A 72089-nucleotide genomic window follows, 5' to 3' on the forward strand; every position below is an offset into this window, starting at 1 on the left:
TGGGCTGGCTTCTTGAGGTGTTTTTCGGCAAATTTAACTCTGGCCTGTCTATTTTTGGAATTGATGAATGGTTTGCATCTAGATGTGAACCCTTTGTATTTACTTTCATGGAGTCTTCTCTTTACTGTTGACTTAGAGACAGATACACCTACTTCCCTGAGAGTGTTCTGGACTTCAGTTGATGTTGTGAACGGGTTCTTCTTCACCAAAGAAAGTATGCGGCGATCATCCACCACCGTTGTCTTCCGTGGACGCCCAGGCCTTTTTGAGTTCCCAAGCTCACCAGTGAATTCCTTTTTTCTCAGAATGTACCCGACTGTTGATTTTGCTACTCCAAGCATGTCTGCTATCTCTCTGATGGATTTTTTCTTTTTTTCAGCCTCAGGATGTTCTGCTTCACCTCAATTGAGAGTTCCTTTGACCGCATGTTGTCTGGTCACAGCAACAGCTTCCAAATCCAAAACCACACACCTGGAATCAACCCCAGACCTTTTAACTACTTAATTGATTACAGGTTAACGAGGGAGACGCCTTCTGAGTTAATTGCAGCCCTTAGAGTCCATTGTCCAATTACTTTTGGTCCCTTGAAAAAGAGGAGGCTATGCATTACAGAGCTATGATTCCCAAACCCTTTCTCCGATTTGGATGTGGAAACTCTCATATTGCAGCTGGGGGTGTGCACTTTCAGCCCATATTATATATATAATTGTATTTCTGAACATGTTTTTGTAAACAGCTAAAATAACAAAACTTGTGTCACTGTCCAAATATTTCTGGCCCTAACTGTATATTGATTAATAATATGTTGAGTATTAGTAGCATGTATGCTATGATCCATGTCATCGTGCTTGAGAAAGATGGCATGTCTCTCCGAAACATTGCATGATGGGTCTGTCAATGCACTTGGCTTCAGTACAGGGTGTTCTCCGTATAACCTTGTAAACGTCTCCATATAGCAATAAACAGGGCAGTGCCCTACTTCAACTACTAAAAGGTAAGTAGTAAGGTTCTATATTAATGGAATAACCCATACAAATGCCTTGCTTCAAAGACTGTGCACCATCTTATCTCAACCATGTTTAGTTCCTTTAAAGGGGTTGTCTCGCGCCGAAACGCTTTTTTTTTTTTTTCCATAGGCCCCCCGTTCGGCGCAGGACAACCCCAAGGGATGTGTTTAAAAAAAAAATTGGATTACTTACCCGAATCCCCGCTCTGCGATGTCTTCCTTCTTCTTCCTTCACCAAGATGGCCGCCGGGATCTTCACCCACGATGCACCGCGGGTCTTCTCCCATGGTGCACCGTGGGTTCTGTGCGGTCCATTGCCGATTCCAGCCTCCTGATTGGCTGGAATCGGCACACGTGACGGGGCGGAGCTACGATGACCAGCTCTCCGGCATGAGCGGCCCCATTCACCAGGAAGAAGACCGAACAGCGCAAGCGCGTCTAAAAAAGCAAGAAGACATCAGAATTGGACGGATCCATGGCGACGGGGACGCTAGCAACGGAGCAGGTAAGTAAATAACTTCTGTATGGCTCATATTTAATGCACGATGTATATTACAAAGTGCATTAATATGGCCATACAGAAGTGTATAACCCCACTTGCTGCCGCGTGACAACCCCTTTAAGGCTATCTATTATTTTGTTAAATAATTAGAATTAAACTATAATTTTTAGACTTGCAAAGACGGTCAAAATTCTAATCACTTTCACTGAAAGTTGTGCATTCTATTGAATAGTACCTATTTAGAAACAATAAATGATCGCAATACAGTAAATACCTTAAGGGGGTTCTCTAAGAGTTTCTTTTTTAAACAACTATTATATGTATATCATCAAATAAAAGCATGTAGCTGTATAAGGTCTTGTTTTTGTAAGCTTACCTTTTGGGATACACATAAGCAGAGATGAGAGACAAAAAGATAAAATATATTCAATCAATTAACCATACAGAAGATTTCTTCAAGAATCATAGAAGTGCCAGGGTACCTCTTCCAATGTAATGGAAGTGCTGGGATACAATAGCATTTTGTGTATTTCCTTCCATGTAAGAGAAATGACACATATATTCAATGTAGACTGCAGTGGGCTTTCCACTGCAGTCTATCAGTGGGTGTTGGTATCTGAACAACTTTGTCAGGTAGTGACAAAGTCATAAGTGGAAGCCCTGATTTAAGGTTGAAAAGTTTGATTTTGGTGGTGATTTTCATTGTGTGTATATCATGTATTTGCAAATAGTAAAAAATTATATATTTCTTTTTAGTTGTTTCCAAAATGTGTGCAATGAGTCTAAGAAGGGGACACGGAGTGGTATGTTTTAAGCAATATTAAAATGATCTGATCTTTAGATTTGATTCCACAAATGACTGATATAGTCCATGGGGTGCTGATGTTGTATATTGTCTTTATATAAAGACAGAATTTATTATTCCTAATACAAGTTAGTTCATCTCTTGAGCTTTGCCCACACATAGAGGAACGTCCATACCAGAAAATCTACTACTGATTTTGATGGGGGAGGGGGCCACTGAAAAATCCTCATACATGTGTTAGATGCAGATTTTCGCAATGATTTTGGTGCAGGCTCACCATGGATTTCATCCACTCATTTTAAAAAGGTGAAATCCAATATGAAAATCCACAGCATAAATTGACATGCTGCAAATTTAAAATCCTCATTGCTGGTTAATTTATTAGGCATATTTTTTTCAATTCAGTATGTGGATGAGATTTCTTTAAAAGTGAAGTTCTGAGTATCAATGAAAATTTTTAGTCAGCATTGGAATTTGATTATATATATATATATATATATATATATATATATGAACTACTATTAACAGTAGTGTGTTATTCTTTTTCTGTGTAACCTTTGGTATGTGATCCGCAGCACATGTAATGGGATGACTTGATATTTTAAACAGTAATGGAACTATGGTTTTTCCTGTATCATTAGATGTTCTGATATGTAGTGCAGCCAGATTTCAACATAAGTATTAACATGCAAATTCAATCATGGAAGTCAAATCAAAGTCTGGATAAGGTTATGATAAAATATGTGACTTGTATTTGAACATTTCAAATTGTAGCACAAAGGTTCACTGCTATGAGCCACATAACATTCTTAATTTGTGAAATGTTCCTCCCCGTCTTGCTACATGCCACTCATTTTTCTTTTTATCTAAAAAAAACTATCTGCATATACTGAATGATATGACCCTACATAATATGAATGAATGATATGACCGTACAGCTACAGTCATGATAAGTAAAACCAAAACAATAGCTCAACAATAGGAATCCTATCCATTTAAAATAAGCATTCTTTAAATTACTATGTAAAAGAGCAAACACCATTTTTCTGATATTTTTCATTTAAACAAGTGCACTTGACTTGAGGAATAGAATTGAATTCATCTATGTGCCCTTTCAAAGCCTTTATACAATTATGTTTAAAACAGTTTTTTTCCATTGCCTCATTACTTAATCCTCTATTATTCTATGACCCATTTTCCCATCTATGTACAAATGAATGTTTTCAGATACCAGAAATGCGTGGACATGAAGGGGTGGCAGAATGGTCACAGGTTTAGGGTATGACTACACATAGTGGAAATTTTCTGCAAGAACATCCATATCAAAATCTAAATATTACTTAGTTAAGGATTTTGTTGCAGATTTTCATTGAGGATTCCACTCACTGCTTTGCAATGACTGAAATATGCAATGAAAATCTGTTGCTTTTCCATGGCAGCTAGAATATGCTGTGGATTTGAAATTGACTAGAATCCACTGTGGTTTGTTAAAACCCCACTCACTTACATTGTACTGTACTTTGTGAATTCTGCAGCTGAAATTCCGTAACAATTCTGCTATGTGTGAACTCACCCTTACAGTATCTTCTATTGATAGAGCATACTATATTTATTTCCTAAGGACATGGCTTATTTTGGGCCTTAAGGATGAAGCAATATTTTTTTTGTTTTTCATCACTTCATTCTAAGAGCTATAAGCTTTTTAATTTTTTCCATCAACATTTCAACTAGTTTTTTAAAGGGATTATTAGTATTTTTAATGACACCATAGTGTAGACCCCTCAAAAATTTAAACTAGATTTTTAAACATATTATTAGTACTTTTAATGACACCATAGTGTAGACCCCCCCCCCCCCCAAATTTAGAGCGGCCTCCAGTGTCTGAGGCAGTATAGGCATGGATTGTAACAGAGGTGTAGCTAGGAAAAGAGCTGGACTTATCTGGTTAGCACCATATTTGTGTGAGTGGTAACGAAAATAAAGGCTATGATTTTTCAAATAAGGACTGTGGTGAAGTATTTAATGGTACCACCATACAATGACCATATAGTGGTAGATACTAGTTCTAAACTAGAAACTCTGCAGATGGTACATAATATTATTTCAGTACAATTAAATCCATCGCCTCTAATTGCAGAAATTCCCTCTCCTTTTCCTATCCATCCAGTCCAGACCGTTATGACAACTTCTGATTACAGAGCAGATTGATGAAAGATCTTTAGTCCTTTTCCTCTGCAATCTTTTCCAGCCTCTGTAGCAACACAAATAAATTTAGAACACTGATGCTTTAAGTAATTTACACCCTTAACCAGACACCAAAATTAATTCAGACACCAGAGGAAAATGCACCCCACCCCCAAAAAAATTTACTCCCAGATCAGACCCCTATGTACTTGCTGCTCCTTATTGCTTTTGCCTTTTCAATTCCAGGTGCCTCAAGAATATCTAATACAGTGGCAGCCATAGTCTGATCCTCATTTCATATAGCACCAGGAATAGTATGCCCTTTATCTCATATAATACCCGCCATAGTATGATGCTATTCTCATGCAATGCCAGTCCTAGCGTGTCCCTCATTTCATATCATGCCACCTATGGTTTGCTATTTATCAAATACAATGCTAGCTATCATGTGCTCCCCTTAGATTAACAGCTATATAGTGTCCCTCATAAACTGTCAGTGACTATATGTCTTATACAGTTTCGTCCACAGTGTGCCCCCCAAACAGTGCCAGCCATAGTGTACTACATAGAAAAATATATAAAGAGACGCTCACCTGTTAGGGAAACTGCACTTCACCGCCGCCGCAGCAACACCTCTCAAGTCCAATCAGCCCGCCCAGTCCTGGCGGTCAACAGTAAAGCAGTCCAAGGAAAAATAAATTCTTTTGATAGACTCAAGGGATATTGTGTGCTGCTTTATTTCAAAAACATAGTGCCATAAAATCAGTACATGAGCTTGGAGAACGCGTCTCGGACTACATACTAGTCCTTGTTAACCATAGTGTGCCCCATAACTTATACTATGCCAGTCACAATATGAGCCTCATACAGTTCCAACCACCACACTGGCCAATTCCAAGAAAGTGCTCCCCTAAACTGAAAGCTACAGCCACAATAAACATGTACCTTCTGCTTCTTCTTAGAGCAAGACCAGGCCAAAGTGTCCACATATCAGTGCGAGACCAATACCTCCTTCCTTTACACACCCTTAGTAGTATCTTTAGAAAACAATCACTTCTAGAAACAGCCACAATGATACTTTTTTCACTCTCCTGTGTGATACCAGTAGTGCCAGGGAGCAGCAGGATAGTAGGTCTAAGATTACAATGTTACACTGTAAAATCACAAGTAATAGTGAATGTGGTTGCACTAAACTCCAACTGGTTTGGATTTCTGCCAACTATTGTGAGTCACAACACCACCATATTAATTGCCATTAGTTGCAGCACAATATTGTGATCTAGCAAAATAAGTTGAATTACAGAAGTAAACAGTAGTTGAAACATCATGTAAGGGTGCATTCACAGACATGTCAACTCACCCAGTTTGCCAGGGAGTCACCACATTTAAAGCTGCCCTCACCGAGTCACCCTGTGATATATAGTTTTCACCCTGTTGCTTAAGATTAAAAATAGGGTGCAAGGACAGAAAAATAACAAGATGGCACATTATCTATGGGATTAATCCAATAAAGAGCAGACCATATAGTTACAGACTCCTGGCTCCTGTTCAGCTGGAGGCATCAGGTGCCCAGAGCGAGCAGGGTAAGTATATAGTCTGGTCTGGGGACAAAATATTGTTTTTGCCTGATCTGTGGTCTGAATAAATGTAGCGGTCTGAATTTAGTTTAGGCCATCTGACTATATTTAGCGGGTCTGGTCTGGGTTCTGGATATATTTAGGTGTTTTGGGGTCTGATATAACTGTAGGGGATCTGGAGTCTAAAGATATTTAGGGGGTCTGATGTTAATATAGGTGGTCAAAATATGTTTAGGAGGTCTGAAATGTTGGGATCTCATTTTGGGTTTTATATTAGATTAGAGAACCTGAATGTATTTAGCTCTGTCCTTTTATAGAAGCTAAACAGGCGATCCCCGTTCTGCAGTGACCTGCTGCTTAAGAATCACCATGTGTGTGGTCAAGGTATTGTTAAAATCGCATCAGAAAAATGCATGTGTGTTTGCACAAATAGGGTCTTTATAGGTGAAAATGCGAGACCTGGAGCTGCATTGAAAATCACAGCAATAGTACATGAAGTTTTCCCAATGTGGTTTTAATGCGGTTTTAACCACAAACTTGTCAATGCACCCTTACCTATAAGCATTGGTTGGCTGATTAACTCAAAGGGTCTAAAGAAGGTCCGCGCACTAACTATTCTAATTTTGTTAGTACTCAGGCCACTTACAGCAGACTTTTTTTACATATTTTTTCTCTGTATTTGTTACACTCCTGGTATTGGCTTTAAGTGAAAGAAGCCTGATACTTTGTAAGCTTGTTTACAATGTTTGAAGATGTAAAGGGACAGTATAGAAAATAGACACATAGGAATAAAAATACCTGCACTTATGGAGGAAAGGTGGAAGACATATGACAAAGAAAAGGGAATGACAGTATTTAGATAAGTATGCCTTCAGGGAAAGCCATATATTTCCTGTTTTCATTAATATTTTGTATAATAGGGATTTAATAGGCATGCCAAGGCCTGTGATTTCCTAAGGTCACCTTCACATGGTTTGTATCTTTTGTGGGCTTTTAGCAGTGGAAAACCTGCAACACATATGCAGGAAAACTGCAATGACAAAGTTCACACCTAAATGGTGCGGGTTTGTCTATGGTCTTGAAAGGGATCTGCTGCGGGATTTAACTCTTGTGTTTCAGGCCTTAGTCAGACGGGTGTTTTTTCGTGCGATTTGCGCATGCGCATGCGTCCGGCGATTTTTTTAAAACCATTGCTTTGCAATGGTATCGGACACATGAGCGCTTTTTATGCGCTCGTCCGATAAACTATAGAACAGAAATCGCAGATCGCACCTATCTGCGATCTGCGATTTCTGTACTCAGCTGTGGCAGAGAAGAACGATGTTTGCCCATTGAATTCAATGGAGCCGGCAATACAGCTGGCTCCATTGAAAGCAATGGGCTGCCGGCGAGCGCAGGATGAATTGTCGGGAAGGGCTTAAATATATAAGCCCTTCCCTGCAATTCATCCAGAAATGTGTAAAAATTAAAAAAATATATATACTCACCTTGTCCCGGCAGACGGAGTTCAGCGCAGCCGGCCTGCAGTGGGTGTGAAGGGGGTGTGAGTCAGACCTGCCCCTGATTGGCTCAGCGCTGAGCCAATCAGAGGCAGGTCTCACTCACACCCATTCATGTGAAGGGGGTGTGAGTCAGACCTGCCCCTGATTGGCTCAGCGCTGAGCCAATCACAGGCAGGTCTCACTCACACCCATTCATGAAGTTGCTCAGCAAATTGTGGAGTGCTTTTTCATGATCCAATGCTAACAACATCCTCCAAATACGTGAGATCAAAACACTCACTACACCTCCTGTGTAATTCCTTAAAAGAGTTTTATCATTAATATAAAAACATTTCCAGCGGATGGGTTACAAAATAGAAAAATAGATAATACTCACCTCTCCTTCGACCCCCTGAAGTGGAGCTGAGTGGCTCCGACTGCCACGGAGCTTGCTTCTGAGTAGATGGCCAGTTGGAAGCACGTGATCGCTGTGGCCAATCAGCAAGCTGTAGCATTACTGTCAGTGTTCCTAGCATCAAGGCTCATATAATTTTTTTTTTCTGAAGCTAGTGCTTATTTAAGGGCTTTGACAGTAGGATTTCCTACTGTCAAAGTTGCAGTGCTTCGCAGTGAAAAACGTTGTATCTTTTGCAGGTACAAATTTTTAGTGCTTGTAAAAAACGGATATGTGACCGCTTTAATTGCAAAGCATTGGTTCTAATAGAGACGTTTTTTAAACGCACCTATTCATGTGTGAAAAAATGTCTGACTGTGCCCTTATACAGTACTTGTAAGCTTTATGACATAAAAAAAAATTAAAATAAAAAGACACAAAATGATGCCAACATAAAATAGACATGCAAAATGGTATTTATTAACTATTTTGTGTGGAATGAGTGCCTATTTAACACACAGAGAAATTCAAAGTTTGAAAATTGTAAACTGTTCAACATTTCTATAACATTAGGATTTTTTTTATAATACACACAAAACATATTGACCACAATTGACCAACTAACATAAAGTACAATGTGTCATGAATCACCTGGATAAGTAAGGATGTTCCAAAGACTTTACCATATAGTGACACGTGTCAGAAATTAAGAATTGGGCTGTGTTCACAATACCAAAACTGGCTGCTACTCCAAGGTGTTAGAGACTTTTACATTTTACTGTATGTATACTTTTTTAATATTTTTATTTTTTCCCATGAGAAAGCAGTTTGAAATGGTTAAAAGTTTTTTTTTTGGAATGATTTTTTGAGCATTTTGTATACTTTTTTCGCACTTTTATTTTAGTACTCCTATGGTACTTGACCATGCTTTGGTTTGATTATTTACACAGTATACTGCAGTACTTTTGCATTGTAGTATATTGTGTTTGCATATATAAAACTGACAGACAGCATATTAGATCCTAACATGGCAGACCTATTGGCCTTCTCTAGGCCCCCAGCAGACACAGTAACTTATCACCACTTCTGTTTAACCACATCTGAGGAGTTAAATAGCCTGCATTGGCTAAAAGAGAACTTTTCTTAGGCCTTACTTAGACAGGCGTTTTTTTCACGCGATTTGCGCATGCGATTCGCACATATATAGAACCAATGGTTCGCTATGGTATCGGTCACATGTCCGCTTTTTATGCAGATATTCGATAAATTATAGGACACGACGATTCGCAGATCGCGCCTATCTGCGTTCGGCGTTTTATGTGCGCACCAAAATCATTTACTGCAGCTAGCTGCGTTTTTTCGCTGGCGAGCACACCGCACTGTACTACAGTCATCTGGCGAGTGCATAGTCTTCTAGGATGTGAGAGCTTGAATGAAATGGCAAAGGCTGACAAGGTGGTCGTAATATGGAGGCTAAGTTCCATGCGCATTTTGATGCGCACAGCGATTTTACTCCGGTCAGACGGGCGTTTTGCTGCGACGATAAACGCGGCTAGGTGCAGATTTTTCCCGCGATTTTTCGCCCCCGGTCACGCGATTTGCGCATGCGCATCCATCATGCGATCCGCAAATCGCGCGAAAAAAACGCCCGTCTGACTAAGGCCTTACTCTGATTCCAGGTTCACTACCTCAAGTCAAAAAGCGCTTATTGATATACCAGACATCTGCTAGTCGCCACACAGTTGGTAATTGCAAGACATTGAATATCTCTGATGGTGCCCTCTTTCTGAATGGGTTGCTGAGATCCACCTTATTTTATGTAGGCAGGAGTTGTTTGCTGAGAAACATGAACACTCCAATGGGTCCTTTGCTATATTATTTTCGTGGCCAACATTTATAAAATCTATAGAGTTTTTTTCCTCTCTTCAACCTTCTTAGACTGCAATGAAAAATTACTCGAACCCGCTTAGGACAACTGCCCGTTCTTTTCCACTTTCCCTATGCCCTCCAAAGATTTAGGTAATTCCCCCGTTTTGTGTGCTTCTAGTTCTGATTTTGTTGTGTATGCATTTACACTTGTATCTCCTGAATATCAATGTAACAGAATATTGTATAGCGTTATTGTTTATAAATAATAAAGAAAACATTACACATAAATAGCCTAGATCATAGTAGTATGGAGCTGACTTCCACTTGGAATGGTGCAAGTATAGCTTCTGTTCCCACACCATTGTTATTCGATACATTTATGGTGCGTTGATCTAATTACATAGTGCCAGTGCATTTTGCGTCAGGGGGAGGGGGGGGGGGTGTTAAAACACATTACATTCTATAATTCTATACAGTATAGAATAATTTGTGTATATTATATGTTTATGTGAGTAAATACTACATAGTTTTAACATGGTATTTTATTTTAAAAGGAGGCTAGGGAGAACCTTTCTTATTTGCATTGTAGAGGCTAGGTAAACCATTAAGTAATATTGTCCTTCCGCAAAGAAAAAGAACTGAATTTCTGAGTTTCCCCCCAACTAATGTACATTTTCAGAATGTGTACATATAGATACCACTCTCCTAAATAACGTTGCAATATGTGCAGAATACTGTAGATTATATTTTATATTGGTTTTTTTTTCTCAGTTCTGCATAATTCTTTTATAAAAAGAAGAAAAAAATTCAATATACATTTCTTTATTTCTGGAAACTCTACACTTCAAGACACAATCCACTTGGGAGCACTTTGCTATTCAATTACACTTCACTGTGTCATTTTCTAATTTACATATTTTTTCATAATTATTCAACTAGCCTCAAACCTGCCTACATTACAGCAATCCTACTCTTAGTTCCTTACTTGAATTTTAATTGCAGCTGAATAAGATGTAGAGAATGTTGCCTGTTAGCTGAATTGAAAGTAGCCCTTTCACATGTACGTGCTAGTAGAGTGTGCATTGTAAAACACAGGCTGCACTACTATCTTTATAATAATGATGGCAATAGCAATAAAATGTTAGTTCTAGAATTAATAATCGATGCGCTATCAATCCACAAGAATATTTAGGACATCGATTACATCAAACGGCACATACTAATAGATGAGATGCCTTTAAGAACATCTTACCCTGGCTGAGCAATGTTGTGATAGACTGACATGTACAGTTACAATCGAAATTATTCAACCCCCATTTCAAATTAGGTTTATTGTCGAAATTTACAAACTTTCAGTAGTTTTTTTTTCCAATCAACTAAGTACTCTACTTAGTGCTGAAGACGCTTGTCATGAAGGGGTTGAATAATTCTGAGACTGGAGTAGTCATTAAAAGTGGCATTTTGTGTTGAATTTGGAGAAACCACTTGTTATATTAGTTGAGTTGAGCAGTTTAAATTATTCTTATTTGATAGCAAAAAAAAGTCAGCTGAAAGTTTGTAAATTTTGCAAATAAAGCTAATTTGCAATGGGATTGAATTATTTTGGTTGAGGACAGTGGTTTCAGTAGGAAGGTACTAATTCTTTAACAGAGACAAACCTGATATACAGTCTTAGGTCTCGGTCAGATTATGAGTGTAAACAAGCTGCCACTAGCTCCGCACAGCAGCCCATTCACACATCCATGGTGCAGGCAGCCTGTTTTCATGGCTACCATTGGAGCCTATGGTAAGCACCCTGGACAGCGCGCACCACAGAGATGACAGGCGAGCTGGCATTCTCTGTACATTCTGCGCTTCTAAAAAGGGGCCATGTGAGCGCTTCCATAGCAACTTATTGGTTGCTATAGAAGTGTGGTTTACATACTGCTGTAGCAGCATGTAAAACACGCCCATCTGACCGAGCCCTTAAGGATAATGCTCCATGGAAAAAGTATACAAAATAGCTCTGCTCCAAAGGGGAGAAAAATGTCGAAAGAAAACTGCCTTTCTGGTGCTACTTTTAGGCCTTAGTCAGACGGGCGTTTTTTGCGCGATTTGCGCATGCGCATGCGTCCGGCGATTTTTTAAAACCATTGCTTTGCAATGGTATCGGACACATGAGCGCTTTTTATGCGCTCGTCCGATAAATTATAGAACAGAAATCGCAGATCGCACCTATCTGCAATCTGCGATTCCTGTTCTTTTCTCTATATGCGCTCAATGGGGCCGGCGGCAGCAGCGCCGACCCCATTGAGAACATATAGAAGACAAATCATTCTTCTCTGCCACAGCTGTAACAGCTGTGGCAGAGAAGAACGATGTTTACCCATTGAATTTAATGGAGCCGGCAATACAGCCGGCTCCATTGAAAGCAATGGGCTGCCGGACAGCGCTGGATGAATTGTCGGGAAGGGCTTAAATATATAAGCCCTTCCCGGCAATTCATCCAGAAAAGTGTTAAAATAAAAAACACATTTCTGGATGAATTGCAGGGAAGGGCTTATATATTTAAGCCCTTCCCGACAATTCATCCCACACTCGCCCGGAGCGCATTGCTTTCAATGGAGCCGGCTGTATTGCCGGCTCCATTGAATGCAATGCGCTGGACAGCTCCGGCCCGTTTCTAATTAAACGCGGCTAGGAGCAGATTTTCGGGCGATTTTCGGGCACCGGTCACGCGATTTGCGGATGCGCATCAGTCATGCGATCCGCAAATCGCGCGAAAAAAACGCCCGTCTGACTAAGGCCTTAGGGTAAATGTCAAACCCTTCCAAATCCTTGAAACATAACTAGGTTTATCAACCAAATCAGAAACACTCATTAATAGACAGGAGGGACATTGTCAGGGCCTTAAAAGATTGGGGGCACAAGCCCTAAAGCATCTAACACCCTTCAAAAAAAAATACATGCACATATAATTATCTTTTAACATTGTTGCTGCTATACAAGGAACAAATATTGCCAGCAAACAGTAATTTAAATCTGTGATTTAACATCGTTATGGTACTGTCCATAAGCAAATCACACTATGCAGCTCTAATATTACCACCACCATAGTGTTACTGAATAAACACTGCTGTACAAAGAGCAAAATTACTAATATTACCAGTACACAAGACCCAAATAATATTGTCAGATCAAGACCACTACCATTACCACTACATAGTGACTGAATAGCATCGAACAATGCTCAATTTAAAAGCTTTACTCCATGGAAAGTGATTGTCAGAAACATCAAACAAAACAATGCAAAATACGCATTGTTGCCCGCTTTCTTGCCAGTACCAATACATTAAAACCACATAACTGCAGCAAAATAGCTGTGTTTTAGAAACCACAATAAAACTTCAAGTTGAGAACACAATCTTATAAAATGCTGTTTTCCTACAGCTTCGAACTTAACGTTATAGTTAGTGATCACAGGTGATCCACTTCTGTTCTCTTCTTTATCCAGGTCCAGACAGCCATGAAGACTTTTTTCTAGCCACAATTCATCTCTGCACAAAAATTCACTATCCTGCTGCTACAGAAAAACTCCTGTCAGTGCCTTGGCCCAGTGAGGGCTTAGTCACACGGGCGCATCAGTGCCTGTGTTACTGCAGGTAGCAGACAGCCGCACTTCAGGACGGACGTCTCTCTGCAGCGCCGGAGGAAAGAACATGTGACCGGCTTCACTACCGGTCATGTGTTCTTTCTTCAGCGCTGCGGGGAGTTGTCCGTCTTCAAGTACGGCCGTCTTCTTCCTGCAGTAAGGGCTCAATCACACAGGCGCATCGGCGCCCGTGTACGGGTGCCGATGTACCCGTCTGACTAAGCCCTCATAGTGCCCCATTTTATGTCCCTAAGTAATAAGCATACAGTGCCCAGATAATAATGCCTCCTTCGTGCCCCAAAAATAATGTTTCATTTATACTGTATAACTGAAAGGCAATATAAAATATAACCTACATTATAAAGATTAAAACCTAACAATCTTATGGATGGAGATACGTTTAATGTTTATAATAAAAGTTATATTTTATATTGCCTTTCGCTGATATGCTATTGGTAGACAAGCAAAATATTTATTTGATTGCTCCTGTGATACGCTTCATTTATGCGCTACAATAATATCCCTTTTATGCCCTAAAGCAATAAACCCTCTTTATGCCCAAACAATATTGCCTACTTTATGCTTCTAAAGTAATAAGCCCCCACGATAATGCCTCCTTTAAGCCTAACAACAATATTCACTTCATATCTCCACAATAATGCTCATTTCTGCCATTAAAGTAATTTTTTATTCTCTCACTATAATTCTCCCTTAATCCCCCTAAAGTAGTGAGCCCCCTTTATGCCCGCTTATTGCCTTCTTTGCTTCTCCACAAATTATTTTGTACCCAGTGACTGTACTCTTGACAGTTGTTTAATGTTCTCCTTCATGAATCCTTACACTTAGTGGTGCACATCAGTGTGTGTATCTTCAATCCTCCTCTCCTGTATCCTGCTCTCTGGTGCCTCAGAATAGAAGGAACCAAAGGATAGGGGACAGGGGAGGTAGATTGAAGATACGCATGCTGCAGTGTAAGGCCTTAGTCAGACGGGCGTTTTTTCGCGCGATTTGCGCATTGCATGTCGCATGCGCATGCGCAAATCGCGTGACCGGAGGCGAAAAATCGCGGGAAAAATCTGCACCTAGCCACGTTAATCGTCGCAGCAAAACGCCCGTCTGACCGGAGAAAAATCGCCGTGCGCATCAAAATGCGCATGAAACTTAGACTGACCGGCGAAAAAAATGATTTTGGTGCGCACATAAAATGCCGAACGCAGATAGGCGCGATCTGCGAATCGTCGTGTCCTATAATTTATCGCATATCCGCATAAAAAGCGGACATGTGACCGATACCATAGCGAACCATTGGTTCTATATATGCGCGAATCGCATGCGCATGCGCAAATCGCGCGAAAAAATGCCCGTCTGACTAAGGCCTAAGAAATCTGGTGTGAAAACTGTTAGCAGTGCAGTCAGATAGACTCCCTTACTGCAGTGTGTAATGGCCGCTGCGGAGCTCATTTTTTGTGCATTCCTGCACTCATCTGAAAGTCTTCTACTTATGGTGAGCTTTGCAACCACTGTTATCCACTATGTAGTTGGGTCATCATAAACCCTCAGTTTACAGAAATGGGGCAATAGGCTTAGAATCTGGGACACAGGCCCTGGTTCTAAAGGCCTTGTAACCCCCCTGATAGCATTCTTTCAAAGTTGTTGCTCCTTATCAGTACAAAGTAGGGTTCAAGTTGGGAACTACATTGCATGGCTGGTAATGAAAATTTTAATACAGACAGAGCTAAATTGAATTTACATTTTAAATACTCATACAGTGTGTTGTCACTTATCACAAGTAGCCATTTGTAAATAGCCGAAGCCAGCTAACATGATGCACTACTCTGGTGGTTACAATGCAGAACTAAAATTGTCACATTTCCTTTATTGAGTAACTGTACCCAGCAGTGTATAACTTAGCATCGTTTAGGTGCTGACCCCCAGACATACACGCAAACACTTAAGCTGCTTTACTGCAGGAAAGGAAGAACAGATGTGTATAATGTAGGTGTGGGCCAGGACTCTAGTGAAAGCAAAGCTACATTTGATAAAGTAGTATATTTCTTCCCCTTACTGTTCTCCTGTAATGGCCGTATATTTATAAATGGAACTTTATTTTTTTCCAAGGAGAATGAACAAGCACAGAGGCACAAAAATACTTTGGGTTTTGCTTTGTCTTCATCTCTAATTAGCTACCATGTACAGTGTAAGGTCACATTTGGTATACCAAAAGTGAATTTGCTCGTATAACATGGAGCAAAAAACAAAACAGGATCAGAATAGCTTTCTACTATTATAATCACTCTTTTCAAGGGGATAATCCAGTAGTGGACATTTATTATATATACATAAGATATATGTCATAAATGTCTGATCAGTGGGGCGCGTCTGTTGCACTTAAAGGGGTTGTCCCGCGGCAGCAAGTGGGGTTATACACTTCTGTATGGCCATATTAATGCACTTTGTAATGTACATCGTGCATTAAATATGAGCCATACAGAAGTTATTCACTTACCTGCTCCATTGCTGGCGTCGCCGTCGCCATGGATCCGTCTAATTCTGATGTCTTCTTGCTTTTTTAGACGCGCTTGCGCTGTGCGGTCTTCTGCCTGGTGAATGGGGCCGCTCGTGCCGGAGAGCTGGTCACCGCGTCGTCATCATAGCTCCGCCCCGTCACGTGTGCCGATTCCAGCCAATCAGGAGGCTGGAATCAGCAATGGAACGCACAGAGCCCATGGTGCACCATGGGAGAAGACCCGCGGTGCACCATGGGAGAAAACCGCAGTGCATCCCTGGGAAAGGACCGACGGCCATCTTTGGGAAAAGATTTTTTAAAGTCCTTATTTCATCGGATCGGTGAGTAGCAAGCGGTTTAAAAACCGCTTTAATTTGCTATTTTATGCCAGGGGGGTGACAGGGGGAATGGGGTAAGGTAAAATTTTGAGGTTTGCCGCGAGACAACCCCTTTAAGAAAATAGCCTATTGCAGCTATAACAAGGAGGAGATACAGTAGAGTTGGCCAGGTTTGACTTTGACATTAAAACGACATTATTATCTCAGCCAAATGTGACTGATATCAAAATACAGCCCATGCGTCTTGGTTCCTGGTGGCCTGGTTGACAGAAGCAGCTAAAAAAGCTTTTCTTCATTTTCTCCATAACTTTCAGGCCTTTTCCACACGGGCTATTCCCTCATGTGATTTTCTTGCATTGTGAGACTGCGAGAAATCGCATGTTGGTAAACAGCCCATGCTTTCCTATGGTTTTTCCACACGTGATGTTTTGTAACATCCAAATTTACAAAATCGCTGCATGCTCTATACTGCTGCGATTTTTGATTTTTGGAGCCCATGTTTCCCTATGGAGTCTGTGATTTTCTAGCATTGCATAGCAGCCACAAGCAACACGCATGCTATGCTATGCCTGTTATGCAGATCTATGCAAATTCTGGAGGATGGGGTTTTTTAAGCCTCTCAGAAGGGAGGGATGATTTCCCAGCAGCGTAGGGGAAGGTTCTGGAGAGCAAAGCAAGAACTGTGAGGAGTTACAGTAGTCATCTTGAGGAAATGTCAAGGAGCCAATGGGCTCCTTGACATTAGTGTAAAAAAAACAAAACAAAAAAAAAACCTTACCTCTCCGCTGCTGCCGTGACCCCCGCGGACATGAAGAACATATCTGCCGCATGGGGCAGATGTTTCCTTCACCCCCACTAGTTAAAAGAATTCCCTCCTGCTACATCTGCCACAATCAATCACAATCTGATCTACCACCAGGCGGGGATTTTAAATCCCCGGCTGCTGATTGCTCAGAACTACAGAGTCGGGGACAGCGCCAGAAGTCGCGGCTGAGCCCCGGTAGCTGAAGGGAGGTGAGTATTGATTTTTTTTTTTAATACACTTTTTTAAATGGCTGTTCAGGAAAGGGCTTATGAAACCCTTCCCTGAAAAGTCATTGACGGGGATGGCGGCAGCAGGATTCTCTACGGCAGCTGTCATGTGTGACAGCTGCGGTTGAGAATTGAAGAGTTCCCTTTGCTGCATCTGTCACAGATGTGGCAGATGTAGCAGCAGGGAATTCTTTTAACTAGCGGGGGTGAAGGAAACATCTGCCGCATGCGACAGATGTGTTCTTCATGCCTGCAGGGGTAATGGCAGTGTCAGAGAGGTAAGTTTTTTTTATTTTTTTTGTTTTGCACTAAAATGTTTCTTTTTCAGGGAAAAAGCCATATATGTAAAGCCGTTTCCTGAAAAAGAATGCAGGGGGCTGGCAGAGCATTGTTTTCATGCACAAACACACGCTCATGTGAACCCACCCTCAAGCATAGTAAAGACAGCATCATGGATTGAGGATTCCTTTCTCTGCCTTTTGCGGTTATTAAACAATGAATTCTAAGGTAAACTGGTTTAGATTTGCACTAAAATTTACACTAGTTTCTAACTTTAATGATTAGAGTAAATCCATTGAGCCATTCAAGCCATGAACCCTCAAAAAAAAAACAGACCACTCTTTTAAAATATAGCGAGGGCAGCATAAAATCATAAAAATGTGCACATTTTTCACACTAAAAAGCATTCACTAAAATTCACAAGTTTTTTTTACATAAGAAAATGTACACAAGTAGTGACAGATATGTTTAAATGAACTCATTTATTAAATGGACCTTACTCTGTGGCATGACAATCAGAATTCTTCACCGCCTTCTGTTATTATAGAAAGAAGTGAGGAATTCAATACTTATGATAGAGCTTTAGGACCTTTCACACGGGTGACTGCGATATCACCGCGATAAAATCACAGCGATATCGCAGCTATGTTCTGTGCCGTATCACTGCGTTTTCTCGTGGCGATCTCACGATTTTGTACCTCTATAAAATCATGTGACTTTGTAGCGCTCTTTTGCCGGGATTTTTGGCCCTTCCCCGAAAATAAGCCCTGCCTGCATTACAAGAAAAACAATACATTACCTAACAAGCACTGTCCGCTCCACCGCACTTCTTCTCTGGCAGTTCAATGGCACTCGTTTGCAGTCTTCAGCCAGTGCTTTCTGGTCAGGGGGCTCATAAATTCCGCCTCTAGGAAGCACTGGCTCTGATTGGTTCTCATGCACTATGGCTCAGCCAATCACTTTAGCGTTCGATGGACCAATCAGAGCCAGCACTTCCTGAAGGCAGAATTTAGGAACTCCCCCACCAGGAAGCGTTTGCCGAAGACTACAAGTAAGTGCCGAAGGACAAGTGCGGTGAAGTGCCTATTAGATAATGTATTGGTTTTTTGTTTTTTTTAATGTAGCTAGGGCTTATTTTAGGGACACAGAGTAGGACTTCCTACTGTAAAAGTTGCATCGCACCACACAAAAAACGCAATTTCGGGTGATGCGATGCAACACAAAGGGAGGCTTTATAAGGAAACATGGGCTATAAAACATCGCAAATAGCGGCAATGTTCAGCATGCTGGGATTTTTTTTCTCGCAATGTAGCAGCCTACAGAACATCGCTAACGTGAAGGAACCCATTGGAAAGCATGGGCTTCACATACATGCCATTTGTATTGCTGTCACATCGCGAGATAATTGCGCAATTTTGTCGCCTGTGTAAACGCGGCCTTAAGTAAACAAAAAAAACTTTGTTACAGTTTAGTAGATTGTTGATTGATGAAATCCAATGCATACTTATGGGTTGTTGTACTTGCTATTCACATTTTTATTTTTTCAACACATGACAATATTTTTACAATTAGAGATGACTTCTCTGTTTTACAAAAGCACTTTTACCTGCGTTAATATAAATCAGTCTATCTGTACAGTTCTACAAGCTAAGGAAACTACTATAAATTTCATACTATGATAGTAAAAATTTGAAGAAAGTGTAATCAAAACATTTTTACAATGTCATTAAGTAATCATCTTTCTTTCTTCATCTTTGTCTTTGACAGCACAGAAAGTTTATGGTGTCAAGTGCTCCCCAGAGAACTGACACAGACACATGATTGTTGTCATTCTGCTTCAGTGTTAAACATGAGCTGGGATTGCCCTTTTAACTTTTGACATGTTAGAACTGTGCTTTCAATCAGGGCATCATTCATAGGGATCCAGTAACATTTGATAAAGATGTGTTACCCTTATTGGAGTTGAGCGAACTGACTTTGACTTGTTAAATTCATATTTGGCATGACATATTATTTCAGAATATTTGTAATTTTTAGTTTTTAAAGAACACCCCATTATATTAACATTATGCTTTAGATTTACATTTGTTTCTTTGCCCCTAGTGTATTTAGTGCATAACTAGGAATAATAATTAAATATATCATTTGTTTGACTGATTGCACCAAAAATCTATTGTTTGGGGGAAGCCTGACAGTTCTCTGATGTCTGCCTTTAGGAAAAACTGGGGAAAACAAAGACACGTTGGACTTCAACACGCCTGATCCTTTGCTTCCCAGCGCGATAACCATTACTAGAGGTGCTCAAATATGAATGTCTATGGGAGAATTCGGTATCAGCAGAACAAGTTTACAATAAACACATGAATACGGGTACAGCTAGGCTTTACTGAAAGGCAGAGGACTATGCATCTATGGTTGTGGCTTCTAATAAGAAGCAGTGGCTGAATAAGGCCTTAGTCAGACGGGCGTTTTTTCGCACGATTTGCAGATCGCATGACGGATGCGCATCCGCAAATCGCATGACCGGTGCCCGAAAATCGCCCGAAAATCTGCTCCTAGCCGCGTTTCATTAGAAACGGGCCGGAGCTGTCCAGCGCATTGCATTCAATGGAGACGGCAATACAGCCCGCTCCATTGAAAACAATGCGCTGCGGGCGAGTGTGGGATGAATTGTCGGGAAGGGCTTAAATATATAAGCCCTTCCCTGAAATTCATCCAGAAAAGTGTTAAAATAAAAAATATATATATACTTACCTGCTCCCGGCAGCCGGAGTTCCGCGCGGCCGGCCTGCAGTGGGTGTGAAGGGGGTGTGAGTCAGACCTGCCCCCTGATTGGCTCAGCGCTGAGCCAATCAGAGGCAGGTCTCACTCACACCCATTCATGAATTCAGCCCATTGCTTTCAATGGAGTCGGCTGTATTGCCGGCTCCATTGAATTCAATGGGCAAACATCGTTCTTCTCTGCCACAGCTGTTACAGCTGTGGCAGAGAAGAAGGATTTGTCTTCTATATGTTCTCAATGGGGTTGGCGCTGCTGCCGCCAGCCCCATTGAGCGCATATAGAGAAGAGAACAGGAATCGCAGATCGCAAATAGGTGCGATCTGCGATTTCTGTTCTATAATTTATCGGACGAGTGCATAAAAAGCGCTCATGTGTCCGATACCATTGCAAAGCAATGGTTTTATAAAATCGCCGGACGCATGCGCATGCGCAAATCGCGGCAAAAAACGCCCGTCTGACTAAGGCCTAATAGTTAAAAGTAATATAATTGAACACAGTCTAGACCAGAGGTTCCCAAATTTTTTGCCCCATAACCCACTTGCTGATTGTTTGTTTTCCATAGACCCCCTGCCTGCCTAATACTGAACTCGCCTTAATTATTTAGGTCAAAGGGTATTTTTCCAGCTGACACAGCGCTGCTCACTGATAGGGTTTTCTGTAGAGTGGGCAATTGTAAAAAAAAGAAAAACATGTACAATTTTTATTCAGATCTTTATTGAAAAGACACAAAATGCAAGTAAATATTTGAATTTGGGACAAAACTAATTAGAACCAAGTAAAATATTTGGATTTAAATTAGTGGCTTCAAATCTTTACTTCTAGGGATTTGCAATCAATTTTTTTTTGTAAGAGGATTGGCGACCATGCTAAAACGCTTTCCACAAGGTATAAAGATGGAAAGCAAAAACTTTCTTGCGATAGTCCATAATTAGAGATGAGCGAGCACCAAAATGCTCGGGTGCTCGTTACTCGGGACGAAATTATCGCGATACTCGAGGGTTCGTTTCGAGTAACGAACCCCATTGAAGTCAATGGGCGACCAGAGCATTTTTGTATTTCGCCGATGCTAGCTAAGGTTTTCATGTGTGAAGATCTGGGCAATTCAAGAAAGTGATGGGAACGACACAGCAACGGATAGGGCAGGCGAGGGGCTACATGTTGGGCTGCATCTCAAGTTCACAGGTCCCACTATTAAGCCACAATAGCGGCAAGAGTGGGCCCCCCCCCCTCCCAAAAACTTTTACTTCTGAAAAGCCCTCATTAGCAATGCATACCTTAGCTAAGCACCACACTACCTCCAACAAAGCACAATCACTGCCTGCATGACACTCCACTGCCACTTCTCCTGGCTTACATGCTGCCCAACCGCCCCCCCTCCCCCCCACAGCGCACACCAAAGTGTCCCTGCGCAGCCTTCAGCTGCCCTCATGCCACGCCACACTCATGTCTATTTAGAAGTGCGTCTGCCATGAGGAGGAACCGCAGGCACACACTGCAGAGGGTTGGCACGGCTAGGCAGCGACCCTCTTTAAAAGGGGCGGGGCGATAGCCCACAATGCTGTACAGAAGCAATGAGAAATATAATCCTTGTGCCACCGCCATCAGGAGCTGCACACGTGGGCATAGCAATGGGGAACCTATGTGCCACACACTATTCATTCTGTCAAGGTGTCTGCATGCCCCAGTCAGACCGCGGTTTTTAATTCATAGACACAGGCAGGTACAACTCCCTATTGTGAAGTCCCTGTGGACCGACAGCATGGGTGGCTCCCTGGAACCCACCGGCGGTACATAAAAATATGCCATTGCAGTGCCCATCACAGCTGAGGTAGTAATGTCATGTTTAATGCAGGTGGGCTTCGGCCCACACTGCATGCCCCAGTCAGACTGGGGTTCTTTACAAGTGGAAACAGATGCATTTATAATTCCCTGTGGACCCACAGCATGGGTGGGTGCCAGGAAGCCACCGGCGGTACATAGAAATATCCCATTGCATTGCCCAACACAGCTGAGGTAGTAATGTTGTGCTTAATGCAGGTGGGCTTCGGCCCACACTGCATGCCCCAGTCAGACTGGGGTTCTTTACAAGTGGACAGATGTAGGTTAAACTCAGTGTGCACCTACAGCATGGGTGGCTCCCTGGAACCCACCGGCGATACACAAAAATATCCCATTGCATTGCCCAGCACAGCGGATGTAACGTCAGCTGTAATGCAGGTGGGCTAAAAATTCATTTGATTACACTGTAGGCGAGGGCCCACAAAAATTGCTGAATCAACAGTACTAATGTACATCAAAAAAATTGGCCATGGCCAACCCAGAGGGCAGGTGAAACCCATTAATCGCTTTGGTTAATGTGGCTTAAGTGGTAACTAGGCCTGGAGGCAGCCCAGTTTAACGAAAAATTGGTTCAAGTTAAAGTTTCAACGCTTTTAAGAGCATTGAAACATATAAAAATTGTTTAGAAAAATTATATGAGTGAGCCTTGTGGCCCTAAGAAAAATTGCCCGTTCAGCGTGATTACGTGAGGTTTCAGGAGGAGGAGAAGGAGGAGGAGGAGGAATATTAGACACAGATTGATGAAGCAGAAATGTCCCCGTTTTGGATGGTGAGAGAGAACGTAGCTTTCATCCGCGGGTGCAGCCTACGTATTGCTTACATATCGCTGCTGTCCGCTGGTGGAGAAGAGAAGTCTGGGGAAATCCAGGCTTTGTTCATCTTGATGAGTGTAAGCCTGTTGGCACTGTCGGTTGACAGGTGGGTACGCTTATCCGTGATGATTCCCCCAGCCACACTAAACACACTCTCTGACAAGACGCTAGCCGCAGGACAAGCAAGCACCTCCAGGGCATACAGCGCGAGTTCAGGCCACGTGTCCAGCTTCGACACCCAGTAGTTGTAGGGGGCAGAGGCGTCACGGAGGATGGTCGTGCGATCGGCTACGTACTCCCTCACCATCCTTTTACAGTGCTCCCGCCGACTCAGCCTTGACTGGGGAGCGGTGACACAGTCTTGCTGGGGAGGCATAAAGCTGGCAAAGGCCTTGGAGAATGTTCCCCTGCCTGCGCTGTACATGCTGCCTGATCTCTGCGCCTCCCCTGCTACCTGGCCCTCGGAACTGCGCCTTCTGCCACTAGCGCTGTCGGATGGGAAGTTTACCATCAGTTTGTCCACCAGCGCCCTGTGGTATAGCATCATTCTCGAGCCCCTTTCCTCTTCGGGAATGAGAGTGCAAAGGCTCTCCTTATACCGTGGATCGAGCAGTGTGTACACCCAGTAATCCGTAGTGGCCAGAATGCGTGTAACGCGAGGGTCACGAGAAAGGCATCCTAACATGAAGTCAGCCATGTGTGCCAGGGTACCTGTACGCAACACATGGCTGTCTTCACTAGGAAGATCACTTTCAGGATCCTCCTCCTCCTCCTCTTCCTCCTCCTCAGGCCATACACGCTGAAAGGATGACAGCCCAGCAGCATGTGTACCCTCACCAGTGGGCCAAGCTGTCTCTTCCCCCTCCTCCTCATCCTCCTCATGCTCCTCCTCCTCCTCCTCAACGCGCTGAGATATAGACAGGCGGGTGCTCTGACTATCCAGCGACATACTGTCTTCCCCCGGCTCTTTTTCCGAGCGCAAAGCGTCTGCCTTTATGCTTTGCAGGGAACTTCTCAAGATGCATAGCAGAGGAATGGTGACGCTAATGATTGCAGCATCGCCGCTCACCACCTGGGTAGACTCCTCAAATTTTCCAAGGACCTGGCAGATGGCTCTTCTGTAAATAATTGAGGAGGCTGACTCCCACTGCGCCGCGCAAGTTGGAGTTGGTATTCCACTATAGCTCTACGCTGCTCATAGAGTCTGGCCAACATGTGGAGCGTAGAGTTCCACTGTGTGGGCACGTCGCACAGCAGTCGGTGCACTGGCAGATTAAACCTATGTTGCAGTGTCCGCAGGGTGGCAGCGTGCGTGTGGGATTTACGGAAATGTGCGCAGAGCTGGCGCACCTTTCCGAGCAGGTATGACAAGTGGGGGTAGCTTTTCAGAAAGCGCTGAACCACCAAATTAAACACATGGGCCAGGCATGGCACGTGCGTGAGGCTGCAGAGCCGCCACCAGCTTACGGCCGTTGTCACACACGACCATGCCCGGTTGGAGGCTCAGCGGCGCAAGCCAGCGGTCGGTCTGCTCTGTCAGACCCTGCAGCAGTTCGTGGGCCATGTGCCTCTTCTCTCCTAAGCTGAGTAGTTTCAGCACGGCCTGCTGACGCTTGCCCACCGCTGTGCTGCCACGCCGCGTGACACCGACTGCTGGCGACGTGCTGCTGACACTTCTTGATTGCGAGACAGAGGTTGCGTTGGAGGAGGAGGAGGAGGAAGGTGCTTTAGTGGAGGAAGCATACACCGCCGCAGATACCACCACCGAGCTGTGGCCCGCAATTCTGGGGGTGGGTAGGACGTGAGCGGTCCCAGGCTCTGACTCTGTCCCAGCCTCCACTAAATTCACCCAATGTGCCGTCAGGGAGATATAGTGGCCCTGCCCGCCTGTGCTTGTCCACGTGTCCGTTGTTAAGTGGACCTTGGGAGTAACCGCGTTGGTGAGGGCGCGTACAATGTTGCGGGAGACGTGGTCGTGCAGGGCTGGGACGGCACATCGGGAAAAGTAGTGGCGACTGGGAACCGAGTAGCGCGGGGCAGCCGCCGCCATCATGCTTTTGAAAGCCTCCGTTTCCACAAGCCTATACGGCAGTATCTCTAGGCTGATCAATTTTGCAATGTGCACGTTTAACGCTTGAGCGTGCGGGCGCGTGGCGTCGTACTTGCGCTTGCGCTCAAACTGTGGCACTAGCGACGTCTGGACGCTGCGCTGAGAGACATTGCTGGATGGGGCCGAGGACAGCGGAGGTGAGGGTGTGGGTGCAGGCCAGGAGACGGTAGTGCCTGTGTCCTCAGAGGGGGGTTGGATCTCAGTGGCAGGTTGGGGCACAGGGGGAGAGGCAGTGGTGCAAACCGGAGGCGGTGAACGGGCATCGTCCCACCTTGTGGGGTGCTTGGCCATCATATGCCTGCGCATGCTGTTGGTGGTGCCTCCCCAGCTGATCTTGGCGCGACAAAGGTTGCACACCACTGTTCGTCAGTCGTTAGGCGTCTCTGTGAAAAACTGCCACACCGTAGAGCACCTTGACCTTTGCAGGGTGGCATGGCGCGAGGGGGCGCTTTGGGAAACAGTTGGTGGATTATTCGGTCTGGCCCTGCCTCTACCCCTGGCCACCGCACTGGCTCGGCCTGTGCCCACACCCTCACTTGGCCCTCCGCGTCCTCGGTCGCGTCCACGTCCTCTAGGCCTACCCCTACCCCTCAGCATGCTGTATTACCAGTGATTTGATTTCCCAGGCAGGAAAGAAATTGGCGCAAGGCTGCACTCAACCGTAGCTGGTTGCGTCTGATTTTTTTACGTTCTCCATGCAGCACACACGTACCCAGAGCCCTTAGGACTGACACAGGCAGGGCAAATATACTTTCTTCCCTTTTGTTTAAAAGGATAGGCCCACTGCGTCTATTCACTGAATAATAAGTTTAATAACTGTGTTGCGGCCCTGCAAAACTGTCACAGAACTTTACTGTTGCAGAGTTACTAACTGTGGCAGAGCAGGTATTTCCCAGGCAGGAAAGAAATTGGCGCAAGGCTGCACTCAACCGTAACTGGTTGCGTCTGATTTTTTTACGTTCTCCACGCAGCACACACGTACCCAGAGCCCTTAGGACTGACACAGGCAGGGCAAATATACTTTCTTCCCTTTTGTTTAAAAGGATAGGCCCACTGCGTCTATTCACTGAATAATAAGTTTAATAACTGTGTTGCGGCCCTGCAAAACTGTCACAGAACTTTACTGTTGCAGAGTTACTAACTGTGGCAGAGCAGGTATTTCCCAGGCAGGAAAGAAATTGGCGCAAGGCTGCACTCAACCGTAGCTGGTTGCGTCTGATTTTTTTACGTTCTCCACGCAGCACACACGTACCCAGAGCCCTTAGGACTGACACAGGCAGGGCAAATAGAATTTTTTCCCTGCTTTTTACAAGGAACACCCACACTGCGTCTATTCAATGAATAATGTATGTCTTCTGGCCCTGCCTACACAATTCTATCCCTGTAGTATTAATGCCGGGTGCAATGCTCTGCACAGCCGGTTTTGAGAAAAAAAAAAAAAAATGCAAGACTGCTAACAGCAGCCTGGACAGTACTGCACACGGATAGATGTGGCCCTAAAAAGGACCGTTGGGGTTCTTGAAGCCTACACTAACTCCTAACACTCTCCCTGCCTAACCCCCACTTCTGTCCCTATTGCAGGGCGCAATGCTCTGCAGATCCAATTTTGGAAGAAAAAAAAAAAAATACTGTGCTAACACAGTACTGCACACTAGTAGATGTGGCCCTAAGAAGGGCCATTGGGGTTCTTGAAGCCTACACTAACTCCTAACGCTCTCCCTACAGCAGCTCCAGCATGATAGTACTTTCCCTCAGCTAAGTCACAAGGCATGTGTGGCGAGCCGCGGGAGGGGCCGATTTTTATACTCGGGTGACATCAGATCTCCCCAGCCACTCACAGCAGGGGGGTGGTATAGGGCTTGAACGTCACAGGGGGAAGTTGTAATGCCTTCCCTGTCTTTCAATTGGCCAGAAAAGCGCGCTAACGTCTCAGAGAGGAAACTGAAAGTAACCGGAACACCGCGTGGTACTCGTTACGAGTAACGAGCATCCCGAACACCCTAATATTCGCACAAATATCAAGCTCGGACGAGTACGTTCGCTCATCTCTATCCATAATGCAGGATAAGCAATAGGTATGTGCACAATGCATTGCTACTGGTATGAAAACTTCTAAAAACTTGCACACCTCAAAGCAGATGGGTATAGTTTGTGCAAAACTTCTTGTGACTCATGGGAAAAAGATGCGCAGTAGAAACATTAGGTAAGTTAGTTAGAACACAAGTCTGTTTTGTCTATCGCCAGAGCCCAAGAAGTTTTGCGCAAACTCTACATAAACAATTTTATGAAATATCAAGGAGGTAAATAATTTCTATGTCTATTATAAGTATTATGCAAATGCACCAACCTCACCAGGCCATCTCCCATTTCCCCTCCCTCCTCATTGCAAGCTCACCTATCCTCCTCCCTTCTCATTCTGTGCAACGGGAGGGGGTGAGATGGCGCAGAGCCAAGCACCGGTCCGCACCACCTCCTCCTAATGATGTCTATGGACATGGGGCGGGGAGAGGGTTGGCACTTAGCTCCGCCTCGTCCCACCCCCTCCCATTGCACAGAACGAGAGGGAAGGAAGACAGGCGAGCAGGGGGGGGGGGGGGGAGAACAGAGGAAGGGAGTTTAGCTGCCACCCTGCTAAACTCCCTCCCACCTATGGACACTGCCATGGGCTTTCATAGGGGCTGGACGTATTCTGGCCAAAACATAGTTTCAGAACTATGTTCTGGGTCCGACGTAAAAATGCCTGGCGCTATATTGGCCTGGCCAGGCGTTTTTACGTCTCACAAATACGCCCATGTGATCTGATGCATTGAAATCCAATGCATCAGATCACAGTGCATATCGACTGGCCGTGAAAACTGTCCAATAAGCGCTCTTGTGAAAGAAGCCTAAGGTGTATTATGTCATTTACAGAATGCCTAAATGTTGATGATGGCCAGCCTAAATGTAGTCCACTCACGTGGACCCCCATTTACATCTTGAGCACCCCCAAATGTTTTTCTTCCTTACATGTACCCCCTGCAAGTCAAAATTGATCCCTGGGGGTCCATATAGAACGCTTTGGGAACCTCTGGTATAGACACTATGTGTAGGCAATAAAAGTATGTAAAAACACATTGCATATGGCAATCAGGCATACATGCAAAATGACCCAAAATTGAAAAACTGGGCAGTTCTATATAAAAAAGTGTCACAACCATGCTATAACCTTTTCATTTCAGGAGTACATTTGTAACTTTTCTATACCATACTTTTCATATAAAAACTATATCTAATACTTATAAGCTAACATGCTCATAACGTATAATATTATACTTTATTCACATGCATTCCAGCCCCCCTTGAACCTTGTTAAATGAATCAATCATCATAACATAATGTGGCAGAGATTTCCATGGTCTCACTTCTCTTACAATAAAGATTTCCTATATATGATGAAGGTGAAACTTTCTTTTAAGACAGACATGAAGCCCCCTCATTATAGTTACATGCCTAGCAATAAAATATAATTAGAACTTGTATCTCTCTGTATGTCATTCATATATTTGTACATTATAGTTAGATTGTCCATGTGTGTGAAACTGAATAACCTGAAGTTTTACAAATAAATTATCTCAGTTTATGCCTTTAAAGTTGTGAGATAGGGATGCAGACATTTTAGTAATAATAATAAAGTACAAAGACTAAAGGTACCTTTACACAGGGCGATTATCACCCGAATTGTTGCTAGAAACAGAGAATGCGAACAATAGTCGTCCCATGTACACACGCCGTCGACTGGGCAGTTTTAGCAGAACTAAAAACTAAGCGAGACTCAGGCCATGTGAGCAGGCAGCCGCTTAGCTATGAACAACAGCCTGTTCACTAAGAAGAGTGGCGGATAGGTCAGACTTTAAAATATTTCCCCTTAAACTGATCCATTGTAATGTTATTAGTATATTTAGGGTCAATGTCCTGCTGGAAGCTGAACCTTCTTTCCAGTCTCAAATCTCTGGAAGACTGAATCAGATTTTCCTCAAGAATGGCCCAATATTTATAGCCATTATCTTTACTTTAATCCTGACCAATTTTTTAGTCCTTGGCGATGAAATAAATTCCCACAATATGATGCTACCACTACCATGCTTTCTCTTGCTGGCCAAAAATTCCAATGTTAAGGCCCTTTTACACACAATGATAATATTTCAAACTACTTAAAAAGATTGAAAGATTTAGCTATCTAATTCCATAAAGTGTTAATGGCCATTAATGGAGTTCGTGGCCATTAACACTTTATCATATTGATTTGCATGTAAATGAGCCTTCAGTGAGTTTATTGTAGAGCCCAACATGTGTTTAAAAACACACCCAGCTGTGCAAACAGCTGCATTGTTCTCCTGTCAGCTGTCGTCAGATTGCATCTTTCTCTCCTGGCTATTGTAAACATGCTGTGGAAAGAACAACATGCGGTCTATTGAGAGATAAATGTGTTTGAGAGATAAAGCAATGGATTTTAAGTTTACTTTAAAAACATCATTCAAGGGAAAAGTACACGATGCCTGTTTTTACATGTAACGATTATCGCTCATTTTTGTCCGTTTGAACACATTTTTAGCAATAATTGTTGCATGTAAAAGGGCCATTATTTTTTAAGCAATAGCTTTTCCTACCCATTCTTTCATAAAGCCGCATGCGGTGAAAAGTACAGGTTAGAGTGGACCTATGGACAGATACCTTCATCTCCATTGTTGACCCTTGGTGCTGCTTCAGAGTTATTGGTGTCTTTGTTAAATCTCTGACGAAAGTATTCCTTGCGCAATCTGTGAGCTTTAGTGGGCAACCTTCTTTTATCAGGTTTATAGTTGTAAAATATTCTTTCCATTTTGCTATAATGAATTTTATGGTGTTCTGTGGGATGTTTAAAGTTTGGGATATTTTTATAACCCAACCCTTATCTACAACATTATCTATGGCCTATTTGCAGAGCTCATTGGTCTGCATTTTGCTTGTTTAACCCTTTCCAATCCACTGTCTGACATCTTCCGATATCCTGATTGAAGCCTGCACAGCTACGATGCCAGAAGACATCCGGCAGGGTATTCTTACTGTATATTACTGGCCGCTCTGTTATCGGGGGCCTCTTTGGCATGTCTTATACTGCAGTACTGCCATTGTAAAATGGCAGAAAGAGAAAGCCCCCTAGGAAACCCTGAATCCAAAATTGGATTGCAAAGAGTTAATAATTTTGAAGTCACAGACACCTTTCAGAATCGGTGTATTTCTGCTGATATCATGTGACAGATCACTTGAGACTTTGATTGCAAAAAGAGAGCCCTTATTGAACTAATTATTTCATTTCTGAAGTTAATTGGTTTGACCAGATATTATTTGGAGGATTCACAAAAATGGTGTGAATACATATACACTCACAACTTTTTGGTTTTTATTTATTTATTTTTTAAACAAGGTATTTTTTAATGCCACGGTAAAGATGTGGACTATTTTATTAGGTCTATTGCATAAATATAAATTAAAATCTATTTTAATTCCAGATTGTGATGCAGCAAAACAGGGAAAATGCCAAGGTGGAGAATATTTTTGCTGGCTTTGTATATTATTAGTAAACTTTATTATGTATTGTAGTTTTCCCATCTGTCTTTATGAATGTTGACTGTTCATGATTTTTCCATACGTTCTGCAGAAAATAAGAATTATTCAAGTTGGCAACCTATCTCAATCCTGTTCAATTTTTCTGGTGTAGGTTTCACTGAAAAGATAGGGGAAAAGACAGTTGCGACCTCTTTGAACAGCTACAAAAGTTGTGAGTTGAAGTTCCTCCTAAATATCCTTAAAAACTGGCAAATAGGGCTCCTTCACACGAGCATATTTGCACGCATTTTTGCATGTTCAAAATTTTCACCCACAATCCGCAGAGAATAGAACCAGATGGGTTTGCTCACATCTCCTTTTTTTGCACGCATGGAAAAAATGCAGTGTGTTCCACTTTTGTGTGCACCAATGGTCCCCATAGAAGTCTATGGGGTTACTCAAATGTGCACACAATACTCAAGGAGAGGCGCAATTTGCTGTGCAATTCCATGGGAAAAAACACATCTGAAACTCATTAAGCTAAATAGCCATTTAAATTGAAGAGTGTTTTCTTGCGGTGCGCAAATATACATGCCATATGGATGTAAAAAGTGCAGTAGAGTATGCTGATGCAAGCACAAAAAGGGCTCATTCATGGTGTAATTACTCTGTGCTGAGGCATGCGTAATTGCGCATACATACATGTGAAGGAGCCCTTACAGTATGAAATTTCTGCAAAACAGCAACTGATAAAAAGGATGCATCCAAAGTGTGATTAGTGGAACAGTTTATATGAAGCAAACAGGTTATGTTAGTGTCATCACTTAGGGCTCAGTCACACGGGTGCATTGGCGCCCATGTTACTGCAGCCAGCAGACGGCCGTACCTGAAGACGGACGTCTCTCCGCAGCGTCGGGAGGAAGAACATGTGACCGGCTTCATTGCTGGTCATATGTTCTTTCATCAGCGCTGGAGAGAGACGGCCATCTTCAGGTACGCCCGTCTTCTAACTGTCAGTCACACGGGTGCATCGGTGCCGGTGTACGGGTGCCAATGCGCCCGTGTGACTGAGCCCTCAATCACATCTAATTGTAACTTCTCTCAAAATCAAAATTTCTTAACATTCCAAACTTTTGTACTCTAGTGTAATATGTATGGCTATTATATAGACATTTATAGTGCTCACATTATGAATATTAGTGGAAACTTACTTGAAAGAACTCTCTTTATTTACTAAAATATAAGCTTATATTCCAGCTTTTTTTATTTTCAAGCAAATACAACTCAGAGAACCACCTTTTTCATGCAATCAGTGTGCCAAATAAAGATAACCTCTGATTCTCGGGGAAACCATTGAACATCGAAATAATATTATTTTTATAATATTAATCTCAAATGCCTGCTATTCATCTACTGGCTTTTATCAGTTATTCAATGCTTATAAGTTCATATATGTTGCATTTTTAATTAAAAGGTCTTCATTGAAGCATTTCAAAAGCTGTATAGAATGGACTTTTTGAATAACACAATATTAATTTAATGTGGTTGAAAAAAGGTTTCATCATAGTTTTTGCAGACTCTCAGATCTAGAATGACTTTTAAAGTATGGTAAATGACAGAGCATGTATGTGTCAATGAGGGACACATTTATCAGTAAAGCATACAACAATAGTAGTAACTTTTTCTTTGAAATGACTTTTCAAGTCTGAGATAACTATAGCATATACTCACCAATGACTGCTCCAGTAAGAAGGGGAAGGGGAGCACAGGTCAGGCTAGACAGGTCCTAGTGGTGGTGGATTCAATTATAAGAGGGACAGACAAGGCAATCTGCCACAAAGACTGGGATCATCGAACAGTATGTTGTCTTCCTGACGCTCGAGTTCAACACCTCGCGGGTTGGCAGATTAATGGAAGGGGATGGTAAGAATCCAGCAGTCATGGTGCACATTGACATCAAAGACAAAGTTAGAAGTCAATGGAGGACCCTCAAAAACGATTCCAGGGACCTAGGATCTAAGCTTATGGTGAGGACCTCCAAGGTAGTTTTCTCGAAAATACTACCTGTGCCACAAGCCACAATAGAAAGGCAGCGGGAGGTTAGGGAGGTAAACAAGTAGCTCCCGAGTTGGTGTCGTAAGGAGGGGTTTGGGTTCCTGGAGAACTGTGCTGACTTTGCTGTCGTCTACAGGATCTACTGTAGGCACGGGCTGCATCTCAATAGGGAGGGTGCAGCTATGCTGGGGAAAAAGATGGCTAGAAGGTTGGAGGAGTGTTTAAACTATGGACCAGGGATGGGCAACAAGAGCAATAGAGGGAAGACAGTGTAGACAGTGACCTGGGACCAAGTAATGAGAATGGGGGTCAAACAAGGGGTGGGGTTAGTAAAGTTAGAACTGACAGAACATTAATAGGACTGAGAGGGAAAAATATATATTTGTAGGTAGAATATATATATATATATATATATATATATATATATATCGTTATGTGTCTTTCTTTTTATATGTATACTAATTCTATACATACTAATTCTATGCTAAAATGACAAAAACTTAATATGTAGCCTTATATCAGATATTCCAAAGATTTGCAAGGCTGAGAGAGATGTGTCCAGAAATTCAGAGATGATATGAAGTCCGCGTGCTTGGCTATTTTCCCAGTATCAAGATATCGACTGTTTAACTACGTATATGACTAACACTGCCTCAGGAGGAAATGCGGACTTCACATATATGGTTATGCAATGGATTTGAGCCAATGAGAACATTACACATTCCTAGTGACGTGACCAAGGGGTATAAAGCCCCATGTAACCTGTAATAAAGTGCGCAGTTTTTTCCCCGTGTGAGGAAGTATACCAGACTGCAGAGGTTGGCACGGCTAGGCAGCGACCCTCTTTAAAAGTGGCGGAGCGATAGCCCACAATGCTGTACAGAAGCAATGAGAAATAGAATCCTGTGCCACCGCCATCAGGAGCTGCACACGTGGGCATAGCAATGGGGAACCTATGTGCCACACACTATTCATTCTGTCAAGGTGTCTGCATGCCCCAGTCAGACCGGGCTTTTTAATTCATAGACACAGGCAGGTACAACTCCCTATTGTGAAGTCCCTGTCGACCCACAGCATGGGTGGCTCCCTGGAACCCACCGGCGGTACACAGAAATATCCCATTGCATTGCCCAACACAGCTGAGGTAGTAATGTCGTGCTTAATGCGGGTGGGCTTCGGCCCACACTGCATGCCCCAGTCTGACTGGGGTTCTTTATAAGTGTACAGATGTAGTAAAAACTCCATGTGCACCTACAGCATGGGTGGGTGCCAGGAAGCCACCGGCGGTACATAGAAATATCCCATTGCATTGCCCAACACAGCTGAGGTAGTAATGTTGTGCTTAACCCTTTCCAATCCAATTTGTATATGGTTTTCCTAGGGGGCTTACTCTTTTTCTGCTGTTATACAACGGCGCTATATGCTGGCTAAAGCCAGTACTGCATGAGCTGACACGTAGGATAGGCTCCGACAGCAGAGAGGCTGGCAATATACAGTAAGAGAACCCCGACGGACGTCTACCAACAACGGAGCTGTACAGCCTTAAACCCTAATGTCTTCACAGGTCACACAGTGGACTGGAAAGGGTTAATGCAGGTGGGTTTCGGCCCACACTGCATGCCCCAGTCAGACTGGGGTTCTTTACAAGTGGACACATGTAGGTTAAACTCCCTGTGGACCCACTGCCTGGGTGGGTGCCAGGAAGCCACCGGCGGTACATAGAAATATCCCATTACATTGCCCAACACAGCTGAGGTAGTAATGTCGTGCGTAATACAGGTGGGCTTCGGCCCACACTGCATGCCCCAGTCAGACGGGTTCTTTAGAAGTGTACAGATGTATTAAAAACTCAGTGTGCACCTACAGCATGGGTGGCTCCCTGGAACCCACCGGCGGTACACAAAAATATCCCATTGCATTGCCCAACACAGCTGAGGTAACGTCAGCTGTAATGCAGGTGGCCTAAAAATTAATTTGATTACACTGTAGGCGAGGGCCCACAAAAATTGCTGTATCAACAGTACTAATGTACATCCCAAAAATTGGCCATGGCCAGCCAAGAGGGCAGGTGAAACCCATTAATCGCTTTGGTTAATGTGGCTTAAGTGGTAACTAGGCCTGGAGGCAGCCCAGTGTAACGAAAAATTGGTTCAAGTTAAAGTTCCAATGCTTTTAAGCGCATTGAAACTTATAAAAATTGTTCTGAAAAATTATTTGAGTGAGCCTTGTGGCCCTAAGAAAAATTGCCCGTTCAGCGTGATTACGTGAGGTTTCAGGAGGAGGAGCAGGAGGAGGAGGAGGAGGAATATTAGACACAGATTGATGAAGCAGAAATGTCCCCGTTTTGGATGGTGAGAGAGAACGTAGCTTCCATCCGCGGGTGCAGCCTACGTATTGCTTACGTATCGCTGCTGTCCGCTGGTGGAGAACAGAAGTCTGGGGAAATCCAGCCTTTGTTCATCTTGATGAGTGTTAGCCTGTCGGCACTGTCGGTTGACAAGCGGCTACGCTTATCTGTGATGATTCCCCCAGCCGCACTAAACACCCTCTCCGACAACACGCTAGCCGCAGGACAAGCAAGCACCTCCAGGGCATACAGCGCTAGTTCAGGCCACATGTCCAGCTTCGACACCCAGTAGTTGTAGGGGGCAGAGGCGTCACCAAGGATGGTCGTGCGATCCGCTACGTACTCCCTCACCATCCTTTTACAGTGCTCCCGCCGACTCAGCCGTGACTGGGGAGCGGTGACACAGTCTTGGTGGGGAGCCATAAAGCTGGCCAGGCCCTTAAAGACTGTTGCACTGCCTGGGATGTACATGCTGCTCGATCTACGCACATCCCCTGCTACCTTGCCCTCGGTACTGCGCCTTCTGCCACTAGCGCTGTCGGCTGGGAATTTTACCATCAGCTTGTCCGCAAGGGTCCTGTGGTATAGCATCACTCTCGAACCCCTTTCCTCTTCAGGTATGAGAGTGGAAAGGTTCTCCTTATACCGTGGGTCGAGCAGTGTGTACACCCAGTAATCCGTAGTGGCCAGAATGCGTGTAACGCGAGGGTCACGAGAAAGGCATCCTAACATGAAGTCAGCCATGTGTGCCAGGGTACCTGTACGCAACACATGGCTGTCTTCACTAGGAAGATCACTTTCAGGATCCTCCTCCTCCTCCTCCTCCTCCTCCTCCTCCTCAGGCCATACACGCTGAAAGGATGACAGGCAATCAGCCGGTGTACCGTCAGCAGCGGCCCAAGCTGTCTCTTCCCCCTCCTCCTCATCCTCCTCATGCTCCTCCTCCTCCTCCTGTACGCGCTGAGAAATAGACAGGAGGGTGCCCTGACTATCCAGCGGCATACTGTCTTCCCCCGCCCCCGTTTCCGAGCGCAAAGCAGCTGCCTTTATGGTTTGCAGGGAATTTCTCAAGATGCATAGCAGAGGAATGGTGACGCTAATGATTGTAGCATCGCCGTTCACCACCTGGGTAGACTCCTCAAAATTACCAAGGACATGGCAGATGTCTGCCAACCAGGCCCACTCTTCTGAAAGGAATTGAGGAGGCTGACTCCCACTGCGCCGCCCATGTTGGAGTTGGTATTCGACTATAGCTCTACGTTGTTCATAGAGCCTGGCCAACATGTGGAGCGTAGAGTTCCACCGTGTGGGCACGTCGCACAGCAGTCGGTGCACTGGCAGCTTAAAGTGATGTTGCAGGGTGCGCAGGGTGGCAGCGTCCGTGTGGGACTTGCGGAAATGTGCGCAGAGCCGGCGCGCCTTTACGAGCAGGTCTGACAAGCGTGGGTAGCTTTTCAGAAAGCGCTGAACCACCAAATTAAAGACGTGGGCCAGGCATGGCACGTGCGTGAGGCTGCCGAGCTGCAGAGCCGCCACCAGGTTACGGCCGTTGTCACACACGACCATGCCCGGTTGGAGGCTCAGCGGCGCAAGTCAGCGGTCGGTCTGCTGTGTCAGACCCTGCAGCAGTTCGTGGGCCGTGTGCCTCTTATCGCCTAAGCTGAGTAGTTTCAGCACGGCCTGCTGACGCTTGCCCACCGCTGTGCTGCCACACCGCGCGACACCGACTGCTGGCGACATGCTGCTGCTAACACATCTTGATTGCGAGACAGAGGAGGAGGAGGAGGAGGAGGGTGCTTTAGTGGAGGAAGCATACACCTCCGCAGATACCACCACCGAGCTGGGGCCCGCAATTCTGGGGGTGGGTAGGACGTGAGCGGTCCCGGGCTCTGACTCTGTCCCAGCCTCCACTAAATTCACCCAATGTGCCGTCAGGGAGATGTAGTGGCCCTGCCCGCCTGTGCTTGTCCACGTGTCCGTAGTTAAGTGGACCGTGGCAGTAACCGCGTTGGTGAGGGCGCGCACAATGTTGCGGGAGACGTGGTCGTGCAGGGCTGGGACGGCACATCGGGAAAAGTAGTGGCGACTGGGAACTGAGTAGCGCGGGGCCGCCGCCTCCATGATACTTTTGAAGGACTCAGTTTCCACAACCCTATACGGCAGCATCTCAAGGCTGATGAATTTTGCTATGCGGACGGTTAACGTTTGAGCGTGCGGGTGCGTGGCGGCGTACTTGCGCTTGCGCTCGAACACTTGCGCAAGCGACGGCTGAACGGTGCGCTGAACTACACTGCTGGATGGGGCCGAGGACAGCGGAGATGAGGGTGTGGGTGCAGGCCATGAGGCGGTAGTGCCTGTGTCCTGAGAGGGGGGTTGCATCTCAGTGGCAGGTTGGGGCACAGGGGGAGAGGCAGGGGTGCAAACCGGAGGCGGTGAACGGCCTTCGTCCCACCTTGTGGGGTGCTTGGCCATCATATGTCTGCGCATGGTGGTGGTGGTGAGGCTGTTGGTGTTGGCTCCCCGGCTGAGCTTTGCGCAACAAAGGTTGCACACCACTGTTCGTCGGTCGTCAGGCGTCTCTGTGAAAAACTGCCAGACCTTAGAGCACCTCGGCCTCTGCAGGGTGGCATGGCGCGAGGGGGCGCTTTGGGAAACACTTGGTGGATTATTCGGTCTGGCCCTGCCTCTACCCCTGGCCCTGGCCACCGCACTGCCTCTTGCAACCTGCCCTGCTGATGCCCTTGACTCCCCCTCTGAAGACCTGTCCTCCTGAGTAAGCGTTGCACACCAGGTGGGGTCAGTCACCTCATCGTCCTGCTGCTCTTCCTCCGAATCCTCTGTGCGCTGCTCCCTTGGACTTACTGCCCTTACTACTACCTCACTGCAAGACAACTGTGTCTGATCGTCATCGTCCTCCTCACCCACAGAAAGTTGTTGAGACAGTTGGCGGAAGTCCCCAGCCTCTTCCCTCGGACCCCGGGAACTTTCGAATGGTTGGGCATCAGTGACGATAAACTCCTCTGGTGGGAGAGGAACCGCTGCTGCCCAATCTAAGCAGGGGCCCGAGAACAGTTCCTGGGAGTGTTCCCGCTCCTGAGCAGGTGTCATTGTAGTGGAGGCTGGGAGGCTGGGAGGAAGGAGGAGCAGCAGACAGAGGATTCGGATTTGCAGCAGTGGACGGCGCAGAACTGCGTGTTGACGATAGGTTGCTCGAAGCACTTTCTGCCATCCAGGACAGGACCTGCTCACACTGCTCATTTTCTAATAACCGTCTCCCGCGTGGACCCATTAATTGGGAGATGAATGTGGGGACGCCAGAAACGTGCCTCTCTCCTAATCGCGCAGCAGTCGGCTGCGACACACCGGGATCAGGAGCTCGGCCTGTGCCCACACCCTGACTTGGCCCTCCGCGTCCTCGGCCGCGTCCACGTCCTCTAGGCCTACCCCTACCCCTCAGCATGCTGTATTACCAGTGATTTGATTTCACAGGCAGGAAATAAATTGGCGCAAGACTGCAGGCCAAATATAATTTTTTCCCTTTTTGGAAAACGAAAGGCCCCACTGCCTCTAGTGAATGAATAATCTAAGTTTAATAACTGTGCTGTGTCCCTGCTAATGTGTCACAGAACGTGAGGGTAGCAGAGTTATTATAACTCTGGCAGAGCAGGTATTTTTTTTCCCAATTAAGGAAAGCAAATGGCGAAGCCAGCAGTAAAGCGTAGCTGGGTGCGTATGATTTAGCAATGTTTTTCACGCAGCTCACACGTGTCCACCGCCCGTAAGGACGGACAGAGGCTGGACAAATAGATTTGTTTCCACTTGTTTTTCCACCAAAAGGCAGCACTGCGTATATTCAATGAACATGAGAAGTTTAATAACTGTGCTGTGTCCCTGCTAATGTGTCACAGAACGTGAGGGTAGCAGAGTTATTATAACTCTGGCAGAGCAGGTATTTTTTTTCCCAATTAAGGAAAGCAAATGGCGAAGCCAGCAGTAAAGCGTAGCTGGGTGCGTATGATTTAGCAATGTTTTTCACGCAGCTCACACGTGTCCACCGCCCGTAAGGACGGACAGAGGCTGGACAAATAGATTTGTTTCCACTTGTTTTTCCACCAAAAGGCAGCACTGCGTATATTCAATGAACATGAGAAGTTTAATAACTGTGCTGTGTCCCTGCTAATGTGTCACAGAACGTGAGGGTAGCAGAGTTATTATAACTCTGGCAGAGCAGGTATTTTTTTTCCCAATTAAGGAAAGCAAATGGCGAAGCCAGCAGTAAAGCGTAGCTGGGTGCGTATGATTTAGCAATGTTTTTCACGCAGCTCACACGTGTCCACCGCCCGTAAGGACGGACAGAGGCTGGACAAATAGATTTGTTTCCACTTGTTTTTCCACCAAAAGGCAGCACTGCGTATATTCAATGAACATGAGAAGTTTAATAACTGTGCTGTGTCCCTGCTAATGTGTCACAGAACGTGAGGGTAGCAGAGTTATTATAACTCTGGCAGAGCAGGTATTTTTTTTCCCAATTAAGGAAAGCAAATGGCGAAGCCAGCAGTAAAGCGTAGCTGGGTGCGTATGATTTAGCAATGTTTTTCACGCAGCTCACACGTGTCCACCGCCCGTAAGGACGGACAGAGGCTGGACAAATAGATTTGTTTCCACTTGTTTTTCCACCAAAAGGCAGCACTGCGTATATTCAATGAACATGAGAAGTTTAATAACTGTGCTGTGTCCCTGCTAATGTGTCACAGAACGTGAGGGTAGCAGAGTTATTATAACTCTGGCAGAGCAGGTATTTTTTTTCCCAATTAAGGAAAGCAAATGGCGAAGCCAGCAGTAAAGCGTAGCTGGGTGCGTATGATTTAGCAATGTTTTTCACGCAGCTCACACGTGTCCACCGCCCGTAAGGACGGACAGAGGCTGGACAAATAGATTTGTTTCCACTTGTTTTTCCACCAAAAGGCAGCACTGCGTATATTCAATGAACATGAGAAGTTTAATAACTGTGCTGTGTCCCTGCTAATGTGTCACAGAACGTGAGGGTAGCAGAGTTATTATAACTCTGGCAGAGCAGGTATTTTTTTTCCCAATTAAGGAAAGCAAATGGCGAAGCCAGCAGTAAAGCGTAGCTTGGTGCGTATGATTTAGCAATGTTTTTCACGCAGCTCACACGTGTCCACCGCCCGTAAGGACGGACAGAGGCTGGACAAATAGATTTGTTTCCACTTGTTTTTCCACCAAAAGGCAGCACTGCGTATATTCAATGAACATGAGAAGTTTAATAACTGTGCTGTGTCCCTGCTAATGTGTCACAGAACGTGAGGGTAGCAGAGTTATTATAACTCTGGCAGAGCAGGTATTTTTTTTCCCAATTAAGGAAAGCAAATGGCGAAGCCAGCAGTAAAGCGTAGCTGGGTGCGTATGATTTAGCAATGTTTTTCACGCAGCTCACACGTGTCCACCGCCCGTAAGGACGGACAGAGGCTGGACAAATAGATTTGTTTCCACTTGTTTTTCCACCAAAAGGCAGCACTGCGTATATTCTATGAATAATAACTGTGTTGTGGCCCTGCCTATACAATTCTTTCCCTGCAGTATCAATGGAGGGTGGAATGCTCTGCAGAGGCGATTTTGAGAAGCCCAAAAAAAATGCAGCACAGCTAACAGCAGCCTGGACAGTACTGCACACAGATAAATATGGCCCTAGAAAGGACCGTTGAGGTTCTTGAAGGCTACACTCACTCCTAACACTCTCCCTGCCTATGCAGCACTTCTGTCCCTAATGCCAGGTGCAACGCTCTGCAGAGCCGATTTTGAGAAAAAAAAAATGCCACTGCTAACAGCAGCCAACACACAGCTATCAGTGGCCCTAATAAGGACCTTTGGGGGGTCTTGAAGCCTACACTAACTACCAATTCTTTCCCTACAGCAGCTCCGGTATAAACAGCACTGTCCCTCATCTAACTCACCAGGCATCTGAGTGAGCCGCGGGAGGGGCCGACTTTTATATTAGGCGAACACCTGATCTCGCCAGCCACTCACAGCAGGGGGGTGGTATAGGGCTTAAACGTTGCAGGGGGAAGTTGTAATGCCTTCCCTGTCTTTCAATTGGCCAGAAAAGCGCGCTAACGTCTCAGGGAAGGAAGTGAAAGTAACCAGAACACCGCATGGTGTTCGTTACGAATAACGAACATCCCGAACACCCTAATATTCGCACGAATATCAAGCTCGGACGAACGCGTTCGCTCATCTCTATTCTTTATGTTGAGGCTACGAGAAGATATAGGAGTAAGAGATGAACATGTGGAATATCTGTGGGCAGAAATAGAGGTAGGGTAAAATAACAAAATCCTGATAGGGGTTTTCTATAGGCCACCCAAAATAACAGAAGAAACTGAAAACTTTTTATTAACACAAATAGAAAAGGTGTCAAACCGCAATTAAGTAATTATTATGGGAGACTTTAATTATCCTAATATGATATGGGTAGATGAAACCTGCATATCTCACAAGGGAGATAAGTTCTTGAGAACAATTAAAGGGGTGGTCTCGCGAAAGCAAGTGGGTCTATACACTTCTGTATGGCCATATTAATGCACTTTGTAATATACATCGTGCATTAAATATGAGCCATACAGAAGTTATTCACTTACCTGCTCCGTTGCTAGCGTCCCCGTTGCCATGGTTCCGTCTAATTTCGGTGTCTTCTTGCCTTTTTAGACGCGCTTGCGCAGATCCGTCTTCTCCCTTCTTCTCCCTTCGGCTCCGCTCGGCAGCATCGGCATTTTGGCTCCGCCCCCTTTTCGCATCATCGCGTAGCTCCGCCCCATGACGTGTGTCGGTTCCAGCCTCCTGATTGGCTGGAATCGGCACATGACGGGGGCGGAGCTACGCGATGACGCGAAAAGGGGGCGGAGCCAAAACGCCGATGCTTCCAAGACCAGCCGAAGGGAGAAGATGCATCTGCGCAAGCGCGTCTAAAAAAGCAAGAAGACACCGAAGTTAGACGGAACCATGGCAACGGGGACGCTAGCAACGGAGCAGGTAAGTGAATAACTTCTGTATGGCTCATATTTAATGCACGATGTATATTACAAAGTGCATTAATATGGCCATACAGAAGTGTATAGACCCACTTGCTTTCGCGAGACCACCCCTTTAAAGATAACTGCATTACTCAACTTGTATGGGAGCAAACTATAGGGAACGCCACTCTGGACTCATTATTAATTAACAAATCGGACAGCATCATGGGGTGCAGGTTCAGGGACACTTGGGAGATAGTGACCACAATATAATTAATTTCCAGCTGTCATTCAATAGGGGGCCCTGTTAGGGAGCGACAAAAAAACTAAACTTTGGTAAAGCAAGATTTAATCAGCTCAGAATTACTCTTGGCAACATTAATTGGGACAACATCCTCAAAAATAACAGTACAGGCAAAAAATGAGAGAAGTTTAAAAACATTATAAAGACCTCATGTGAGCAGTTCATACCCTTTAAAAATAACGGAATTACAAGTAGAAGGAAACCAATGTGGCTCGACAAGACTGTAAGGGTGGCAATAAGCAAAAAAAAAGAAAGTGTTTAAATTATTAAAATAAGAAGGCACTGAAGAAGTGCTAAAAACATACAGAGAAAAAAAACAAATTATGTAAGAAAGAAGTGCAGAGACAGTTAAAAAGGATTGAAAGCAGATGGAATACACTCAAGAGTTCTAAGGGGCAAAGTGACATGATAGATAGACTGCTAATTCTTATATTTAGGGACTCTATTGAGACCAGGGTTGTATCACTGGATTGAGCATTGCCAATGTGGTTCAGATATACCAAAAGTGGTCTAAAAGAAAGCCTTGTGACTACAGGCCAGTAAGTCTCACTTCAATAATTGGAAAAATATTCATGAGGCTTCTGAGTGATGCAATCCTGTAATACCTCAAGGAAAACAACGGCATAACTCCTCATCAGAATAGGTTCATGAGGGGTCAATCATGTCAGACCAATTTGATCAGCTTCTACAATGAAGTAAGTTCTAGGCTGGACCTAGGAGAGTTTATCGATCTTGTATATCAGGATTTTTTAAAGCATTTGACACCGTGCCACACAATAGGCTGATATATAAAATGGGACAGCTCAGTCTAGGCGAAAACGTGCGTAGCTGGTGTAACAGGGTGAGAGGTGTGGTCTGGAATGGAAGATATATGTCACAGAGGTTGTTAGCTTCTGTGATGTAGATCGGTCCAATATTACTCCAGGCCAGATCTTACACCTAAACAAGCAAGCTATGTAAAGAAACAGGTGGAAGTGAGGAGGAGGTGTGTGTCTAGGAGAACCAGACTTCAGTTGTAACCTGACTTCTGTTGTAAGCAGAGAGACGCTGTGGACAAAGAGCTACGTTGTTCCAGCAGAACACTTGGGGAACTCCTGCCCTAGGACTGGGGTCTGGAGACACTACAACTTAAAGACTAGCGGCGCTTCTGGACAACTACAGGTCTGTGAAAACAAACAGACTTATTACTGTTTCACTCAGCTGTGGACTTAATTGCTCCTCCTGTGAACTGCAGAGGGTTAAAGTGAAAGGACTTTTGCAAACTCTATCATTTTTTCTGGAGTCATTTCTGTTCTGCTAAAACTTATGTGAATAAACTAACAAAGATCTCTCTCCCTCTCTCCCTCCCGCTCCCCCCTGCTCCCCGCCGCAACTCACCTGTCACCTGCGCCGGCCCCCAAATCTTTAGAGACGAGCGGGGAGATACTCGGCTAAGGCACCACTCGCTCGAGTAATGTGCCTTAGTGAGTATACTCGCTCATCTCTACTCATTAACCCCAGTGGCTTTACAAGTGGTGGAGGATGCGCTGGCCATGGAGGAGTTAATGAAACAGCTAGCAGCAACTAGCACACAGCAGCAGAAGGCATTGTTTCAGCAGCAAAAGAATCATGCAGAAGCATTACAGATGCAACAAGAAACAAATCAACTTCTGACTCGTCAAATAGATTTAGTACAAAAAATACCAGCGCTCCAGTGTTTGAAAACAGACACAAAATATATATATGGGGATATATTATAACACCCAGTTATACAGCATATATCACTTACTTCTCAGGGGTGCTTATAGAAAAGCACCCCTGGATCCCGGAGAACAGGCAGAATCCAAGTGATAGATAAAGAAAATCTTTATTGTGCGACGCTTTTCGGCCGAGCTGTCAGCCTTTCTCAAGCTCCACGGGCCCGGCATCACAGGTGAGTCCTTTTTTCATAGTGTCCTCTATACATGAATTGTATTTAGATATTATATTTCTTATTCCATTATCTGGAGCGCTACCTATTATTACCTCTTTTCTAACTTCTGACTCGTCAGATGGCGATGCTAATGGAGACTAAAAAAAAGAGAAGTCATCCACTAGTATGGACATATTTAAGACCGTAAGGGGGTCATTACAAAAAATGACCCCAGAGGATGATATAGAAGCTTACCTGGGCATCTTTGAAAGGGTGGCAGCAAGGGAAAAACTACCACGAGAACAATGGGCGGAAGTTATAGCCCCCTATCTAACTGGTGAGCCGCAAAAGGCATATTATGACTTGCCACAACAGGATGCCATGGAATATGGCAAGCTGAAAACTGAGATTTTGGCTCACCTAGGGGTGAGCATGGCAGTCCGAGCACAGCGATGTTTGACCTCTTGCACCTAGCCCAAAAATGGCTGCAACCAGAAACCTCCTCACCTGCACAAATAGTGGTGAAGGTTGTGATGGACCGGTTCATATAGACTCTACCCAGGCCTATCCAAGGATGGGTGGCACAGGAAAATCCCAAGAACATTGACAACCTGGTGGGCTTGGTCAAGCAGCATGTTGCAGCGAAAGAGACAGTGGCGGCTGTGAGGCCTCCTAGCCATCCTGCAGATGCTCGGAGAGACCAGAGAGGTTTGGAGCCCATGCGAAGGAACCCGGTCACCCCCGTTACGTGCTGGGAGTGCCAAAGTCCCGGGCATATCGCCACTCATTGTCCAGCTCAGGCCGAACCTATGGAAAGCTCTTATGGCCGGGACTGTTCTATGGTGGCACATTCTACCTGCGCTACAGGGTTGGACAGAGACACCCAGCCACAGATGTGCCAGGTGATGGTGAATGGTGTGGAAGTGTCGGCCTTGCTGGACTCGGGAATCTGATTTCATTGCTGGATTCAGCTATATCCACTGGATTGACCCCCAGGGGCAGGTTGGGGTGGTCTGTATACATGGGGATCCAGCGATGGGTGGCGCAGGGAAATCCCAAGAACATCGACAACCTGGTGGGCTTGGTCGAGCAGTATATTGCAGCGGAAGAGACAGTGGCGGCTGTGAGGCCTCCTAGCCATCCTGCAGACGCTTGGAGAGAGAGTTCCAAATCCACTACAGAAAGGAAGCCAAGGATGTGCCAGGTGATGGTGAATGGTGTAGAAGTGTCAGCCTTGCTGGACTCAGGGAGTGTGATTTCATTGCTGCATTCAGCTATATTGACTGGATTGGCCCCCAGGGGCAGGTTGGGGTGGTCTGTATACATGGGGACACCAAAGAATACCCCGCTGCCCGGGTGACCATAAGCACAGTATGCGTCCCCGCCTGCTGATAGATCAGCACTAGAGAGCCGGGGACAGCCAGAAAAAGCCCTGGCAGCCAAAGGGAGGTAAGTATGTGATTTTTTTTTGTTTTTTACAGCACTTTTTCAGGATTTTCAGGGAAGAACTTATATTTAAAGCCTTTCCCTGACATCAATTGAAAGGGTTACTGGCAGCACAATCCTCTACTGCAGCTGACATGTGTGACAGATGCGGTAGAGAATTGAAGAATTCCTCTGTTGCCTCTGTCACAGATGTAACAGATGTAGCAGCAGGGAATTCTTTTAACTAGCGGAGATGAAGGAAACATCTATTTTTTTACACTAAAATCTTTGTTTTTCAGGGAAGGGCTTATATGTAAAGCCCTTCCCTTAAAAAGAATTCAGGGGTTCCGGCAGAGCATTGTTTTCAATGGAGCCGCGGGCAGCAGGAGCGGCTCCATTGAAAACAATGTACGGACCTGCATTCATGCATGTTTTTGCGCGTACATGGGTGCGCACCTATGTACGCACAAAAACACGCTTGTGTGAAGCCACTCTTAGACTTAGATTTTAAAAGTCTAGCTTTTTCATTTTAAGCTGTCGATTGTATAAAATTATCTCTTAAGGAAGCTTAACAGGCATACCTTAGGTTACTGATTGCAGTATTAGGGGTGTTGTTTAGTTGCAAGCATTTTTTAAAAGAATCTTCTATTTTTGCTTTAATAAGTTGACTATTTAGCAAAAAATTATTTAACCTCCATTAGGGTATAGATATTGGTTAAAGTGTTCTAGAATTTGGCATGACACTGGGGCAAGGTTGGACCATGTGACGTGCTTATGTTGGAGGATATAATTCTTTGAAGCAGCCATATTATTAATATTCAATCAAGCATCATAACCAGTAGAGGTGTTTGATGTCTATTATGTCACACACACACCTGATGCAACTAATGAAGCCCTTGATTAATTGTATAAGGTGTTCTTGGGGAAACCTAGCTTGCAAATGTGTGTGCTATTATGAGTTGAATAATTCCGAGATTTCAGTAGTCTTAGTGACATGGCCTGTTTTGTATCTGAAGACGCAACTATTTTTCTGGGGAATTTTCATCTCCACTTTTTAAAAAGCTATAACTTTAATATTTTTTCAATGACATAGCCATAGTTTTGTTTTTTGTGTAGGGAGCTGTAGTTTTTATACATACCATTTTTGGGGCATATATAATTTCCTACCTGATTTTTTGGGGGATTCTATTTGGATGTGTTGAGGACTGATTATCTGGGATGGTCTGATGCATTGCTCTTGTTGTGAGGTGGTGCTGCTCTTATATCTATGTTGTTGCTATCCTGAGGCTAGGTCATCAATAGAAAAATTCCGCAAAGTTCCAAACAACCCCTTTAAATGACCTTCAATTACTTGTCCTATAATGTCACACAATCATAAAGTTCTGATCCAGACTGTAGGTTAAATCTTTTGGGCCAATATTTTCTGAGAAAATAAACTTATTTTAATTATTTTATTCTAGACGAGTTAAAATCACAGTGTGTTATTGTATAACTGGCCTGAATTAGAATCACTGCCTCTGGTGTAATCCACAACATTTAAAATCTTTTTATCAAGCCCTGTGATAAACCAGTCATTTAAAGTGATGCTAAATTGGAAAATATTGAAGAATCCGAAATCCTTGGCAGAAACGGTCAAAGTGTTTGGAAATGTATAATCATTAGTTTACTGTTCTCTTAATAAAGGTTCTGCAACAATGAAATTAATCTTCAGAAAGAAAAAAAATTAAGAGGTAGTTTACCCCCAAGGGAGACATGATGGGATTTCTCTTTATAAGTTATGATGAGCACTCTTCAGGACAGACAGCAAAACCCCATGACGTCTCATTGTTTAATCAGTTTGGATAATATCAAGTTGATTAATCAGCTGCACTTCCCTTTGACATAAACTGCTAATACTTGCAGCAGTAGAGATATTTCCATTTTGTATAATGGCTTTCCCTCAGAATTGCCGTATCTTATCCATGTTCCCAGATCAGTATTTATGATATTATAAAGTATAACATCTACAAAGACTTTCTGATGGATGTATAGCAGGCACCGTTGCAAACATTTCTCGTGTATATGCAAAGCCCCTAAGAATAGAAGAAACTAAATCCCATTCAGTAGTGTTACAATTCAAAGCCCTTGTAATTCAATCTCAAAGTGAATAACTCTACTGTATATGCTTGCAATTCTATATTACTTGCTAGATGCCGAGGTTTATAAATGCAGAGGTTTATCAGTAGCATTGCAGCAAAATAAAGGGAATGGAATTAGTTCAATCATTATTATAAGTGATTGTATCAAGTAATGGATAATGTAAAACATCAACTAAAATATAACAGATCAACAAATATCTACATATGTTACAACTATATGCAGATCCACTTTTTATATACACAGTCTAGACTCTAAAATAATATGTATTGATATTTATTCAAAAACATATAGCCCAATAGGGCACACCTAACACAAAAAAGACCAAAAAACACAAAACAAAAAACTTATGGGTAGCAAAACTGAGACTGTTGGCAATCCCGATGTGGGTGAGACGCAAATGCCAACCATATATCAATATGTCGAGACGTGTTGCTAGGATACTATGTCAAATATAAAACCTAAATAGGAGGCTAAAGTAAATTGCCTCTCTGAGAGTGATGTTGATCATTTGAATTTGTAGGATCACAACTCCCACTATGGTTGTACCCAATAGACACTTGTTAGAATTTGGTATCCCAAAATATGCAACACAAGTACTTTATCTAATATATAACCTGATGCAGGAGGCTAGATGATGGAATAAACTAGTGCATCAAAATAAATTGCCGGGTAGCATTGATCACATCAATGTTATAGGATCACTGCTCCCTTAGTAAAAAAAAAAATTTTTATGACTATTTTTTATGACCCTCCTTGGGTAGAGACATATAAGCTAGGCTACTCAAGCCCACCATCAGGGCTATGAGCACTTTTTTTTTATTTTTGAATGGCACTTGTTAGAAGGGATGGGTTTATGTGATGGCACACATTTTGGAGAAGCTATCACAGAAAATTAAAACTATACTGTGATCCCAAGAATCTCTGTGCTGCTTCTGGCAATGATCTACCAGAAGAACATATTATTATAACTTAATCATAAAATTTGCAGATGCTACCTGCACAGGTTGTTGATGGCATTCATATTCATGTAATTGAAGTAGCATTAAGTGTTTTCATTAGCTGAACATGCCAGGAATTTACTTAGGTGTTTTTTTTCATTTATTTGCACCATTGTTTAAACTTTTGGCTAAAGCAATTGATGTGCTAGTGACGAATAAAGGGCTTGTACACAAAAATAAAAACATCACTGTTTTCTTCTAAAAACAGTGCCACACATGTCCACAGGGTGTAAGTTGTATAACAGTTCATGCCTATTCACTTCTATGGACCTGAGCTGCAATACCAGACACAACCCATGACGAGGTGTGGCACTGTTTCAGAAAGAAATCACATGTTTTTCTGATCCTATACAACCTCTTTAACCCCTAAGATGCTGTTTATATTTCTGTATTTTTTTATTGGAGTGGTAAAACAATAGAAATAAGAAATCACATAGGAATTATCAAGCTTTTTTTCTGTTCTTTCTGACCAAGACAAATTGACTTGAGTAGTAATTTATGGAAAATGTTTTATTTTTCATTTATATTCATTATACAGCATGTTTATTGGTCAAAGACATTTATTTTTTTTTATTTTTTTTTTATTAAATCAGTTTTTATTAAAGTTTTGACAGATAGACAGAAAAATCAAAAGATATAACATGTATCAATCATACATACATAGGAATGGAGAGTACACCTGCCAGTATTATAATTTCATACTCAGCTATACGATCTGCAATTGGCATTATGAGATCAAAATGTAACCCTTCTAGAGGAGTATTAAGGATAAAATCGAGCATCAACTATCAAACTCTTCTCCTCCAGTTTAACTCTCTTACCCAACAGCTGGTAATATAACGCAAAATCACCACCTGTAGATTGTGAGGGGGGGGGGGGGTAGGAAGAAGGGGGGAGGAGAATGCGGTAGGGACGAAGGGGTCAGGGAGATGGATATGCCGAGGTGGCCTCTTGGTACAGAGGGGGGGAGGGGGGGATATGAGAAGAGCACCCCCCTCTCATCAGTCTCTTCAGTCCCACAACGCCAGGGGCCGAATCTCACGCCATGGCGCCCATGTTACGATAAACTTGTCATAAGAATTGTTGGACCAGCTATGTAGTTCTTCTAATGAGTATAAATTGTCTACACTATCTCTCCATTGACTCAACGTAGGGGGAGTATTTTGTAGCCATAGACGGGGAATTAGGGATTTAGCAGCGTCCAGGAGCAAAGCAATCAGTTTATTCCTGGTGGGGTGGAAGTGCGTATGTGGTCTCCATAACAGGACTAAGTCAGGGGAGATTGAGATCTTTGGGTTAATCTTCTGGATGATTTCGTCCACGCCCTTCCAGAAGGGGGCCAGCAAAGGACAAGACCACCAGATGTGGAGGAACGTCCCTTCGTCTTTCTTACATCTCCAGCATACTTTCTGGGTGGAGAGTTTGTGGTCATATAACCACTGAGGGGTCCGATACCATCTTACCAGCAGTTTATAATGTGCCTCTTGGGCCATAACGCAAGGGGACAGACCAAATGAAGTACTTAGGATGGACTTAGTTTCTTCTGTACTTAGGTGAATCCCCAGTTCCTTCTCCCATGAGGTGAGAAAGGCTGGTTTATAGGGCTGTTCTGGGGAGATAAAATTCCTGCGGAGAAAAGTAATTCTCCTCTGAGATGCTTTGTTGTCTAACCAGGCCCTTTCAAAGGGTGTAGAAGGTCTAGTAGAATTGTATTTGCTGAGGTATGCTCTAAATGCGCCGGTCACCTGAGCTACCTCTAAGAAGGGGAAGTTCTGCTCCGGCTGCAGCTTTTGAAGAATGCTAATAGGGTCCAGATGGGCCAGCGGTTGCAGGTTTGCTATATGAAGTGACTTAAGTTTCCCCCACACCGGGGCAATGTCCTGACTCATTTGGGGATTCAGAATTTTGGGGATGGAAGACAGCGGGAGTATGGGTGAGGGAGATGGAGCCAACTCCCCTCTAAGCCTGTCCCATACCGCACAGGGCCCCCTGAGAAGCGGGTTGTAAGTCTTGGACTGGTAGCGCGATTTGACTGGGAACCATAGGTCCTCTGCCAGAGGAGGTCTGCTATACCCCTCTGCCAACCTCGTGAGTATCCCATCCCCCTCCGCGTGAGCTAGGTCCCACCAATATTGTAGCTGGGAAGCTCTATAGTAGTCGTCTAGGTTGGGGAGGTCTATGCCTCCCTCCTTGCCCCTCCTGATCATTAGGCTGTGCGCCAATCTTGGTCTCCTCCGCCTCCACACAAAACACGAGAAGGACGAACGTAGCTCTTTAAAAAAGGTGGTGGGGAGGTGGATAGGGAGCATCCTAATCTTGTACAGAATAATAGGAAGGATATAGGTTTTTATGATGTTTTTTCTCCCAAACCATGACACAAATGGGATGTCATAATTTTTGAGAAGATGCTTGACCCGGTCAATAAGAGGGGCGAAGTTTGCTTTATATAGATCTTCGGCTTTCCTGGTCAATCTGATACCCAGATACTCTAGGTATGTGGTTGACCATGCCCATGGCGAGTTGGCTCTCAGCTGGTCGTACTGCTTGGATGGAATGGAAATATTTAGAGCTGTCGACTTTGAAAAGTTAATTTTAAAGTTTGATAATCTGCCAAACTCCTCTAGAAGTTCTAAGAGCCTGGGCAAACTCTTCAGGGGGTCAGTAACCAAGAATGCCACATCGTCCGCAAAGGCCGCCGCTGAGAGTTGTTGGCCCCCAATATTGAGGCCTTTCACCCCAGCGTCTTGTCTTATCCTCAGCAGTAGAGGTTCTAAAGACAAAATAAAGAGGGAGGGGGAGAGGGGGCACCCCTGCCGAGTGCCGTTTTTTATGTGGAAGGGAGGGGAGAGAAGCTCGTTTACTCTGAGTCTTGCATGCGGGCACGTGTAAAGCGAAAAAATTGCACGTATGAACTGCTCGGGAAAGTTAAAGTGGTGGAGCACCCTCTCCATATACAGCCAGTCAACCCTATCAAAAGCCTTTTCGGCATCCGTTCCTACTAGGGCAAGAGGGATATTGTGGTGTTGAGCATACCTGGCCGCATGGAGAAGTCTAAGACAATTATCTCTCCCCTCCCTACCTTTTATAAATCCCGCCTGTTCTCCCTCTATCAGGGAGGGTATAAAGGGTGCTAGTCTTTTTGCTAGCAATTTAGCCCACAATTTCATATCCAGATTAATCAAGGATATGGGGCGGTAGTTTCCACATAGCTCCGGGTTTTTGTTATCTTTGTGGATCAAGACGATGTGTGCCTCCTGGGCTTGTCTCGGCAGGGATGCTCCCCCCATCAGGTCATTATACAGGGTTGTTAACCTGGGTTTTAACTCTGAAAGGAATATTTTGTAATAGTGAAGGGGAAAACCGTCAGGGCCGGGGCTTTTATTAGGAGGGCTGGACGTTATCAGTTCCTCCACCTCAGTTTGTGTTATCTGACCAGTTAGAAAGGAAGCCTCCCGTGAATCGATTCTAGGCATTTTAATCCGCCGGAGAAAGCCGTCAATGAGGTCTGTGTGCTTTTCCGGGGGTGAAGTATCACCTTCTTTTTTTATGTTATATAGGTCCGAGTAGTACTTTCGGAATTCTTCCGCTATGTCCTTGGAGGCGGTCATAGATACTCCCGATGGGGTCTTAATGGCCCTGATCTGGTTCTTTGTGCGAGCTTTTTTAATTAGTGCTGACATAAGTCTGCTGCCTTTGTTGCCCTGGGCATAAACTTTATGTCTGAAATATAGTTGTTTTTTATTGAATTTAGAGTTCAATAAAAGTTTCAGGTTAGCTCTTACCTCAGACAGTTTATCTAGGTTTAGTTTAGTTTGCGACAATTTCGCTGTTAACTCTAGCTTAGCAATTTGTGAAAGCTTATCATCTATAGCCTTCTGTGTGCGTTTCTTGACCCGAGAACCCAGGTCAATCAACAGGCCTCGCATATAGGCCTTATGGGCCTCCCAGACAATCGGGGACTTAGACCCCTCAGAAGAGTTAAGAAGAAAGTACTCCTCTAGATGTTTAGACAGGTATTCTTTGTCCTCTATCTGATCTAGAAGAGATATATTTAGTGACCATCTCCACTCCCTAGCGCACGATTGTGGTAGACGAATCGTCACATGCACGGGGGCATGATCCGATATCGTCATAGTGTCTATGACGGCACTGATCAGCGTCGTGAGGAGGGCGGAGGAGACCAAGATGTAATCCAACCTCTGGTATGTCGAATGTACCGAAGAGAGATAAGAGAAGTCCTTAGTGGAGGGGTTTAGAGAGCGCCACGAGTCTACCAAGCCGAGCTCCTGAATCTGTTTACCCAGTCTTCTCAGTTTGCCCTGCGAGACCCGCGACCGGCCAGACGAGGAATCTAAGGCGGGGTTGAAGGTGACATTAAAATCACCTGCTAGAATAATCTGTCCTACACTAAAATGTTTCAGAATTTCCAGCTGTTTTATCAGCCAGGGCACTTGCTCCGAATTGGGGGCATAGATATTAGCTAGGGTCATTTTGGTGTTGTTTAGTGTCCCTCTCAGGAAGAGAACTCTTCCCTCCTCGTCCCCAAATCGGGCCTCCTCTACGAAATTAATCGTTTTGTGTAAGAATATGGAGACCCCCTTGGAGGCCGACGAGGGGTGAGTATTATGAAAGGCACTGGGAAAGCGCTTCCCCGGAAGGGAGAAGGCTTTGCCTCCCTTGAAGTGGGTTTCTTGGAGAAAAAGAATTTTGGTATCATACCTTCTCAGTAGCAGCTCAAGATCATGACGTTTTGACGGAGAGTTGAGGCCCCTGACGTTGAAGGATGTGAGACGTAAACCACTCATTATAACGCACCTGAACTAAGGAGTGAACAGACAGAGATGTTAATTTTTACCAAGATGTCCCTAGATTAGGGAGTATGAGCGTCCGCTATATATCTTCCTCGTGATCTCCCAGCACCCAAGCGGAGGGGGGCAGGCACCACAAGGTACGGAAAGGTTAGGGAAGAGAGGGAAGGTAAGGAGGTGGGGGAATGCAAACACTAGTTTTGTTTACAACAGAAAGGTCAGAGATTCCCTGCAAAGGAGAGTCTCTGCCCAGAAAGTGGATTAACTCCTAAGTCTATAACTACTAAGTTGTAGTTTAATAACCGAGGACGGTTTGTTGGACAACCCGGAAGAGTCGTAGGCTATTCCGGGAAATCCGAGCAAAGCTTTCTACCTGGACTTAACAGTACAGACGCCCATCTAGTCCCTACAGGGGGGGGACTAGTGGGCTATGCGCCCAGGGTGAAAGATACAATACAATATGTAAATGCAAATAAAACGGTAGCATATATTATAGATCATACTATATAGCAAGTAAAAACGTGTGATGGGGCCAAAGTATGGAGGGATCTAAATGATCAATACTTGGATAGAAAACAGTCACCAGTTAATGAAGCAGAGTACCGGAGATTTGTAAAAGGAGTAGCCCCGTCGTCTCTCCTGGTTATCCCATGGAGGCGGGAGGAGCCGGTTCTGCGACTTCGAACTTCACTGGGTTGCGGAGATAGCTGGTAAATCTGGAGAATCTAGAAAAAAAGAAAAATAAGCAGAGAAACGAACAGAGGGACCAAGTCCTCCAGTGGGCGAGCAGCCCGGATGGAATAACGGCTGCTCCTAAGGACCGTTCGACTCTGTCGACCGGTAGAGTAAAGAGCATCGAAGCTGTAATTAAAGTTCTCACAGATCCTGACGTGGCTTCTTCTTTTTTCCCTTAGGGGATTTTGAACTCCCCGCTGACAGCCAGTCCCCTGGGTCCTCAAGCGGTTGGAATTGAAGAGGGTCAGGAATCGACTGCCAATTAGGGAGGTCAATTGGTTCAATATCGAGGAGCTCCCACAATTTTTGCATATCTTCCTGGGTGCGAATATTGAACTTCTTGCCTTGTATCGGGATGCTGATGCCAAAGGGGAATAACCAGGCATATCTTAAGTCTCTAGATTTGAGAACCTCCAGCAGTGGGCGTAGAGCACGTCGCTTGGCTAAGGTGGAGGGTGCTAGGTCTTGAAAGAGCCGAACCACAGAGTCCGTGTATTTTAATTCACCGTGTAATCTGGCAGCTTTCAGCACCGCGGCAGTGTCGGGGAACGCTAGCAGCTTGCAGACCACATCTCTGGGGAAATCAGAAGAGCTCGATGGGGGTCTGAGAGCTCGATGTATTCTCTCAATACAAATGCTAGACGCTCTTTCTTCCCCTAACAGGGTTGCAAAAAGTTCTTTGGCAATCTTCGGAAGGCATTCGTTAGCAAAGGATTCCGGAATCCCCTTTAGGCGCAAGTTATTGCGCCTATTCCTGTTCTCGAGATCTTCTTGGAGCAGAAGCGCCCTGTTAAGATATAAATGCTGCTCCTTAACTGCTTGCTCTAACTGTAGGGAGTGAGATACAATGGCGGCAGAAGAGGACTCCAAATCCTCCACTCTGTGTCCCAGATGTCTGAGCTCGTCTTTTATTTCAGCCAAATCTGAGCTGATGGGGCGCAGGGCTTGTGAAATCAGGTTAATCATGAAGCCCCTTGAAACTGACTCACCCTCTTCTCCTTCAGAGGGGGGTTCCCCCTCCTCCGCCTGATTGAGTGCAGGGGTGAGTGCACGTGCCGCCGCCATCTTGGACGCGGGCCGCGGTGAACGCGCCGTCCGCTCTTTGAAGAAACGTTGCACATCCACCTGTGTTTTGGCTGGTCGAGGGGTGTTCTGTAGATCTGTGTTCTTTTCCTTTACTGTCTTCCCCATTTTCTTATACTTCTACCGTTGTTAATGAGGGTACTGTGGGCGTCTGACTGAGGGAAGCGGCTTTAGGCCGACATCACCTTCGTTGCCCAGGCAACGTCACAGAAAAAATTGACTAACTGACAGAGAGTCTGAAAGAGAGTCTATATATGAAAAATTGAAGTGAGTTAGATCCTGCGTCACAGGATCCACAAAAATTAGAGCAGTGCTCTTGTATATAGTCTCTGGGTCCCCTGGGGGTGTAAGCAGGCTGTTCCGGGATTGAGGTTTTAAGGGGTTAAAGGTACTCCCCTTGGAGCCTGTTCTTCTATCTTCCCCAGAGGGGGGGGTGGAGTGGTGTGATGGAGAAGTTAGGCGGGAAGCTTCCCGCCAAGGAGGGAGAAGAAGGGGGGGGGGGGCAGCTGGGGGGGGGGGAATGGCGCGAAGGCAAAAGGCCCCTGAAATACTGCCTTCTCTTCTTACTTTAGTGGAGGGTAGCAACGGAGCAGGCTCCCCTCTTTATCCACCTCACACCCGATCGTCTCCCACCTCCGCTGACCCTCTCACCCGTCCCGGCGTCTGTTGCTGTAGCTCCGGAGGAGTCGGGAGCCTGCCGCTGCGGTGAGTGTTGCTCGTCTCTCTCTCCTATTCCTCTGTCCGCCCGGTGCGTTGAGAGACAGATCGCTGCCTGTCCCTGGCTTTGTTAGCTTTCGCCGGGCGCTTCCTTTCCTCAGAAAGCGCTCGGCTCTTCAGCTCAACAGATGGCTGCAGCTCGTCTCCGGCGCCCGGTCCCGCCGCTCAGTCTCTGTCAGCAGCGGCGTCGGAGCCCGCTCAGGGTTGTCTCGGCGTGCAGGGGGGATCAGCAGTAATTCTCACGGGTCTCTGGTGAGCTTGAGGTGCCAGGAAGGTCTAGAAGGTGTAGAAATTCCCTTCTGGAAGAGGAACCCTGGTTCCGTGCGACCATCCACTCCGCAGGTTAGGCCACGCCCCCCAAAGACATTTATTTAAGGCAGGCAAATAAGTTATACATATGTTAATAATCACAATGAAAGGCTCTACCTCAGACTCATTTACATGCATGTAACTGAAACAATGCATATTATTGTTAGAATGCTATTGTCTAGCAATGTACTTCAATAAGATCTTGAAAATCATCACTGTAAAGATGTTTAAGGGGAAATTTTAACAGCTAAAGGGGTTGTTCGATTACTGGACAATCTCTTTTTAATAGGACCCTTGCATGAAAATAATGAATAGAAATGTACACACCCTCTGCGGCTCCCGGGATCCAATGCTACAGCTTTCAGCAACCCCGGAGATTCCTGTGACAGATGAAGCCATGAAAACAAGTGACTGCTGCAACCAATGAGAGGCTTATGCATCACCAACCATTCTCCTGAGCATCATGATGCCAGGAGTTCAAGGCTATGATGCTACAGGCTCTTATTGGCTGCAGTGATCACATGACACAATTCTTGAATGTATTAAGAGAAGCATAGAGTCTAGATTATGTAAGGTCATTATCCCCCTCTAGTTTTCCTTAGTCAGACCTCATCTTGAATACTGTGTCCAGTTCTAGGCACCCCACTTTAAAAAAAGATATAGATAAACTGGAGCAAGTTCAGAGAAGAGATACCAGGATGGTGAGTGGTCAGCAAATCATATCCTATGAGGAACGGTTAAAGGATCTGGGAATGTTTAGCTTGCAAAAAAGAAGGCTGAGGGGAGACTTAATAGCTGTCTACAAATATCTGAAGGGCTGTCACACTGCAGAGGGATCAGTCCTATTCTTATTTGCACAAGAAAAGACTAGAAGCAATAGGATGAAACTGAAAGGGAGGAGACACAAGTTAAATATTAGAAAAAAATTTCTAACAGTGAGGGGGATCAATGAGTGGAACAGGTTACCATGGGAGGTGGTGAGCTCTCCTTCAATGGAAGTGTTCAAACAATAGCTGGACAAATATCTGTCTGGGATGATTTAGTGAGTCCTGCACTGAGCAGGGGGTTGGACCAAATGACCCTGGAGGTCCCTTCCAACTCTACCATTCTATGAAGCTATGACTTCCTGTGGCAACAAACACCAGGACCGGAGTGAGCTGCAGCAGTAGATCCTAGCATCTATGGGGGAAGGGGTATCTCTCTGTTTATTATTTTCACACAGGAAGTCCTATTGAAAAGGTGTTGTCCAGTAACCAGACAACCCCTTTAATCCAACTGTTTAAATCCAATTTAGCAACCTCTTTCCATAACATAAAGAGAATATATGAGATTAGAAAAAGGGGCCCTCTTGTTGAAAAAATTGATTACCACTGACGCTGTATAAAGCTATGTAATTGGCATTATTTAATGTACCCTATTTCTTTTGTAGATTCATATTTTTTTGTCTCTTCTACTTTCCCCCTCCACTACTTCTTGCTCTTCTCCTCTTCTGCAATGTAACAATGAACCAATTGTTATGTGATATGATGTCACTAGAGATGAGCGAACGTGCTCGGCCACGCCCCTTTTTTGCCCGAATACCGCGATTTCCGAGTACTTCCGTACTCGGGCGAAAAAATTCGGGGGGCGCCGTGGCGGCACGGGGGGTAGCAGTGGGGAGTGGGGGGAGAGGGAGAGAGAGAGGGCTCCCCCCTGTTCCCCGCTGCTACCCCCCGCACCGCCACGCCTCTCCCCGCCCCCCGGCGCCCCCCGAATCTTTTCACCCGAGTACTGAAGTACTCGAAAATGGCGGTACTCGGGTGCGTAAGTACTCGAAACGAGTACGTTCGCTCATCTCTAGATGTCACCACTTGTTACCATGTTTGTTAGTATAATATTTGATGATACTTATACATATATTTAATTTTATCATATGGAGGCTCTGTGTACTCACCTCCATGTGTCCTTGCTTAAGGCCCATTTAGACACAACGATTATTGCTCAAAATTCACTCAAAACCTATCTTTTGAGCGATAATCGTTGTGTGTAACTCCACTGACATCATGCAGTTTTCATTAAGCCACTGCTGACCATTTTCATGCTTATCAGAAATTCACAGCGGGATACAGCTGATACTATTGTTTCAGCTGTATCCCACTCGCTGAACACAGGCAATTAACACATGCAATATTCTATTGTTTTTGTTATAGTATAATCTATTAAATATTACAAATAAGCTAAACCTTTTGTTTCATGTATCACATATATCATATACAGCTGTAGCTCCAGTTCTATCAGTGCTACCAACCTGCTTGTGGTGTGATTTTAAAGATACGTTTCCTGGCTTTAAAATCAGGGTAAACATTGTCTGTAGTCTTTTCTTCAATATTTAAAGCATTTTGTAAGGTGAAAAAACTTTTTAAGCTTATTCTCTGTAAAACCACTTAGATGCCATGGTTTGCAAACCATAGCATCTAAATAGTTTTTACAGAAAAAAAGCTAAAAAAGTTTTTTCTCCTTACAAAATGCTTTAAATATTGACGAAAAGAAAAAGAAAAAAGTACAAATAATTGGTATCACCACATCCATAACATCCAGTGTTATAAAACATTACATTATTTAACCAGCACCGTAAAGTGCATGAGAAAGAAAATTAATAAAAAATCGCCAAAATAGGCATTTTCTGTTCATTTTGCTTCCCCAAAACAGGAATAAAAAATAATCAAAAAGTTGCATGTAAATCAAAATGGTACTAATAAAAGTTACAAGTAATTCTGCAAAAAAAAAGCCATCATACAGCTATGTCGACTGAAAAAATAAAATACTATGATCTTGGAATGAAGCAACACACAAGAAGTGTTTTTTTAAGGAAAAAATTGTTAATTTTGTGTAAAAATCAGTAAACCATAATTTAACCTATATGAATTTGGTGTTGCCATAACCCTAATGAACTGTGAAATAAAGTAAACATAATATGGTAAATGCCTTAAACATAAATCCCCCCCCCCCCCAAAAAATGGTGAAATTGCTGTTTTACCATTGCCCCCAGCAAAAAATAATAATAAAATGTATTCAATATATTATATACACTCCAAATTTGTTCCAGTTATTACCACTAAAATACAAAATATGAAATTATTTACTGCCTCTTAGGCTAAAATTAGTGATGCGACTACTGGGTTTAAATTAGACTTAAGGCGACTTGAGTTATGGGCTAAAAATATTTACATGAGATATAAATTCAAAATCTACAATAAAAAAGTGACATTTTCAGGAGGATTTTTCCAATTGTAACGTAACTGTTAGGTGATTAAAATGAAATATTTAGCTACCAATTGCACACCATACATATTAGGTTATGTATATAGCCTTCTTAATTTCTTATATATTACATGGATCAAACAGAGTGTTAACATAGGCAGTAATATCCCATAGGAGATTAGTTTCTTAATCTTGTAAGAATCAGCTACTTAGTTAGTAATGCTTAAGCTGACATTGATGTGATGACACCCCGATGTAATTAGAAGTCAATAAGTCACAATCCGGAGAAGATCACAAGAGGATTATATGTCTCACTTGCTAAACCAATATCACAGTCTCCTTCTTCTAATAGTGTAAAATGACTCATTTAAAATGTCTTCAGGGTACAACACATTTGCATTTACTTTTTAGTGACATCTAGTTTGCAAAAGAATACTTTATATTAAAATTTATAATTGCTAACAAAATTAATGTTTAAGTGGGACTACTAAAAACCTATCAAAGCCGCATTACTGTAATTTGATTGAAATCTGGTTTGAAAACAGTAGTCATCCAGAAAGTAGAGGGAGCTGTTATTAATGTATTGGGTACTTTTTAAATGCATATGCTTCAAAATATATTTGATTTGTTGTTTTTTTATGTTAAATTCTACACATGAGCAGTGATAGAAGAGTAAAGCCACCCGCACACAGGCTGTTCTGAGCTGATTGATTTCAATGGGGCTTCTCAGACAAGTGTTTTAGCGCAGCATTTGTAACGCATGCTAAATAGAATGCTGCATGTTCTATTTTTCAGCGTTGAATCGCTTTTTAACGCACCACATCACCCATTGCAATGATGGTGTGTGTTTAAAAAATGCTGTCGAAGAAATTGGATTCCACCAATTAAGAGTCAGACAGTTTGTTTACAAATGCAGGAAATTCAAGACCATTATTAACCTCACTAGTAGTGGGCAACCAAAATTATTGTTAATGTTCATGAGTCCACCTTCAGGAAGACACTGAAGAACAGTGGTGTGCATGGCAGGATTGTAAGGAGAAAGCCTCTACCCTCCAAAAAGAATATTGCTGCCAGCCTGCAGTTTGCTAAAGAAAGATCACCTGGACAAGCTGGAAGACCTTTGGATCAATGTTTTGTGGATGGATGAGACCAAAATAGAGCTTTTTGGTTTTAATGAAAAGCGTTATGTTTGGAGAAAGAAAATATTACAGCATAAAAACCTTATACAATCTGTGAAATGCAGTGGTGTTAGTACCATGGTCTGAGCCTGTTTTGCTGCATCTGGGCCAAGATAGCTTACCATTATTGATGGGACAATGAATTATGAATTATACCAGCAAATTTCTAAAGGATAATGTAAGATATCTGAATGTGATCTGAACTTCAAGACAACGTGGGCCATGTAGCAAAATGATAACCCAAAGCACACAAGTCATTCTACAAAAAGAATGGTTACATTTCTGGAATGGCCAAGTCAAAGTCCTGATCTAAATCTTATATAAATGTTGTAAAAGGACCTGAAGTGAGAAATTCATGGGAGAAAACCCACCAACATAACAGAGTTAAAGCTGTTTTAACGGGGGCTAAAATTCCTGCAAACGATGTGCAGGACTAATCAACAAGTAGCAGAAACATTTAAATTCAATTAATTCTTCACAAAGTGGTCATACTACAAACTGAAAGCAAATGTTAACATACTTCTGCCAGTCACAGATATGTGATATTATATCATTTTCCTCAATAAATAAATGACCATGTTTAATATGTTTTGACTAATTTGTTTGATTTTGTGATCTGTATCTACTCTTGGACTTTTCTGATGTAGTTTTAGGTCAAATATAAGCAGAGATATAGAAAATTCAAGCACCACTATATATATCAGTGCAAGGCCTTAGATAAGGGCCTTATTCCATCCATGGGAGACTCTATGAAATGAGGGCCCTAGATAATTGCCCAGTTTGCCACACTCTATTACTGGCCCTGTTCAGTACATTGAAATTCTTGAGTTCATTATTCAGTAGGAGTCTGGAATTAAGATGTTTTTCTAATATACATTCCCCATAATTTTTCTCCGTTGGCTCTACATTAGTACAAAGCTAAGTCCATCACAGATTACTAAATAGTATAAAGCCTTATTAAAAGATAATAAAATGATATTTTACTTTATTATCAAAGCGAGTCTATTTTCTCTATGATAAAAAGTATCTAGTGGTTTACGAGCTTAAAGGGGTTGTCCCGCGCCGAAAAGGGTTTTTTTTTTTTTCAACCCCCCCCCCCCGGTCGGCGCGAGACAACCCCGATGCAGGGAGGTAAAAAAAGCTTACCGGAGCGCTTACCTTAATCCCCGCGCTCCGGTGACTTCAATACTTACCGCTGAAGATGGCCGCCGGGATCCTCTGTCTCCGTGGACCGCAGCTCTTCTGTGCGGTCCATTGCCGATTCCAGCCTCCTGATTGGCTGGAATCGGCACGTGACGGGGCGGAGCTACACGGAGCCTGCATTCTGCACGAGCGGCTCCATAGAGAACAGGAGAAGACCCGGACTGCGCAAGCGCGGCTAATTTGGCCATCGGAGGCCGAAAATTAGTCGGCACCATGGAGACGAGGACGCCAGCAACGGAGCAGGTAAGTAAAAAACTTTTTATAACTTCTGTATGGCTCATAATTAATGCACAATGTACATTACAAAGTGCATTAATATGGCCATACAGAAGTGTATAGACCCACTTGCTGCCGCGGGACAACCCCTTTAAGTAATTCATGCCAGCAAACAATGTAATTCCTTTAAATTTTCCAATACCTGATATAAAATGTATGATCTATTTTTCAATTTGTGCTTTTCAAGCAGTTGAAGAGAAATTTTATTGTAATATGTTTCAATGATTTCATTATTATCCTTTCAGTTATCTTATTTGACATACATAGAAGTAAAACACATTGAAAATCCAGTAATCACATGTGAAAAATTACATGTAAAGCATTTGTCCAATCATTATGTCCCTCTTACAAGTGCTACAGCTAGCACAACTAAAAAACAAACAAGACCTTTTTTCTTTTTCCTTGTGAGCCCTCTACTTTTTTGTTTCTAACTTCAGAATAGATCTTCCTGGTCTGTGATGTCACAAGCTTAGTTTACATAAATTGTGTTGAGGTCTGCTATAGACATTAGTACAGTCTTTGATTTTTGCCCTATCCCCGCCATAATGTTGCGGAGAGAAGCAGTTATTTAGAAGTCGCCGCCATCCAGCTTTGAACTCTCATGAAAAATAACAGTCACATTGGACATTTGCTTCAATATTTCATAAATCTGTTTATTTATTTTTTCTTTAAAACATACAGATGTGTACATTTTAGTATATCTACTCCTTGACTATACCCAAATTCTATACCCATGAAAGTAGATTTTACTACTACTAGATTAAACTACTATGTTAATAATGAGCATGTTTATCTAAAATATTTGCATGCCACTCATTGAACTGTGAATGTTTCCTTGGACTTCTGTACCTTAATGATAAAAGGGTTTGAATTGAAAGTTATCAAAAACATGATAAAGAGGCAATTCTTAAGGTTAACCATGTCTTTGATATAATAGAAGGTTTATCTTTACATGTACTTCTAGGTTAAAGTACATGTATAAGACATTTCCATTTTTCTTCCAGATGGCAACACAAAATCTGTTTATAGCATTAAATATGCTTCCCCTTTCTTTATTTTCTCCTCTTTTCCAATTTATAGTTACAAATACTTTTATGTGGTTCAATATTTACAAAAGAATTACAAAATCAAAAGGAATCCCATGGTTACAGGAGACAACATAATTATAAGGGTCAACTTGATAAGACATATAATCTTCAGAAACCTGCAGGTTTGCTTAATAAAATATTTATATCACTCACAGTTGGGCACCAAAAGAGAGGGTAATGTAAATGAATTCCTCAACAGCAACTTTTTAATGTGGAAATATCTGCAGTAAATCTGTAACCATGTAACCATGGTTTAGCTCAAGATCAAGTAATAGCTATGCTATTAATTTCTTTCATACAAGTCTTTTATCAGCCAGCTAACATAAAGGTAATAGTTTAAAGAAATGTAAATATATTTTATTTATATGCAAAGTTTAGTTTTGCATGGGTTTTTCATAACCGCTGGATAAAACATGATTATACAGACAGAAAGAAAGCAACCATGTTTTACATGGTCGTCCATTTATTTAAATTGGCCTCATGTTATAATTTACTGTATCTGTTCTGCAGCCAAAGCAGAAAAAAATGTACAGTAGCCCGCAGTTTTCCATGGTGATAATGACTAATCACTAGCGGATCCTTATTTACAAAAAAAAGTCCAGTTGGGTAAACCCCTTGACAGTAAGCTGAGCTCCTATAATGTGAAGTGGCAGCTATATTCTGCCTGACAATATTTCTGATACTGTTTGTCATATTGTGGCTCATGTAAAGGGTACATTCCGCAGAAAGCGTTGATATTAAACACGCAAGAATGTAGTTTACCCAGCTGTTCATTTGATCAATTCTAAGTGTGATGAGTAAAACGATTCTCAAAGTTGATAATCTACTTCAAGGCGTTTTTGACACTGATCAACAGAAAATGAGACTCGAATGTCAAAATAAAACATTTCTCTACTAAGTAATCTATGTTTAATATAGTTATTAAACATACTATACTATCATATATAGCTATTCAGTTTGTTATGATACACTCAAATGATCATTTTAAAATCCAAGGCATCAAGTCAAGAAGTTTGGAAGTCTTATAGTATAAATATATTTATCTTCTATCTAAACACTTATACTACTGATGAGCTAGTTCGCTAGTAGGAATAATAGCATCGATACAAAAGAACACAAGTGTGAGTTAGGAAAAGGACTAATACCAGTGTTTCTTGTGGCGCAAGGCACCACTTACTAATATAATATAGTGAAAGGGATTGGAGTTGGTCACAGGTCCTAAATAGTGATGAGCGAGCATACTTGCTAAGGGCAATTGCTCAAGCGAGCATTGCCTTAGCGAGTACCTGCCCGCTCGAGAGAAAAGGTTCGGGTGCCGGCGGCGGGCAGGGAGCTACAGGGGAGATCGGGGAGGAACGAAGGGAAGATCTCTCTCTCCTTCTCTGCCCCCCGCTCCCCCGTGCCGGCACCCGAACCTTTTCCCTCGAGCGGGCAGGTACTCGCTAAGGGCAATGCTCACTCGAGAAATTGCCCTTAGCGAGTATGCTCGCTCATCTCTAGTCCTAAAATATGCAGAGCCTGACAGCTGCTGTATGCTTATAGGACCTGTGATGATGTCACTGTCATGTGATCAAGGATGGAACTTAGAGCCCCGATGACTGATCACATGACAGTGACATCATCACATATAACTCACACAGTCACACAGTCACTCAGTTACTCACAGACAAGGGGTTAGTATATTGATAAATGAAGATGTTCAAGCTCCTGACTATGCCTCTAGCTGACACGTTAAAACAAATTGTATACATTACAGTTGTACATTAGACTCTATCCAAAAAATTAACATGTACACAAGGAATTAGTGAGAAGGCCATTTAGAAACCTATGACAATCCTCATAGGAAGAATAGGTTTTGTGACAAAGTAGAAAGACTGTATGCAATTATTTCTGTCACATTGTTTAGAAATTGGAAATTGGCCAAAGCCTTGTATTGATCCATAGGATGTTGATCCACAGCAAATCATCTACAAATCTTTATACAAGAATAAGAAAATAGATATCACCTAACTTATAATTGCACACTTCTGTTTCCTGAACCAGGCGGTAATGGTGATAACTTTACCTTACTAATGTGACAAAAAAGAACTGAAATAACTGTGTCCTTGTCACCATCGGGCTATGTTCACACAGTGCAATCCGCATTGGTTTATGCCACACAGATTCCAATCCAAAATCCATGGCAGAAATATGTAGATGGATTCAGTCCTTTTCAGTGGAACAAATCCACATATAGATTTTCTAACGTGGATTCTGCATCAAGAGATGACATGTCACTTCTTTTTTCTTGCCTTGACTTTTCATTACAGTCAGTGGAACACTTTCAGGATGTCGATTTGCTGCAGATTTGATGTGGAATCAACATGCAATCTGTGCAGATTCAGTGGCAAATTCAGGGCAAGATCCAATGTCAACAGAAAGCCTAATAACTGAAATAGTGTCCAATGTAAAATGTAAAAAAGTTGCAAAAAAATAAATCAAAGCTCCTCATTGTCCAATGCAAGCACACCCATATCATACATCCTTCATAAAATTGATGAGCTAGCCTGAATGTCATTGTCCCAAGGAATAATGTGCACAATCATGCAGAATAGAGGTTTTTCAAACTCTGAAAAAAATAATCCATTTTCCCCATGTTTGCACTTGCTGTCTTATTCTTATCTGTTATAATTAGAGATGAGCGAACGCGTTCGTCCGAGCTTGATATTCGTGCGAATATTAGGGTGTTCGGGATGTTCGTTATTCGTGACGAACACCATGCGGTGTTCTGGTTACTTTCACTTCCTTCCCTGAGACGTTAGCGCGCTTTTCTGGCCAATTGAAAGACAGGGAAGGCATTACAACTTCCCCCTGCAACGTTTAAGCCCTATACCACCCCCCTGCTGTGAGTGGCTGGCGAGATCAGGTGTTCGCCTAATATAAAAGTCGGCCCCTCCCGCGGCTCGCCTCAGATGCGGTGTGAGTTAGATGAGGGACAGTGCTGTTTATACCGGAGCTGCTGTAGGGAAAGAATTGGTAGTTAGTGTAGGCTTCAAGACCCCCCAAAGGTCCTTATTAGGGCCACTGATAGCTGTGTGTTGGCTGCTGTTAGCAGTGGGATTTTTTTTTTTCTCAAAGTCGCCTCTGCAGACCGTTGCACCTGGCATTAGGGACAGAAGTGCTGCATAGGCAGGGAGAGTGTTAGGAGTGAGTGTAGCCTTCAAGAACCTCAACGGTCCTTTCTAGGGCCATATTTATCCGTGTGCAGTACTGTCCAGGCTGCTGTTGGCTGTGCTGCATTTTTTTTGGGCTTCTCAAAATCGCCTCTGCAGAGCATTCCACCCTCCATTGATACTGCAGGGAAAGAATTGTATAGGCAGGGCCACAACACAGTTATTATTCATAGAATATACGCAGTGCTGCCTGTTGGTGGGAAAAACCTGAAAACAAATCTATTTGTCCAGCCTCTGTCCGTCCTAACGCCTGTGGACACGTGTGAGCTGCGTGAAAAACATTGCTAAATCATACGCACCCAGCTACGCTTTACTGCTGGCTTCGCCATTTGCTTTCCTTAATTGGGAAAAAAAATACCTGCTCTGCCACAGTTAATAACTCTGCTACCCTCACGTTCTGTGACACATAAGCAGGGACACAGCGCAGTTATTAAACTTCTCAGGTTCATTGAATATACGCAGTGCTGCCTGTTGGTGGGAAAAAACTGAAAAGAAATCTATTTGTCCAGCCTGTGTCCGTCCTTACGCCTGTGGAGACGTGTGAGCTGCGTGAAAAACATTGCTAAATCATACGCAGCCAGCTACGGTTTACTGCTGGGTTCGCCATTTGCTTTCCTTAATTGGGAAAAAAAATACCTGCTCTCCAAGAGTTATAATAACTCTGCTACCCTCACGTTCTGTGACACATAAGCAGGGACACAGCGCAGTTATTAAACTTCGCAGGTTCATTGAATATACGCAGTGCTGCCTGTTGGTGGGAAAAAACTGAAAAGAAATCTATTTGTCCAGCCTGTGTCCGTCCTTACGCCTGTGGAGACGTGTGAGCTGCGTGAAAAACATTGCTAAATCATACGCAGCCAGCTACGCTTTACTGCTGGCTTCGCCATTTGCTTTCCTTAATTGGGAAAAAAAATACCTGCTCTGCCACAGTTAATAACTCTGCTACCCTCACGTTCTGTGACACATAAGCAGGGACACAGCGCAGTTATTAAACTTCGCAGGTTCATTGAATATACGCAGTGCTGCCTGTTGGTGGGAAAAAACTGAAAAGAAATCTATTTGTCCAGCCTGTGTCCGTCCTTACGCCTGTGGAGACGTGTGAGCTGCGTGAAAAACATTGCTAAATCATACGCAGCCAGCTACGGTTTACTGCTGGGTTCGCCATTTGCTTTCCTTAATTGGGAAAAAAAATACCTGCTCTCCAAGAGTTATAATAACTCTGCTACCCTCACGTTCTGTGACACATAAGCAGGGACACAGCGCAGTTATTAAACTTCGCAGGTTCATTGAATATACGCAGTGCTGCCTGTTGGTGGGAAAAAACTGAAAAGAAATCTATTTGTCCAGCCTGTGTCCGTCCTTATGCCTGTGGAGACGTGTGAGCTGCGTGAAAAACATTGCTAAATCATACGCAGCCAGCTACGGTTTACTGCTGGGTTCGCCATTTGCTTTCCTTAATTGGGAAAAAAAATACCTGCTCTCCAAGAGTTATAATAACTCTGCTACCCTCACGTTCTGTGACACATAAGCAGGGACACAGCGCAGTTATTAAACTTCGCAGGTTCATTGAATATACGCAGTGCTGCCTGTTGGTGGGAAAAAACTGAAAACAAATCTATTTGTCCAGCCTGTGTCCGTCCTTACGCCTGTGGAGACGTGTGAGCTGCGTGAAAAACATTGCTAAATCATACGCAGCCAGCTACGCTTTACTGCTGGCTTCGCCATTTGCTTTCCTTAATTGGGAAAAAAAATACCTGCTCTGCCACAGTTAATAACTCTGCTACCCTCACGTTCTGTGACACATAAGCAGGGACACAGCGCAGTTATTAAACTTCGCAGGTTCATTGAATATACGCAGTGCTGCCTGTTGGTGGGAAAAAACTGAAAAGAAATCTATTTGTCCAGCCTGTGTCCGTCCTTACGCCTGTGGAGACGTGTGAGCTGCGTGAAAAACATTGCTAAATCATACGCAGCCAGCTACGCTTTACTGCTGGCTTCGCCATTTGCTTTCCTTAATTGGGAAAAAAAATACCTGCTCTGCCACAGTTAATAACTCTGCTACCCTCACGTTCTGTGACACATAAGCAGGGACACAGCGCAGTTATTAAACTTAGATAATTCATTCACTAGAGGCAGTGGGGCCTTTCGTTTTCCAAAAAGGGCAAAAATTATATTTGGCCTGCAGTCTTGCGCCAATTTATTTCCTGCCTGGGAAATCTAATCACTGGTAATACAGCATGCTGAGGGGTAGGGGTAAGCCTAGAGGACGTGGACGTGGACGTGGCCGAGGACGCGGAGGGCCAAGTGAGGGTGTGGGCACAGGCCAAGCTCCTGATCCAGGTGTGTCGCAGCTGTCTGCTGCGCGATTAGGAGAGAGGCACGTTTCTGGCGTCCCCACATTCATCGCCCAATTAATGGGTCCACGCGGGAGACGGTTATTAGAAAATGAGCAGTGTGAGCAGGTCCTGTCCTGGATGGCAGAAAGTGCTTCGAGCAACCTATCGTCTACCCGCAGTTCTGCGCCGTCCACTGCTGCCAATCCGAATCCTCTGTCTGCTGCTCCTCCTTCCTCCCAGCCTCCTCACTCCACTACAATGACACCTGCTCAGGAGCGGGAACACTCCCAGGAACTGTTCTCGGGCCCCTGCTTAGATTGGGCAGCAGCGGTTCCTCTCCCACCAGAGGAGTTTATCGTCACTGATGCCCAACCATTCGAAAGTTCCCGGGGTCCGGGGGAAGAGGCTGGGGACTTCCGCCAACTGTCTCAACAACTTTCTGTGGGTGAGGAGGACGATGACGATCAGACACAGTTGTCTTGCAGTGAGGTAGTAGTAAGGGCAGTAAGTCCCAGGGAGCAGCGCACAGAGGATTCGGAGGAAGAGCAGCAGGACGATGAGGTGACTGACCCCACCTGGTGTGCAACGCTTACTCAGGAGGACAGGTCTTCAGAGGGGGAGTCAAGGGCATCAGCAGGGCAGGTTGCAAGAGGCAGTGCGGTGGCCAGGGCCAGGGGTAGAGGCAGGGCCAGACCGAATAATCCACCAAGTGTTTCCCAAAGCGCCCCCCCGCGCCATGCCACCCTGCAGAGGCCGAGGTGCTCTAAGGTCTGGCAGTTTTTCACAGAGACGCCTGACGACCGACGAACAGTGGTGTGCAACCTTTGTTGCGCAAAGCTCAGCCGGGGAGCCAACACCAACAGCCTCACCACCACCACCATGCGCAGACATATGATGGCCAAGCACCCCACAAGGTGGGACGAAGGCCGTTCACCGCCTCCGGTTTGCACCCCTGCCTCTCCCCCTGTGCCCCAACCTGCCACTGAGATGCAACCCCCCTCTCAGGACACAGGCACTACCGCCTCATGGCCTGCACCCACACCCTCATCTCCGCTGTCCTCGGCCCCATCCAGCAGTGTAGTTCAGCGCACCGTTCAGCCGTCGCTTGCGCAAGTGTTCGAGCGCAAGCGCAAGTACGCCGCCACGCACCCGCACGCTCAAACGTTAACCGTCCGCATCGCAAAATTCATCAGCCTTGAGATGCTGCCGTATAGGGTTGTGGAAACGGAGTCCTTCAAAAGTATCATGGAGGCGGCGGCCCCGCGCTACTCAGTTCCCAGTCGCCACTACTTTTCCCGATGTGCCGTCCCAGCCCTGCACGACCACGTCTCCCGCAACATTGTGCGCGCCCTCACCAACGCGGTTACTGCCACGGTCCACTTAACTACGGACACGTGGACAAGCACAGGCGGGCAGGGCCACTACATCTCCCTGACGGCACATTGGGTGAATTTAGTGGAGGCTGGGACAGAGTCAGAGCCTGGGACCGCTCACGTCCTACCCACCCCCAGAATTGCGGGCCCCAGCTCGGTGGTGGTATCTGCGGAGGTGTATGCTTCCTCCACTAAAGCACCCTCCTCCTCCTCCTCCTCCTCTGTCTCACAATCAAGATGTGTTAGCAGCAGCATGTCGCCAGCAGTCGGTGTCGCGCGGTGTGGCAGCACAGCGGTGGGCAAGCGTCAGCAGGCCGTGCTGAAACTACTCAGCTTAGGCGATAAGAGGCACACGGCCCACGAACTGCTGCAGGGTCTGACACAGCAGACCGACCGCTGGCTTGCGCCGCTGAGCCTCCAACCGGGCATGGTCGTGTGTGACAACGGCCGTAACCTGGTGGCGGCTCTGCAGCTCGGCAGCCTCACGCACGTGCCATGCCTGGCCCACGTCTTTAATTTGGTGGTTCAGCGGTTTCTGAAAAGCTACCCACGCTTGTCAGACCTGCTCGTAAAGGCGCGCCGGCTCTGCGCACATTTCCGCAAGTCCCACACGGACGCTGCCACCCTGCGCACCCTGCAACATCACTTTAAGCTGCCAGTGCACCGACTGCTGTGCGACGTGCCCACACGGTGGAACTCTACGCTCCACATGTTGGCCAGGCTCTATGAACAGCGTAGAGCTATAGTCGAATACCAACTCCAACATGGGCGGCGCAGTGGGAGTCAGCCTCCTCAATTCCTTTCAGAAGAGTGGGCCTGGTTGGCAGACATCTGCCATGTCCTTGGTAATTTTGAGGAGTCTACCCAGGTGGTGAGCGGCGATGCTACAATCATTAGCGTCACCATTCCTCTGCTATGCATCTTGAGAAATTCCCTGCAAACCATAAAGGCAGCTGCTTTGCGCTCGGAAACGGGGGCGGGGGAAGACAGTATGCCGCTGGATAGTCAGGGCACCCTCCTGTCTATTTCACAGCGCGTACAGGAGGAGGAGGAGGATGAGGAGGAGGGGGAAGAGACAGCTTGGCCCGCTGCTGACGGTACACCGGCTGATTGCCTGTCATCCTTTCAGCGTGTATGGCCTGAGGAGGAGGAGGAGGAGGAGGATCCTGAAAGTGATCTTCCTAGTGAAGACAGCCATGTGTTGCGTACAGGTACCCTGGCACACATGGCTGACTTCATGTTAGGATGCCTTTCTCGTGACCCTCGCGTTGCACGCATTCTGGCCACTACGGATTACTGGGTGTACACACTGCTCGATCCACGGTATAAGGAGAACCTGCCCACTCTGATTCCCGAAGAGGAAAGGGGTTCGAGAGTGTTGCTATACCACAGGACCCTTGCGGACAAGCTGATGGTAAAATTCCCAGCCGACAGCGCTAGTGGCAGAAGGCGCAGTTCCGAGGGCCATGTTGCAGGGGATGTGCGTAGATCGAGCAGCATGTACATCCCAGGCAGTGCAACAGTCTTTAAGGGCCTGGCCAGCTTTATGGCTCCCCACCAAGACTGTGTCACCGCTCCCCAGTCACGGCTGAGTCGGCGGGAGCACTGCAAAAGGATGGTGAGGGAGTACGT

Source organism: Eleutherodactylus coqui, chromosome 1 (genome assembly GCF_035609145.1).
Source record: "Eleutherodactylus coqui strain aEleCoq1 chromosome 1, aEleCoq1.hap1, whole genome shotgun sequence".
Taxonomy (NCBI): Eukaryota; Metazoa; Chordata; class Amphibia; order Anura; family Eleutherodactylidae; genus Eleutherodactylus; species Eleutherodactylus coqui.